The 60,948-nt window shown below is 40.4% G+C and overlaps 1 protein-coding gene across 1 annotated transcript; it reads left to right on the top strand.

Annotated features, from left to right (window-relative positions):
• Positions 1–662: 662 nt before the first annotated feature.
• Positions 663–32,500, top strand: RASSF2 (Ras association domain family member 2). The gene is made up of 11 exons (XM_075207382.1): positions 663–807; positions 6,567–6,657; positions 10,730–10,805; positions 12,025–12,176; positions 14,593–14,666; positions 22,662–22,825; positions 26,027–26,128; positions 26,891–26,942; positions 29,036–29,157; positions 29,471–29,568; positions 30,944–32,500. Exons 2-11 carry the CDS (start codon positions 6,599–6,601, stop codon positions 31,011–31,013), a joined length of 969 nt encoding a protein of 322 aa, XP_075063483.1. The 5' UTR covers positions 663–807; positions 6,567–6,598; the 3' UTR covers positions 31,014–32,500.
• The last annotated feature ends 28,448 nt before the right edge of the window (positions 32,501–60,948 follow it).

Below are 60,948 nucleotides of genomic sequence, written 5' to 3'. Positions count from 1 at the left end.
GAAAGCCCAAGTCAGACTGGCTGGGCGAAACGTTCACTCTTCTCTCTCCAGTGCCAGTATTGTCAGTTGTCTTGTTGTCTCTTTATCTATAAACTGTAAGTGGTGATAGAAAATCAGCCGTTACCTTATATTCATCATCATCATCAACATTTATTTATATAGCGCCAGCAAATTTTGTAGCGCTTTACAATTGGGATAAATAGATCCTATATTTCCAATAAATCTGTTTATCTCATATAAATCTTTCTGTCTTATATCTATCTATCTATCTATCTATCTATCTATCTATCTATCTATCTATCTATCTATCCCTTATCATACGGCCCATATATATCAGTGTATAAAGTATGTAATATAAACTAAAATCTTGTTAAGCCATCCGTAGTTGTTAACTAAACAGTTTTCCTTTTCTGGGGCATGCAGCATTTCGGGGATGGTCTGTGTATCACTTAGCAACTTTCCCACGTCCCTTGAAGTGTGACAAAGGCTGTCCTCCCCCTCCCATCCCCTCCTGCCTGTGCACCAGTATTTTAAAACTGCTTTCTCAGACAGATGCTGTGAACAGCACACCCCCTCCCTTTCATAGCATTGTCTGAAAGGGGTTACGCCCATTGGGGGTCAGGTTAACCAATCACAGACAGGCCCAGGCACCACCACCAGCTGTTATTGGGCAGTGGGAAAGGATATTGAGCCATCTATCACAGTGTGAGTATAGACATTGCTTCTCCTTACACAGACTTCCCTATACTGAGGAGAGCCAGCACCCTAGGAAGATATACACAGGTCACTATTTGGCAGGGGGACAAAGTGAGTATATCCTAATTGCTTTTATCTAAGGACGCACCCAGCACCATGTAACTTCCTTTTTTTTGTGATATTGTATTGTAATTTTCCATCATTGCTTCTTGTTTTTTGTTTTCTTTAACCAAATCCGGTCATATCATCACCTTGTTCAGTGGATCCCTATAGAGGGTCCGCAGTTGTAAATACAGTCAGGCCCTGCGGACAGGGAAAAGTTGGATGCTTTAACCTTTTTTGCAATCTGTAGTCTGGCCTGTGTGGCAGCATGAAGGGTTAAGCTTAATTCCTTGGCACACAGGCTGATGTATCTCTGGCATGTGTGTAGAATCCATTCTAAGGAGTTACGCTGGCAGTACAGCTGTGGATCTAGTTTTCCCCGCCACTCTGTGTTAGATTATGTACAAATATTTTACAGTTAGAATATTAAACATCTCCTGTCTCAGTCCTGCATGCATGCATCATTGTCATATCAGCATACAGTGTGACACGTTGCTTATTTAGTAATATTATTGTGCTGTGACTGTGCAAGGCTGAGGTTCCCAAACTGTGTGCCCCGGCTCCCTGGGGTGCGCAGCGATCTCTCAGCGGTGCCACGGCCAGAGCCGGTGGTAAGCAAGACTGGGGACTACTTGATAATTATTTTGGCTTAGGGGTGACTGGTAAAATTATGGAGACCTCAAGGGTTCCTTGAACTGAGATAGTTTGGGATCCGCTGGTGGTGTGGGGTATATATATGACTTTATTTTTACAGGCATGTGTACATGGTATTCATGTCAAAGATGACAATACTGTTGCTTATGTAGAAAACAGCCCAGTTGACAAGTATTAGTCTGCAAATAGGTTTAATGACTTGCAAGGAAAATAAAGATAAGTATAAATGTAATATACTGGATGATTGTAGGTAGTTCATAGTTGGCAACCTTTAAAGGCTGGCCTCCGGGAGTCTTGGAGTAGAGGTGGACGTGAGGGGGTGAGGCTTCGCAAATCGTGTCATTTTGGCCCCGCCCCCTGTGAAGTAATGATGCAACGGCGTCATTTTAATACGGGGGCGGGCCAAAATGATGCGATTTCCGTAGAAGCGCATCATGGAGGCTTCATATCTGCCCACTTCACTAGGAAGTGGGCAGATGTGGAAGACTTGCCAGCTCTCCCGGGAGTCCAGGAGACCTACCCGGAATTCGGGAGTCTCCCGGGTATTCCAGGAGAGTTGGCAAGTATGAGGTATTTTTGTACGAGGGACTAAAAAGTTGTACTGCAATTCCTCTACTTTAATGTATGGGTTAATACATTTTATAATAAAGAAGGCCAAATTAAAATCTAGAAGGATTTGAATCAGAACACTGAGCTGTTTTCTTAAAACAATTTCATTATTCAAATAAAAAAATAAAATTATATTACAGTTTGTAATATATCATAGCACTATATATTATGTAGTATATAAAACGCTTGTTATGTATTTATGGGATAATATATAATCTATTGTAGTGTATAAGGCTACTAGAAGTCGCCAAGAAGCCATGCGACCATATAAAGGCAAAAGGGCATCGGGTGAGAACTTTTATAAAGTTCTGGGAAATCTAAAATAACTTCTAATGACTTATAATGTTAATTATATCCATATTTTATAATGAACACTGATGACATCAGAACTTAAAATATATACAGATATTATTTACAGACGTTTATAAATATATTGGCACTACTTGTGTGTCATAGCGGGATAATAATTGTGCTTTAATATAGCACAATACCAAAATGACAGAACCTGTTTGAAATACCAGCTCTTTTTAAAGCATGTTTGGTATTAACGAAGATAAAAACAGACACACACTGTACAATATCTCTATATTACAAAATGTATAAAAATAACAAAAACACAAATAGCCATGAAGGCATAACGTTATACAACTTATGAGTACGGAGCTCAGTAACTTATAATTTGATTCCAGTGAACATCATTTTATGCATTTTAAACTATCAATGTGTAGCCATATTTTATTTTGTAAATAATTTTGTGATGTTGACTTAATAAAATGAAAAAATATATTTAGAAAATAGGTTTCAGAGAGATGAGCATAAAAGTTCTGCTTTAACAGAAAGTGGAACACCAGAAATGATCTGCAGTTATGGAGTACATTTGTTTTTTAAATAATAACTTTCGTTATTATTCTAAATTGTCTCATTATAAGTACTTTGTTTGTGCCCTGGTTTTGCTCCTAACTGGAAGTGACGAGGTGCCTATATTACCCTCACCTGTGTCCTTTACTAGTGATGACTGACGTGTATGCATGCCACAACATGTGTTTGCAGTTAGGGGCATCTGTAAAAATTATTTTTATATACATGACACATTGACAACATCCCGATAAATGGATTTGATGGAAACACTAAAAATAGTTTTTTTTCTCTGCGCTGCGATTTTGTCCCAAATACTTCATCTTGTATAAAAATCACTGCAGGGATGGAACAGGTTCAGGCCAAAGACAACCTGATCATTTGTCTACAATTTAGTAATCTAAGCCATGGTTGTGATTAATGGAACACTAAACTCATAATATAAGATGCCATATATAAGTGAGTTACTGTCAACATTCCCAATATATATGTAAAAGTTCCCTCACCTTGAGATATTTACAGCGCCGACGTTACCATTAGACGGTTACCTAAGGCGCCAGAGTCTAGGGGGCGTCTAAAAGACTGAACCACTGACATTATGTCATTATGCCATTGATTGTCACCTGGGCCCATCTCCACACTGAGCACTGACTCCTGACATGGAGCATCTGGCTGCTTGTTACGTGTGAGGCGGCCAGCTGCCGCTCCTCTATGTTTGTTGTGGTGTGGCACTTGACTATGATGTAAAAGTGCAGCGCCTGTTCCCTCGAATAGATGTGAGGTCTTCCCCACTCCACACTAGGAAAGAAGCACAGGTTTGGGGCAACACAGGGGTGTGGGTCAGGTGGTGCTGGAGAAGGGAGAGATGCCTGGGGCTCCTATGCACTGGCTCTGGAGACTTGACATTGTATATATACATGTGCTGTGCAAACTATTGTCATCTGTTATCAGCTATTTTGATACTGACAGAAAGTTGGTTATTTAGGGGAATATTTTCCATCACTCAACATTATCTCAAATATCTTCAGCTCTGCAAAGTTTTCTGAAATGTATATATACTTTTGTTAAGGGTATTAGTAGCAATCTTTTTATACACCAACTTGTGCTTTTTTAAGTTTCGTGGTCCTTTAATTTTAAGAATCAATCTTGTGACCCAAGGTTCAATTTTGGCGATAACAACAGAAGGATGATAAAAAAAAGATAACACTAAAAGAAGAAGTATTGCGGTAGAGACTCCCTGGTGGTGACTCCTTAATGTATGAGGCAAAGCTCTATCTCCTGCAAGGCATACATTTGTTCACTGGAGATGGGCCTTTTCGCTATTTAATAAATAGAGCCTTTGGTCATCATCATCATCAAAATTTATTTATATGACGCCAGCAGATTCCCTAACGCTTTACAATTGGGAGCAAACACAGTAATAAAACAATACTGGGTAATACAGACAGACAGAGAGGTAAGAGCATACTTACCAACTTTTTTAAGTTGGTGTCCGGGAGACTCTCTGTAGCAGGGGGGCGTGCGGGGGGCGGGGCGCCGAAATTGCGTCATTTTGGCCCCGCTCCGACCGGGAATCGCGGCGTTTGGGATCTAATTCTGCCCACTTCACTAGGAAGTGGGGCACTTCCTAGTGAAGTGGGCAGAATTCGGGAGATTGCCACACTCGCCCGGGAGTCCGGGAGACTCTCGCAAAATGCGGGAGTCTCCCGGACATTCCGGGAGAGTTGGCAAGTATGGGTAAGAGTGCCCTGCTCACAAGCTTACAATCTATGGGTCTTGAATCAACTACTGCCAACTAACCCTCCCTAGTTATATTTCAGAATATAACTAAAACAGGGCTGACTGTAATGCAAATTTTGTCTCACCTAATTAGCATAGAATATGTCAACAGATCACAGGCTACAAACAGTCCTGTCCAATGTATAAGTTGTGATATCTAATTGGTAAACAGCACAGTGCTACAATACATTCCGCTCCACCTGTAATCACAATGTTGTGACTTATTAAAAATGAGTTGCCTAGAATAATTTAAACCATTTAGGGGTCTATGCATCAAGATTATTTGACATTTAAAAGATGCGGAAACTACTGTTTTAAGCATGTTTGCCATGCATTACATGCCTAACGGAGGAGATTTCACAGAGATCTCCTCCGTTTACACAAATACCGTGAGAATCGCAGTCCCCATAGATTAATATGGGGACTGCGATGTTCTGCAATGTATGAAGCTTTGATAAGCATTGCATTGCACAGACAGATAACGCCATCTCAGGATGGGATTACCTGTCATTTCCTATGGGGTTCTGCTGAAGCCGCTCTGACTTCGCAGAATCCGATACAGTGGAAGTGCAGTGCGCATGAGTACTAAGCTGCCGGTAAATAGGAGAGGGGTCACTTCGCCGGAGCTCCCAGAGTAGCCCCGGCATGATGCATTTGAGCAGTGCTTAAATATGCATCACTGCAATGTGCAGCAATGCTTTACTTGCACCGCATCTTATTGATGCATAGACCCCTTAGTCTTCTTTACTACTATTGCAAAATTTCTCCCTTTCTCTATGTTTTGTTAATTGCACCAGCTTCAGTTTGCAAGAGAGGAAACTGTGTGACTTTAGGAAGGAAGTGACTCTCCTGTCACACGTCTCAGTGACAGACCAGATCTATGGGCGCGTGTCAGAAAACAGGAAGTCAAATACAATTTCAAATATAACAGAACTGATAATGTAGTAAATACACAGTGGAGAAACTGCCCAGCTGCGGTAGTTTAGACAAAGTCTATACAGTATGATGTACTTGGGATAAGTCATTGCTCTGTTTTTCCAGGAAGTAGAGGAAAAAGGCTTTTGTGTCATGTGGATGTTTCTTTCCTTGACGACCGAATAACAGCTAAGGTACTTACAATGGAGTTGTCATCTACACACAGCCTATAAAGTGAATTGAACAAAATTGCTACAGCCCACAAAATTGCTGCCTCCAATAAATAAAAGTAGGTGATAGAGCTGTTGAAGTATATACAGGTTTTCCTACTAGGGCACAGGTGGGTTTATTGTTGCCATCCATCTCCTGACAAGTATCTTTAATCCCTCTTCTCCCCTAATGATTAATGTAAGTGTCAAACTGGTACAGGAAGCAATCACTATACAATACAGGTATAGGTGCCACTGATGAATTCAAATTTTCTTTTTGTTTTGCATCTAACTCTATATGAGGACCTAAATTTGTACATTGTGCCCCCAGACGCTCATTCATTTCCCTTTATAGAACACACGCTCCACATTTTTTGTACACAGGTGGCTGGTAAAGTTTAATTATCAAGGAAAAATAAAGAAAATGAACATAAATATAAAGCAATCTGTTGAAATACTAAACATATAAATAGTTTGTGCATTATAACAATATGTCTTTCTATCTATAAAATAATTTACTTATCAAAGAACTTGGTTGCATTCTGCAGTATTGGCCCCTATTCTGCTTCCCTGGAGATGGATAGACAATGCCCCCCCCCCCCCCCACACATCTACCCTCACTCCATTTTCTATAAGGGAAGCTGACACGTACCCTCTTGTGTAGTAGAACGTTCTATGTTACTAACATTCCACTGGTGGTATTATTGGAATTACATGGATCACTGTCTGGTGCTGTTCTTCTTGCAGGATCTCCTTCCCATAGACCAAGGGATGAACACATGGAGCCGTTGCTGGAGTTCTCACTAGTCCCCTGCGGGAAGGACAAGTATATTTCCAAGTGAGTTTTTCCTATTGATCCCTTCCAGTCTTCTAATCTGACCACCCCCTGACTAATGACAGTCTCTCCTGTCCTCTTCTGACCTCTGACATCCTGCATGTACAGAACACTAGACAATCATCCTACAACGGAATATGGCAGCAAGCCTGACCTCTCCGTTACTGACACTGCCCTCTTTAATACTTCATATCCTATTGTTAGGGGATCCCTATGTTTCCTGTACACTTAAAGTTGTCATGCTGTGAATAATGTGGAGTAGAAGAAGAATGCAGCAATACAGGAATTATGAATTAAGGGAACATTTCAGTGGTGAAGTTTCGCTGTGTTCAGCCCTGATAAAATATAATAAAAACAATTTTGCATCCCATATCAAAAATAGAAAAGGTTCAGAAGCACTTCCATCAATTATATAGTTACCACCGGCTTCTCATTCTCAATAGCTTGTCTGGTTTAATTGTATAAGTTAGTAGCAGATCTGAATTGCTGGACGGCTATTTAATAGTTATATAAAGGAATCCTTTTCTCCTTGTATTATACAGTTAGAAAGTATAATAGCCTGGGTGCACAGACTATTGGCAATATTAAATCATATTGTCACATATAGTAAACTACTGTGAGTTTTCCTATTGTGTCCTTGAATTCAGGTATTTCTGTGTTGTCTTGCTGTACCACCTGTACTTCTGGTCCAAATGGCATCAGACTTAACTTGATGCTGTCAGGTAAGCCTAACAATGGCTTAACATCATGGTGCATTAGGTGAAACTGCAGATCTGCATATATGAAGCTTAGTTCTAGGGGGCCAATGGTCCTATTTACCTGACCACCATAAGTCACGAGGTTGTTTATTAAGCAGGCAAATATTAAAGGTGGTCTCTAGCATAATCCCTTTTCTCTTAGGATCCTGCACACTATACTGTCCCTTATGAGCTCATTTCTTATGGGACCAAATTCACATTTCTTGGACAATAATGTTTATGTGGATGCACAGGATTGTATTGTCTCATCATGTTTTTGGATTGTGGTGTTGAATATGTGTCTGTCCATTATGACAGATAACTTTTGTAGCAGTTTTTCAGGGTCTTCCCTATCCTCCCCATCCGCATATCATACCTCCCAACTGATTTGAGGGCCCTGTCCCGCCATCCCAATTGGGACAGCTTTGTCCTGCGGGTGGGAAATTTAGGAGGAATGTCTCCTTCACTGCTGCTCTGCATGTCAGAGCGGCATTGAACGGGTGTTTGACGTGGAGGAGAGTACGGGGCAGCTTAGTACTTGAAAATCGCTAGACACTGCCCGCATTATAACATGGCCACGGCCTCTGTCCTACCCAATTGTTGGGAGGTATGCACATATACAAATGTGTCTGACTTGTGCAGCTTCTGCACCCGCCAGATTTAATGAAATGCAGGCAGGGGCATGCTGGGCGGGGAGGCAGGGGGGGTATCTGCTACCCGGGCCAGTCCCACAGTGAAAAGTTATAATAGAGAGGAAGCACTGTTATAGTAGATGATATTTATTTAAATATGCAAGTATATAAAAAATAAATAAAACATGCAATTCAAAATAAAGGACTACATATAGTGCAGTGGATATATTTATACGCACAAATTCCAACTAGTTGGCTGGATATATGGAATATACATCTGAGACTGTACTATTGGTATTGTTTTATTGATTTTTTACGTTCCCTAAGGAACAAATTGGAAAGCATAATATACTACATTCAGTGTCTGACACAATTTGCGGAAGGAATGAAAGTAATATTAGATTAATTGCATGAGCTCATGTGACTTAAAACAACACCTGCAGGTTACTCCTCTATGCCGGTATAGTGATCCTAGTATTTATCATTGTGGAATATTCCTTTATTTTCAATTGCATGTTTTATTTGTTTTCTATATACTTATATATCTAAATAAATAAATATCATCTACTATAACAGCGCTTCCTCTTTATTATAACTTTTTTCTTGTAGGGCAATTACAGTAGATTGCCTATCAGGGAGCAGCAGCTATAGCTGTGTGACAATCATTCAACAATTCTCTGTAGGCTGTGGATGCCAATCAGCGCTGTTTTAGTTCTTGTTTCCAATTTACAGTCCCACAGTGGGTTATTTTGGGTTGGGTCATTGGGCCACCTTCATTTTTTTCCTTTAAAATAGGCTGCTGAGTCGAGACGCCTTCCGGGCCCAAATTTGCCCGCCCTCCCCTGAATGTAGACCTGAGTCAGAGACTATCAGAGAGTCCAGCAATGCAGTACACATTGTCGACCATTACAGTAGAAATCTCAGCTCATTTTCCCTCGCACCTCTATGGGGTGTGAGGAAATGTGAACTTAGACACCTCGCGGCTATTTGAATTCCCCCCTTAGAGGCTCTGGGCCTGATTCATTAAGGAACTTAAATTAAGAAGTTTCTTAATGAATGGACAAAACCATGTTACAATGCAAGGGGTGCAAACTAGTTTTCTGTTTTGCACATAAGTTAAATACTGACTGTTTTTTCATGTAGCACACAAATATCAACTTTAAATGTCAGTGTACAAATAAGCTATCTAGTATTTGTGTGCTACATGAAAAAACAGTCAGTATTTAACTTATGTGCAAAACAGAAAACTAATTTTCACCCCTTGCATTGTAATATGGTTTTGTCCAGGAAACTTTTTATTATTATTATTATTATCAATTTTTATTTATAAGGCGCCACAAAGTGTCCGTAGCGCCGTACAGGGACAAACAAGTACAATACAAGGTGGGACAGCACGGTACAGTAAACAATAAGCACAGTAACTCAGTAAGCTCAAAGCACAGCTAGAGAGAGGGGGAGGGAAGACCAGCAAGCGCTGGAGCCCAAGAGGAAGGGCACGGATGACGGGGAGACCCCCAGAGGGGTGGGGGGAAAGGTAGCTAAAGAGCAGAGTTAGAAGTGAAGGAAACAGAAGGAGAGATGGACCTGCTCAAGGGAGCGTACAATCTAAGGGGAGGGGTAGACAGACAGAGAGACACAGGGATGAGAGGGAGAGAAGGGGGAACGGGGGCAGAGTCAGGGGAGGAGGAAGAGGCAGAAAAAGGTAGGAAGTTAAGTGGGAGACTGGAAGGCTTTGAGAAAGAGGTGGGTTTTTAAAGCCCGTTTGAAACTAGACAGATTAGGGGATGTTCTGATGGAGGGAGGGAGCTTGTTCCAGTGGAGGGGGGCAGCGCGGGAGAAGTCTTGGACACGCGCATGGGAGGAGGTGATCAGAGGGGAGGAGAGGCGACGGTCATTGGCAGATCGGAGAGGGCGGGATGGAGCGTGAATAGAGATGAGGTTGGAGATGTAGGGAGCAGTGGAGTTGGCGAGGGCCTTGTATGTGAGAGTGAGGAGCTTGAACAGGATTCTGTAGGGGAAGGGGAGCCAGTGAAGGGCTAGGTAGAGGGGGGAGACAGAAGAGGAGCGACGAGAAAGGAAGATAAGCCTAGCAGCTGCGTTAAGAACAGAACTTAAATAAGAAACTTCTTAATTTAAGTCCCTTAATGAATCACACCCTCTGTTCCTACTGATTTCAGATGAGATACAACAATATAGTGTGCTACTCATCAGACTCATTGTACGGTGTCCACTGTAGGTCATTTCTCTTACAGAAGAACTCCTTTTGCCAACCATAACATGGGTGCAGGGTCTCTTATGCTTGGTCTACTTATTTCTGCACAGCCAACATGACCTAGATAAACCAATCCCTGATTGCACTCTATGTGCTGATCACACCACAGAAATACATCCACTTATTTTCTGCATTGAAATAAATGAAAATAGTTTATTGAACAGTTCATTCAGCTGGTCTTAAATAGAATTACGTTATACATTGAAGTCAGACAATATGATTCATGTGCCCCTGTGGTGTCTTCTACGGGCAGAACACGCAGTGAAGGAATACAGTGCTGGTCTATAGCTGTAACGTACTGTCCTCTCCAGTGAGATTCTGCACCAGACAGGCAGCTCTATATATATCGGCACTGACTGTGTCTGTATAAATCTGGGCCTTTGCAGTGTGCACACATTTCATGATGCAAGTTGTCCAATGTTTGTCTCCTGTAGGAATGAGCTGCTGGCACATCTGAAGAATTATAATCTTTATTATGAAGGGCAGAATCTACAGCTGAGACATCGAGAGGTAAATCAACCCAAACGGCAAATGTGACATAACATGGAAGTGAAAAAATATATTTTGAAAATATACTGTATATATTTGATGCCTTTTTGGCATTCACCTCGATACACAAACTAGCTATTCAGGAAATTGAAGTACATATTCTGATCCGTCATAGAGTCCCCAGGGACTAACACCCATTCATGTGGGCATGCATGCATTATTATCCTTGTGTATGAGGAGAATATGATGAAGAAATACACAGGGGCTGCCAGGACTATTAGAAAGCCTCTCGTACTCTTCCATTGGTTAATCAAGGGGGGATTATACCACTCTCTTGTCTCTACATTGTTAGTGGTGGCTAGGAAGGGCCCACTTGGAAGGTGAATTTATATGTCTTATATAGTACAAATTCTGTATGCTTTATCAATATATTGTAAAATGGGCTGGAAGAAAACAGATATAAATAAATATACATATTTCATAATTATTTTGTTAGTATTGAGGAAATTTATGCATTATAAGCTCACATATCTGTCATCAGCGAATAAGTCTCATGTAAATTGCATATTATTATAAATCTATTATTAGAGATTAAATATATGTTCCCTTTATAGGGGAAGTATTAGGGCCTGATTCATTAAGGATCTTAACTTGAGAAACTTCTTATTTCCGTCTCCTGGACAAAACCATGTTACAATGCAAGGGGTGCAAACTAGTTTTCTGTTTTCCACATAAGTTAAATACTGGCTGTTTTTTTCATGTAGCACACAAATACTTGATAGCTAACTTATGTGCAAAACAGAAAACTAGTTTGCACCCCTTGTATTGTAACATGGTTTTGTCCAGGAGACTGAAATAAGAAGTTTCTCAAGTTAAGATCCTTAATGAATCAGGCCCTTAGTTTTGATAATATTAATTTTCTAGCTGTATAGTATAATTATATACTTTTAACAATGCTTAATTAAAGGTTTTAATTCATCCCCACTGCATTCGCCCACTGCATGGGGGTAGAGATTGAAGCTGGAGTCCGGGCTGTACCATTCAGTAGAGAAGAAGGGTTGTAGGTAGGGTTACATATCTCCCCTGTAGCAAAGCCAAATACAACATTTCTAAATGCTAAATACTGTCATGAGGCAGAAAAATATTAAATGCCAAAGAAATATAGACAAGCGTTGGAGCAGTATATATTACTCACACCTCTATATGTCTCTTGTCATACTTGTGTGTTTGTCTTTCACAGGAAGAGGGGGAGTTGATTGTGGAAGGACTGCTCAATATTTTTTGGGGTTTAAGACGCCCTATTCGGCTTCAGATGCAGGATGACAATGAACGAATACGGCCGCCTCCATCTTCCACATCGTGGCATTCTGGCTGCAATCTGGTCACGCAGGGGTCAGTACATTTTAATAGTTTGGTGGGGATATCAGATCAATGTGTAAATGTATCAAGCTGAGAGTTTTCCAGCTGGTTTGAAAAACCAATCACATTCTAGCTATCATTTATTTAGTACATTTTACAACATGACAGCTACAATCTAATTGGTTGCTATAGGCAACATCTCCGCTTTTCAAACCCGCCGGAAAACTCTCAGCTTGATACATTTACCCCCAGGTGTGAGTTTAATAGCTCAGTATATTATATGTACTATTATACAATGCAAATGCAGAATGGAATTTTAATTAATATAGTCAGTGGATTAATATTAAAGATAATTTTCCTATTTAGGATACTATATATACATTATTGAAAACTCTTCTTTTCTATATCTTCCATCTTTCTACATCATCCTCCTCTCACCCAACATCTGCTTTTCCTATGAAATTCTCTGTTGTCTATTGTCTGTATTGTTGAACATTTATAGCCAAATATAGTCATTAGTCTCAGCTGGTGAACACCCAGATCTCTGTGTCAGATTTTGAAACAAAGATTGTGACCAACTCTGAAGGTTTATTGAGTCTGACTACCAGACCTAACAAGGGGGCACAAGGAAATAACTTGTTCTGGCAAATTGTCAACGTTATAAATGTGCCGATGTACGTAACTGACTGACCAAATTTTCTACTCTGTCTAATTGTGCTGATCCAAATACTGGATAGTCACTCGATTGGCCACATCATGTTGTCCTAGTTTTTCCTCAAAATGTGGGTATATATGTCCACTTTTGGTATTTAACTGAACATCTATAAATTAGCAGTTAATTAAAAGTAACCAGAACCTTTTGGTAAATCAGGCCATAGACCATGCATTGATCCAAAGTATCCGGGCAAAAGAGGAAGTGTTGGTTAGTGTGAGTAAAATACCTGTCCTTCTGCATACAGTATGTGCCTTCACAGTGACCTTTTGTATGCTAAGAGTTTGCTGTGTTAAAGCCTGAAAGTGGCCTGGAGGCTGCATTCACAGGACCATTATTTGTTTTTGGCAAAGTCTTGTGACTTCTGGATTCCAGGCGCTTCTTCCAAATACAACAAAGAGGAACACTGAGCTGTAAGACATATGAAAAACATCTGGGCAATAGTCCTTATTTAACTATTCTATGGCTGGAAAAATATTTCCATGATTAGTTTAAGCTGTACAAAACCGAGAGCTCAGCAGCAGATAACAGGACCTCTTAATACACAAAATACAAGATGTCTCGTATAAAATAACATTCACACATAGAAACATGTGAAAGTCTCAAGAGCTTATCAGAACTGAAATAGTGGTGTAGGTGGTGATGGATATGGGGGGGGGGGAGATATTAAATGATAGGACACTGCAGCCAGGGGTGCTCGGGGGGGGGGGGGGGCTGTATGTGTATATATATATATATATATATATATATATATATATATGTATAGCCATTTTATTCTCGTGATTTTCCAAATCAGTTAACTGTCTGGATAAATTCATTATTAAATTCATTTATTACAGTCCACATTTGAAGCACAGCATCTGAAGAATGCTGTGCACTTTCCCACATAGCAGGTAACACCCTAATACATTTCTCAACCTCTTAACTTCCTTTAAATAATCTCATCCCACAAAAATGAAATCTAATTTTTGCTTTTCGGTGCAATATTAACTAGCTCTTAGGCAGGAATCTCCCAGATCCTCCCATGGACCAGTGAGAACTTTTGCCGGCCCACAAATCAATGCACTTAACCATATAATAGGCATGTTCGTTCAAAAATAAGTAGAGGTAACATTACAAAATAGTATTTGCATTGTAGGTTTGCATTTTTGTAAATTACTTTTATTGGGCTGAATATCCATCTTCTGAATCTATTGTATTCATCTCTGTCAGAATGGTCCATATCTAAATTTTTCCCATTAACATCAGGCTCACATGTCCATTATATAAGTACAAGCTGCTTGGCTTTATAGTAGCTAACGTAGTCCGTAAACATGCAATAATGACCCACGCAGTGCGTTGGCGAATTTGTGACATCTTGCACCTATTTGCACAAATTTGCTCATTTCAATGGAACAGCTGGTTGGATAGGGATGTTTGTAGCTCAATGCAAACTGTACCCAAATTCAAGAAAAGTATTAATTTCCAGGATGAGATATTTTAAATGGGATACAAGAAAAGAAGCCCTGTTTATGGGTGTAATCCCTGGTTAGTAGGTGACCGGAAAGCCTAGTACTAAAAATACTAAATAATTTTCAAATACACAAAAGTGTATTTGTACAGTTTTGCAGAACTGTCTTACATAAGTTGTCAAACTGATTACACACTGGCTAACACTGGCAGAGAAGATTGAGAAGACACTGCTTATGGTATATGATATGATAGACAACTAAACCATTAAAATCTGCTTTATTCCAGAAAAGTCGCTCAACCAGCCACCATCCCTGACATCCAGATAACAGATGTTGATGACACCGATACCACTTGTGCTGGTAAGTGGACGCCAATGTGCTGCGCATCTTTTTGGGGGGATTGGAGGGTAAAACCAATTGTAGTTTCTTAGTATTCAGAGCAAGTTAACTCATGATTTCTGATTCTGCCCCCTGGTATTTCATTCAGAGCAGACATGTAGTGTGAGAGGGGGAAAACGACAACAACTTAAAAATAATAATCATTATAGCGCCCGCTCACTTTGTTACTAAACGTACATGAAGACTCCCAAAAAATATATACCCTTCTAAAACTGCCCTTTACCTGTGTGCAGTTAGCTGGCCACTTTAGTTTCTCTATAGTTCTAGAATGTATTAAAAAGCTTTTGAGATGTACAGGATAAATTGCATTAGCATCGGGTGTATGGCTTCCTGCAAGCAATCTACAGCAGACAGAAATGTTGAAGACTTAGAATAGACATCATGTGATTTCCATCTGCTGCCCAGTGATCAATACAAAACAGCAGCAATAAGAACAATAAGTCTCTTGTAGGCAGGAATGTTTACTTCTCTACATTATAAAACATACCAAACAAACAAGGTTTAGAAAAAATTAGAAAAAGCAGCAATTATTAAAGCACTGGAAAGTAGCGATGCACAGAATATCTGCCGTATACCGGATCCCTTTACAAAAGACCTAATATGAACCTTCATTTGCATATTACAATTAAAAGCCAGGGGCCTGAATGATTAACTCATATCTGGAATTTTAGCTCTGGAAAGTGGATTAAGTTGACTGAACCCCAAAAATTACTTTGGATACAAATCTTACCGTTCTGCTGAGTGTTGAACAAAGTTCTGCCTTCTGTGCATTCCCGCTGGGAAAGTAGAAAAGAAAAACAAGTGATCTTGATAAATCAACACACCGACATCTGTAAAGTAAGAGCAGCAATGGTACCTGATAAAACATCCCTATCAATGTTGCTATTCTATTTTCTAGGTATTGTTATTGAGTTTTGTCACGGCAACTTCATTAATTATTGCTTTTTTATACTGTAACTTTTTAAAACTTTCCCATCATTTAGTTAGTTTTTTTCTCCCTCTGGAAGATCCCCGAGGAAAGGGGAAGTGCAAGTACTGAGGGTGGCAGGGCGCCGCAAATCATATCATATTTACCCAAACACTGCAAAGCAATGCCAAGATCATGTCATTCTGTCATAGGGGTGGGGGAGGGCAAAATAACGCATTCACATACGGGAGAATGGCCTGCTTTCCCGGGAGTCCAGGAGACCTACCCAGAACTTAGGCATCTCCCAGACATTCCAGGAAAACGGGCAAGTAGGACTAATATATTTATGTAAAAAGACTTTCTGTACATCCTGTAACTGTGCCTTCTACTAGCAGCAGTTAAACAGTCCACCTGAAGCACCACCATTGTTCTCATAGACTTTTCAGATCTGCACCACTCTTCCGCACTGCATATAGAAGTATATTCTCATCAGACATTTGTTTAGAAGGAAAGAAAGAAGAAAAGGGAGCACATCATGGCTGCTTGCTGAGTGTAAATAAACTCACACATAAAAGTCTTTACCCGAAGACAGAACATAAAAACAGACATTTTAACATTTTTCCTGCACACAACACAAATAAAGAAAAAATGAGGTTAGTGTCCATTTAAAATAGTTATGGTAATTTGCTTGAACCTCTGACTCAAGCCTACAATGAGACATAGATTTAAAACTATACTGAGCACCAAGAGATCTCTAATTTTACTCCTCAAGTTACCCTGTAAGTAACCCCACAGACTACTTAGTACCAGTGGAAACAGTTTAGCTCTCAAGCAGACTTGATAGAACAAAATATACATAGAGATTTACACTGTAAAGGGTACAAAATGATTACAAGAAATCCCTCCATCCGACTAGAAGAATTGGATGAGTTTTGGGACACCCACCCTCAGATGCAGTTTTAGGGAGGTATTGCAGGTGTTTGCAATGACCCTAGGTAATGAATATTGCTTTGGAATTATCACATTTATTGATCTAGAGAAAACCTGGTTTAATGGCAGATCGAGGAGCACATAAGCATCAATAAAGTACAGCTCTCCTCCTTTTACTTTTTTGCACTTGGCCTTCTATTCTATTCAAATCAGATGATGGAACAGGAATAGGCCAAAATAGAACTTGCTGTACTTTACAACGTCATTTACGTTCCTTAGATGGTCGTTTGCACCACACAAACATCTTAATTCAGCAGCTGTAATACAGAAATATCTGGAGAGACAAGACAGGGGATGCAAGGAGGAAGTTGGTGATCACAGATACCACAAGATTGTACTATTTCAGGGGAGGGACATTGACACCCATTGCAACCCCAGAATTTTACCACTGGAGGAAGTTACAAGAGGCTGCCACTAACAGGTCAAGCGACCTGCGAGTTCTCAGCATATAAGCCATCCCCCCTCGCGGCGTTCTTGGTGAAAACCGGGGAACCCATTAGACTCCGCACCCCTGGTCGGCCAACGCCAATCTATGTTAACACGAGGAATCCTAAACATCTCTGGTCCGTTACACCTTTGAAGTGTGAATGCTTAAAGTTTGTGAATGTTACCAATTTCTCTTAATAGGTAAATAATTATTATTTGATATTAGTAAACTGAGCCCCAAAATTCCATGATATATTTTTGTACATTTTATTTATCTTCTGTTGTTTTTAAGTGTGTTTGTCCAGGGCAGAGCACCTATTATATCCAATTGTGAAAACAGATTACACTCAGACCTGTAGTACATGAAGTGAAGGGGCTATAGCAATCTGTAGCCAATCAGAGCTTTAGAATACTAATTGAATCACAACATTATGAAATGAACTCTTTATATATAACTTGATTTGTTGATTTGCATATAATGTGTTATTTGTCATGCGCAACTAGTATTCGGTCAAGGAACCATGCTTGATTTTTCAGCATGTGTGAGAGTGTGACCAGTCACATGACTGGAACATTTATAGGAAACATTGTTCATAGGAAGGTCACAGTGACAGCTGGTCTTTCCTTATCATTTATTCATGGTATCAGCTGGTGGCAGTCTGGGTAACTGAATAATTCAGGTATTTCTTCCACCATGGGCTCTGCTGCATGTCTGCTGAACCCAATGCTCCTAGCAACCTGTGCCCACTCACTTAGCAATGTAACACTAATACACAGCAGTGGAAGCAGCTGTCAGTCTCTGTAACTTGCTGTAAAGCACATGATCTAACCACATGCAGGAAGAGGGTTACTGCATTGAGTACACTTTAACACAATGGAATACACATCTCGGAAAAGACAATGTTGTTCTCTACTGAATAATAAAAAAATGTAGTGTACTAGTTAAAATATGGCTCCACTTCAAAGCTATTACTATCCATACTGTCTGTAGTCCACTATGTTAACAACGAAAACAGATGAAAGTCATTGAAAAATGCTTTGTTACTGAATAATAATTTGAATCTACTTTTTTTTTTGTAATTTTTTTTTTTAGTGGAACTGAAAGTTCAAAGTGGAGCAATCAGTTCCACTACATATGCGCAAGTATCACTTAGCTGCCCGGTAATATTTTTTTAATAAATTACGGCAATTAGTGATTTTTGTTATCAGCGCAGTAAGCGGCATTAAAAACCTTTCTTTCTTCTCCATGCGTATGCAGGCCTAGGACATTTTCGCTGGCAATAGGGTTTTTTGTTCTTTGATGAATATGCCTTTCTAGGAGGCCCCATGTGACCATTCCCGACTTCCGATAACTCTAGTTTATTGATTTGTACATGCTTCCTGTAACCTTTACTTCAAGTGTTTGGGTCAGTAAAAAAGCCAGTGCCACCACCTCCGCTCCTACCAGCATGGACCATACAGTGGTACAGACTTCCCTTCCCATTATATTTTGCAAAACTTACCCCTACACAGGGCTGATATCAACCTTCTCTTCACTTAACTCGTTGGAACACTTCTCCACCTTTATCTACATTTATGTCACTGCACAGACCTGCGAGCTGGCTCTGGAGCCCTTTTCTTACAGTGCGTCAAAGACATGCACCTCATGTGCTTAGTTATAGACATGTGCCTCATGTGTTTAGTTATAGACATGGGTCTCGTGTGTTTAGTTATAGACATGTGCCTCATGTGTTTAGTTATAGACATGGGTCTCGTGTGTTTAGTTATAGACATGGGTCTCGTGTGTTTAGTTATAGACATGTGCCTCATGTGTTTAGTTATAGACATGCGCCTCATGTGTTTAGTTATAGACATGTGCCTCATGTGTTTAGTTATAGACATGTGCCTCATGTGTTTAGTTATAGACATGTGCCTCATGTGTTTAGTTATAGACATGGGTCTCGTGTGTTTAGTTATAGACATGTGCCTCATGTGTTTAGTTATAGACATGTGCCTCATGTGTTTAGTTATAGACATGTGCCTCATGTGTTTAGTTATAGACATGTGCCTCATGTGTTTAGTTATAGACATGGGTCTCGTGTGTTTAGTTATAGACATGTGCCTCATGTGTTTAGTTATAGACATGTGCCTCGTGTGTTTAGTTATAGACATGTGCCTCGTGTGTTTAGTTATAGACATGTGCCTCCTGTGTTTAGTTATAGACATGTGCCTCGTGTGTTTAATTATAGACATGTGCCTCATGTGTTTAGTTATAGACATGCGCTTCATGTGTTTAGTTATAGACATGTGCCTCGTGTGTTTAGTTATAGACATGGGTCTCGTGTGTTTAGTTATAGACATGTGCCTCATGTGTTTAGTTATAGACATGTGCTTCATGTGTTTAGTTATAGACATGGGTTTTGTGTGTTTAGTTATAGACATGTGCCTCGTGTTTAGTTATAGACATGTGCCTCGTGTGTTTAGTTATAGACATGGGTCTCGTGTGTTTAGTTATAGACATGTGCCTCATGTGTTTAGTTATAGACATGCGCTTCATGTGTTTATTTATAGACATGTGCCTCGTGTGTTTAGTTATAGACATGGGTCTCGTGTGTTTAGTTATAGACATGTGCCTCATGTGTTTAGTTATAGACATGCGCTTCATGTGTTTAGTTATAGACATGGGTTTTGTGTGTTTAGTTATAGACATGTGCCTCATGTGTTTAGTTATAGACATGTGCCTCATGTGTTTAGTTATAGACATGGGTCTCGTGTGTTTAGTTATAGACATGGGTCTCGTGTGTTTAGTTATAGACATGTGCCTCATGTGTTTAGTTATAGACATGTGCCTCATGTGTTTAGTTATAGACATGTGCCTCATGTGTTTAGTTATAGACATGCGCTTCATGTGTTTAGTTATAGACATGTGCCTCGTGTGTTTAGTTATAGACATGGGTCTCGTGTGTTTAGTTATAGACATGTGCCTCATGTGTTTAGTTATAGACATGCGCTTCATGTGTTTAGTTATAGACATGGGTTTTGTGTGTTTAGTTATAGACATATGCCTCATGTGTTTAGTTATAGACATGTGCCTCATGTGTTTAGTTATAGACATGGGTCTCGTGTGTTTAGTTATAGACATGGGTCTCGTGTGTTTAGTTATAGACATGGGTCTCGTGTGTTTAGTTATAGACATGTGCCTCATGTGTTTAGTTATAGACATGTGCCTCATGTGTTTAGTTATAGACATGTGCCTCATGTGTTTAGTTATAGACATGCGCTTCATGTGTTTAGTTATAGACATGTGCCTCATGTGTTTCGTTATAGACATGTGCCTCATGTGTTTAGTTATAGACATGCGCTTCATGTGTTTAGTTATAGACATGTGCCTCATGTGTTTAGTTATAGACATGTGCCTCGTGTGTTTAGTTATAGACATGTGCCTCGTGTGTTTAGTTATAGACATGTGCCTCGTGTGTTTAGTTATAGACATGTGCCTCGTGTGTTTAGTTATAGACATGTGCCTCGTGTGTTTAGTTATAGACATGTGCCTCGTGTGTTTAGTTATAGACATGTGCCTCGTGTGTTTAGTTATAGACATGTGCCTCGTGTGTTTAGTTATAGACATGTGCCTCGTGTGTTTAGTTATAGACATGTGCCTCGTGTGTTTAGTTATAGACATGTGCCTCGTGTGTTTAGTTATAGACATGTGCCTCATGTGTTTAATTATAGACATGTGCCTCATGTGTTTAGTTATAGACATGCGCTTCATGTGTTTAGTTATAGACATGTGCCTCGTGTGTTTAATTATAGACATGTGCCTCATGTGTTTAGTTATAGACATGCGCTTCATGTGTTTAGTTATAGACATGTGCCTCGTGTGTTTAGTTATAGACATGGGTCTCGTGTGTTTAGTTATAGACATGTGCCTCATGTGTTTAGTTATAGACATGCGCTTCATGTGTTTAGTTATAGACATGGGTTTTGTGTGTTTAGTTATAGACATGTGCCTCATGTGTTTAGTTATAGACATGTGCCTCATGTGTTTAGTTATAGACATGGGTCTCGTGTGTTTAGTTATAGACATGTGCCTCATGTGTTTAGTTATAGACATGTGCCTCATGTGTTTAGTTATAGACATGTGCCTCATGTGTTTAGTTATAGACATGCGCTTCATGTGTTTAGTTATAGACATTTGCCTCATGTGTTTCGTTATAGACATGTGCCTCATGTGTTTAGTTATAGACATGTGCCTCGTGTGTTTAGTTATAGACATGTGCCTCATGTGTTTAGTTATAGACATGTGCCTCGTGTGTTTAGTTATAGACATGTGCCTCGTGTGTTTAGTTATAGACATGTGCCTCATGTGTTTAATTATAGACATGTGCCTCATGTGTTTAGTTATAGACATGCGCTTCATGTGTTTAGTTATAGACATGTGCCTCGTGTGTTTAATTATAGACATGTGCCTCATGTGTTTAGTTATAGACATGCGCTTCATGTGTTTAGTTATAGACATGTGCCTCGTGTGTTTAGTTATAGACATGGGTCTCGTGTGTTTAGTTATAGACATGTGCCTCATGTGTTTAGTTATAGACATGCGCTTCATGTGTTTAGTTATAGACATGGGTTTTGTGTGTTTAGTTATAGACATGTGCCTCATGTGTTTAGTTATAGACATGTGCCTCATGTGTTTAGTTATAGACATGGGTCTCGTGTGTTTAGTTATAGACATGTGCCTCATGTGTTTAGTTATAGACATGTGCCTCATGTGTTTAGTTATAGACATGTGCCTCATGTGTTTAGTTATAGACATGCGCTTCATGTGTTTAGTTATAGACATTTGCCTCATGTGTTTCGTTATAGACATGTGCCTCATGTGTTTAGTTATAGACATGCGCTTCATGTGTTTAGTTATAGACATGTGCCTCATGTGTTTAGTTATAGACATGTGCCTCGTGTGTTTAGTTATAGACATGTGCCTCATGTGTTTAGTTATAGACATGTGCCTCGTGTGTTTAGTTATAGACATGTGCCTCGTGTGTTTAGTTATAGACATGTGCCTCATGTGTTTAGTTATAGACATGCGCTTCATGTGTTTAGTTATAGACATGTGCCTCATGTGTTTCGTTATAGACATGTGCCTCGTGTGTTTAGTTATAGACATGTGCCTCGTGTGTTTAGTTATAGACATGTGCCTCGTGTGTTTAATTATAGACATGTGCCTCGTGTGTTTAGTTATAGACATGGGTCTTGTGCATACTTACCTATTCCCGGAAACTTGTTTCCGGGAAAGGGACGTGACTGGATGGCGGGAGGGGGCGGGTCGTGGCCAATCGTGTCATCCTGTATTTAACTTATGTGCAAAATAATAAACTAGTTTGCACCCCTTACATTGCAACATGGTTTGTCCAGGAGAAAATGTACTAATTTGTTTGCCTTACCTTCTTTAATGAATCAGGCCTCATGTGTCCTAGAGGACCGATTTATATTTGGAAAGAAACTAGTGTAGCTGATGTGTCTGTCATCATCTAACAGTAATATTAATGATACTGAATAGGTATGCTAAGTACCTAGAGGCCGTTGTCTGTTTCCAGTAGGTATGATTACTTATGCAGTACACTGACCCTCTGGACATGCTGTTTTTCTTCCAGATGAAGAAGACGGGGAGAAAGCGTCTCAGGAGGAGACCCCTCAGCTCATGCGCACACGCAGTGATGTAGGGGTACGGCGGAGGGGTAACTTACGCACCCCAGGAGAGCAGAGACGGATCAAACGTCATCGGTTCTCCATAAATGGGCACTTTTACAACCACAAGGTATGATGTTGTTACATTGCTCGGGGCAATGATAGGGTTAGATTCCATGTATACTGTGTAATACAGGGTAGAGGACTTTTCAATTGGGTTAAAGATCTGTTGGGTGCACCGGGCACTAGATTATCGGGCTTACTATTCCTCTCACTCTTAGCCAGTCACTATGGCCACTTTTATGGTCCTCTGACCTCCAGAGAGATAGGTCAACAACTCTGCTCACATAGACCCAGGTTTATGTGGCCTTTATACAAATCAAGGTCGCCTAGCCCCAGTTTATCAGTCTAGGTACACACAGGGGATTTTCCTACCGACGTTTCATCTCAAGCGATTGTAACTACGACTAAAGGTCTGATCAGTCTGGCAATTCATGCATACACACTGCCACGATTTACCTTCAGATCTGTGCTCTTCATCTGGTCCTTCATCTGGTCCTCTAGTCTTCAGAGAATGACAGCATAATATTCATTCATTCATTCTTGTCACATTGTCACACTGATTTATACCTCCTTGTTATAGTTATCTAAATGTCCTAACGAATCTCGTTAGCTTCTGTGACTCTGAAATTAAACATTAAACATTCTGTCTCAGAAAGAACAAATTAATTATTCCTTCTACAGCTCTTTCTACATTTATTCACTGGGACATTCATTGCTAGCATTGGCTGAAAAGAGCACGACTCTGTAAACTGTATAGAGATCATGAACATAAGTCCATACACACTACATGATCGGTCGGTGATTGGTCGGAAAATATTATACAGTACGACCAACCAAATGAGCCACCAATCGACACTTTGGAACGACTTTCAACCATCATGTCACTATACACACTAACCCAGCTTCCGACCATACGGTCCTATGTCAGCTATTTGCCCGATTGCATGAAACATCCAAACATAAAGGGTATTAGTCAAAGAACGTGCCCATGATGTTACCTCATTTCTGGTTTAAAAATGGGAGAACAAACTACAAATGCAGTTACATATATAAATATAATATTTACTTTTAAATACCTGATTAATCACAACAGTATATTTTATGGGCTTCTGTACCAGGTTTCCAGCATAAATCCTGACATATGATATACAAGTATTATTTTGTGTCAGGCGGTGCCATTCACTAAGGAGAGTGTGAGGTAACATTGCTGTCCGTACATCACCTGTGTTCCATGTATATTTATAGATAGGATAGGCCAGTCTGGGGTCTTTTCCTTTGCACATTAAAACGTTTGTGGCTTATACCAGGTCTACTTCATGTTTTACACTTATATAATAATATAATATAAATATAATAATAATATAATATAATAATAATATAATATAAAACCATACTTGCCAACTCTCCCAGAATGTCCTGGAGACTCCCGCATTTTGCGAGAGTCTCCCGGACTCCCGGGCGAGTGTGGCAATCTCCCGAATTCTGCCCACTTCACTAGGAAGTGCCCACTTCCTAGTGAAGTGGGCAGAATTAGATCCCAAACGCCATGATTCCCGATGAATCGCGGCGTTTAGCCCCGCCCCGCTGTCACATGACGCAATTTGCGTCGTGATGTCACAGGGGGCGGGGTCTAAATGACGCGATTTTGGCCGCCCCGCCCCCTCACGCCCCCCTCCACTGGCTGGCTCCCGGAAGGGAGCTGAAGAAAGTAGGTAAGTATGTATAAAACATGTTGTGGAAGTCTGGGGAGAAAGTTAATGTGCTTAACTCCAGTGTCAGATATCAATGTATTATATACATTGCTTTGTCTTTCTGTCTAGATTCTGTGTTCTTTATCAATACTTTTACATCATACAGACAGAGCTGTTTATTTCTGCTGCTCTTGTATATGACACACAACTGCTCTGTTCCATGCAATAGCCTCTCATGTGCAGAGCACAGCAGATCTGTATCGTATCAAGTAGCAATGAAAAGAAACAGCTCTGTCTCCATCATAAATGCCTGGGTGAGAAAAGAGATACAATTATATATTTGATAAAGGTTACATGAAGCATGTACAAATCAATAAACTGGAGTGATCTGAAGTTGGAAGACAAACATGCTCACATGCATATTTATCAAAGTGTGCAAAGCCCTATTGTCAGCGAAATCTGCTGTTTACCCAAGCACAAGCACAGAGAAGACTATTTAGCAAACATTGTTCTGTTATTGCCATTTTCGGGATGGCGATAACAGAAGCAAATCATTGAAAGAAAATGAATAAAACATTTTTCAATGTTTAAACTTTTTTAAATATTTGTTTTAAATTTTAAACAGTTTCTATTCTATTTTTTGGCTTCTGCATGATCATATTGGCAAAGCTGCCTCGCCAAAATTCTTTTGAGAAAAATAAATTTTCTGTCGCCATTATAATCAGTGATAAAAAAAATCACCCTTATTGCTGCTTTTTCATAAATAGGCCCCACAGAGTTAGGAACAAATCCAACTAATAAAGAGTGCAAGTTTGCATCCGGACAATCCATGTTGCAGTGCAAGAGAGGCAAATTTTCTTTTCTTTTGTAAGCAGGGAAAACACTGGCTGCGTTTACTTGTAGCTAACAAATTGTGGGCAGCTTTTGTTTTTACACTGCCAGTCAAAGTTGAGGTAAGACCAGTCCCCCCCCAAATCTGCCTGCATATTCTAAATTTACCCTCCAGCAATGCAACATGGTTTTGCCAAAGTGCAAAATTGCACGTTCTGGTTGGATTTACTCCTGACTATAAATTGGACCCATAAAGAGCAAATAGCGTTTCATGGAAAACAAAGCTTGCACTCTGTACGCATTTGATAAAAGCTCTAGGAGCCCTCACACAGCCCACTCAATCAATTTCCTTGTCATTTAAATTTCAGAATTCACATCCACCCTATTGTTTGTTTGTTTGTTTTTTACTAATTTGTGCAACACATGTCCCAAAACAAGTACAAAGCTAGTTATTCTTGCTGATCTCCAGAGAAGGCCCATCCTAGAGCCTGTTTGACATCTACTTTGACAAAGAAGTCATTGTTTGCATTAACTACAAAAATAAACAAAATGATGTAAGTTGGCCGATCTCCACATTCACATTTCATATTAAATGTTTATGCATGTTGTGTTATAAATGACCCAAATTATATACTGATTGAGCTACTCTTCCCTCTTAAATACGACAAACCTTTCTTCTGTCACATTAACTGAAGAGCTGACGTCTGCCATGGCACTGACTGACCTCTCAATCTTTTGCTCTTTAGACATCTGTGTTCACTCCAGCGTACGGCTCTGTCACCAACGTGAGGATAAACAGCACTATGTCCACCCCACAGGTCCTGAAACTGCTGCTCAACAAGTTCAAGGTGAGAGTTGTAACCTCAGACAGACTAAGGTGCAAAATGATGTGAGATCTAGGAGGACGTTTCTCATATTTAAATGTGGATTTTTATTAATGACAGGGTTTTTTAATAAGTTTCATGCTCGGTTTACTGACATTGCATTTAAAGTACCTAGAGCCCAAGAGACAAAGTTGTTTATGCAGTCATGTTTGTTAGTATTCATGGTAATAACTTATGCGAACGAGAGTAATTCCACAAACGTCGGTCCATCCCCTACTCACTAGAAGAATGTATTTAACCAACTATAGCTACTAATAATATTGGCCTTTTTGGGTGTATTTAATTTAAATAAACAGAATCTACAAAAGGTGGACAGAGGTGCAAAGTTGCACAGAAAACGACGGCCTCGATTAATTCTGCTCTGTGATAGGCTGGGGTAGAATTGTGGCTGATTGTAAAATAATCGGGGAAATTCCTTGACGAACACTTAGGGGCATATTCAATTAAACCACAACATTGTGGCTACGCATTTTTTTTTGTTATTACATCGCGCTGCAACATAGCTGAAATCCGCGGTGTTGCTGTAACACGGAGTGCCTTCCGATCCGTTCCAGATTAATTGAATATACCCCACAAAGCTATATTCCACCAGAGAAACATGAACATTACCGCACTGATATATGCGGCAAGAGGCGAATATTAAGTGGAAAAAGTTTGTTCCCATTTGTATAAGTAACACACAAGCATATAACACAGTTATTTTAATGTTGTTTAATTTTATTTCAGATAGAGAATTCTGCAGCAGAGTTTTCCCTTTACATGGAGCACACGAGCGGAGGTGAGATATGGAAGATTTTTGGGTTATAGCATCAGTACAGTGTAGTGTTATACTTTATTTAGGCTTTATCAATTATAATTATGTTTTGGGACAACATACTTGCTGGATGCACAGTAATATAATATACATTTCCTATTCCAAGTTTCACTATACGTCTGTGATCACTGCAAGTCATTATATTCCCAGTGTATCCCTTTCATCTGACCTCCTTTTCATTCAGCTTGTCCCACTTTTTAGATTTCTGATATTATTCTTAAACAATAGTATTTATTAAAACAATGGGAACTAGTTATGAAAATTTGGTGTACATGAAAACATGCCACATTGTCTTAACTGACAATTTTCTAGTAATGTTTATAAAATTAAATGAATTGAATTATAGCACATTTATCCTGTGTACCAGTTTTCATGTTACTGAATATATGTTAAATGAAACAAGACCACTCCCAAGGCCAAGTGAAGCGTTGCTGCGTTTGTTAGAAAGCAGCGATAATCTGCCATGATGATTCCATAAGAGTGTGGATGATATTTATTTAGCATTATAACCAATTTTACCGGGGCCTAGGATGCAGTGTGGCAGCGCTCACATATGTAAATTTAACTCTCCTATCTAAGTACAGAAGAATCCTAAGGGTGACAGTGTTACTCCGGTCAGTTTGTAATACCAGAGCTCTATTGTGACGAACGTGCTGTGATGGGTGTGGAGCTAAAGAATGACTGGGCACCAGCTGTGTTGGATGTTTCAAAATCTTCACACAACTTGTTGTAAGTTGGGTATAGAACGGTGACTCTTCAGGTTGGTGCCAGTAATATTGTCTCAAGTACAGACACTCAGGCTAGGCTGTAGAATGTCTCTCGGGTGCAGAACTGGAACTGAAGGCCGCGGGGTACTGCCACCAAGAGTAGCTTCTCTCAAGCACTTCCCAGTCAGAGCGTGATTGGCCAGTCGGGAAACACCTCCCCTCGTTATTGGCTGTGACTTACATCTAAGAAGTGCTGAGTACTATGTTGTATTCTTTTTACATATCAGAGCCTATCAAAACCCTTGGACGGCAATTGGTTGATGGCAACTACAATACATTTGGCTAGTACTCTAACAGGGCCACACAAATATAGATCAAAGCAGTAGCCTACCTGTGGAAAATAGGAATAATTAGGTCACAGCTCCAATACACACAAACTACACAGATCCCCCCCAAACCAAGACCTGATCCACCCAAATCATTCCCACTTCTGCTAAGGCCATGCACATTTAGGGTGCCAGGTATGGGCACTCTTAGCCGGTATAGAGGCATGTTTGTGGTCCTTCATACCATAGACTAGATGACATTGATAATGCTAGATAAGGCAATATTCTCATTAAAATGAAGTAAGAATAGTTTGCTGCAGGAAATAAGATGAAAATGTTACATCCGGTAGAAAGTCACATACAGTGTGCAGGTGTCCTGGGTTGTTTGCTAAACTTGTCTAGATACAAGTTACAGTCACAATAACTGACACAACTGTGCAAGGAAGTGAAACCAGTGTCTGCTTATATTTCTGTAACATCTGCTATTTGGTGGGTAAATGTAAAATGAAGACAAATAACATACTGTCTGTTGTGGTTTCTTATATTTGGTGCCTAGTGATGTTATCATTTGTATTTGGAGAGTAGTGATGTCACACCCATAAAATATAACCTGTATTTGGAGAGTAGTGATGTCACTTGCGTCACATGTTCCGTGATGGAATGCAGTGAAGGTAAATCTCATTTGTCACCAACACAGAGTTGAGTAAGCCGTTTTGTGGGCTAAACCAATATTCAATGCTGCCTCACTAGGAACCAGCGGTGCACCTGATGTCCAGTATACAAGGGGCCTTAATAATATGAGCTCACTGGTTTCTAGTGAATTGATAGACTGAATTCTTATGAATACTGAGTACTCTTCTGTTGTTCAACTCACAAGATTGCTGCTTCCACCATGTGTAGGTAACAGGCACTTCTTATATGTGTTCCTTGCATATGGTAAAGTGAAGCAGAGCTGATGTGGAGTAATTTCAAATCTTTGCTCTATATAAACTTGTGGATATATTTCCTCACCCTTCCCCTGTAGAGAAGAGCAAGCTGAAGGACACAGATTATCCACTCATTGCCCGGATTCTGCAAGGTCCATGTGAACAAGTGTCTAAGGTTTTTCTAATGGAAAAGGATCAAGTGGAAGAAGTCACCTATGATGTGAGATTGCTGACTATACAGTAAATGTGGATTGTGTAATAACAAGATGTAAAGTGCAATGACATACTGTAAACCAAAGCAACCAATCACAGGTCAGGTGTTAGCAGTCTAATGTAATCAGACTAATGAAAGCTAATATCTGATTGGTTGTTAAAGTGACTTCCCTGGTCTGTCTGTACATATACCCCATGAAATAATACCTCATTCGCCTTCGAAGTTCTAAAACACTTCTTTTTTCTTTTGGCTATGTATCGCCTGTTCTATAGCAGAAGAAGAATAAGAATTCATATATCTGTAACTATTCATTTCTCAGGTGGCACAGTACATTAAGTTTGAGATGCCCGTTCTGAGCAGCTTCATTCTAAAGCTCAAGGAGGAAGAAGACAGAGAAGTCTCCAAACTGATGAGGAGGTAATACAACCAAATGCACCTTCTGTTTCCAGCACTCAATCAAGCTCACTTTCTGTGGTGATAACATTCACTTGTTCTCATTGGCTGTTCAAAAGGTCACATGGTACACTTCACCCTGAAATCCTGTAGCAGAGTAACAAAGTCTCAGACTTTAGCAGTGAGAGTATCTTTCTGAGACCAGCAGTAACATAGAAGAATCAAGGTCAAAAAATCTAACATTCCATTGACTTCTCTGCATAATTGAAAAATACTTCTGATGGCGATACATTAAATTTGTACATACCATATTGCTTATTGGCCATATTGGACAGTGCCACGGAAATGAAGACATAAGGCTATGGATGGTTGGCATTCCCAGCCCCTAAAGCCAAGAAATATTGTTCAGAGGATGCAGAAAAAGTTAATTAACCCCATGTGGGTTTCCTCTGTGTGCTCCGAGTTCCTCCCACACAGTCCAAAAACATACTGGTGGATTAACCGGCTTTTGACAGAGTTAACCCTAGTCTGTGCTTTTGTGGTAGGGAATATAGTTTCCCTGGGCCAGGAACTTATGTGAATTATTAAATATTCTCTGTAAACCTTTATGTAGCATGGTGGCGCTGTATAATTAAAGGGTAATAATAAATAAATATACAAATAAAAAGTGCAGTATCATTTATGACCACCAAGTGGCAGTACAGATTTCTTCCCATGCTCCTTCAAATATATATTTTTGTACATTTTTTAATTGTAATGAAGATTATAATTTGGAATGATTTATATACTTCATACTTGTGTTTATATTAATATCTGTATCCTATATGTACATAAAAAAAAGTTATTTGACAAAAAGTAAGGATGGAGCAATACTGACTTAAAATACTGCTTTTATAGTTTCCATTCTACTATACATTTTATATTTGTCGCCTTGAAACTCTGTGCTTGCCGTTGAACAGTGGTCTTTACATATGTGAAACTTTTACTGTTCATGACTATCTATAGAGATTCAGAACCTGGGTTAAAGTGGAGATGAGGGAAATCTCTTCAGAATTTTGACTAAATTGAGTTTCATGGTGAAACAGGTTGTTATGTAGAGGTTCAAAGTTCCGGTAAATCAATCCCTGTGAACTGTTGCTTTGCCATTCAACTTAAATGTAATTTGGCACTGTATTTGGAAATATGGATTTTGCCAAATTTGAGCCAAAGTATGCCAGCAAAACACCTAAAATTCGGTGGCCAAACGTTCAATGAGGCAAATATTTTGAGGAACATATTTGAAGATTTCACGCATCCATAATTAGAAGTAATGGGTGTACTTGTAATGCAGGAGTGCCACACTTTTGCTTTTGTACATATATTTCTAATTGTGTTAAAGATGATATTTTCTGTATTCCAGATACACATCACTCCGTATACTGATTGAGCAGCGTTTGCATGATATGGTAAACTGCCCTGCAACCATATAGTCCCCAGACCCTTGCATTCCGTCAATGAGCTGCGATCGTGTGCACCCATTCCTTCCTCAGCCAGACCCTACAAGGAAGGAATCAGCTAAGGAGCATAATTCTCAATGAACATTCATTCGGCTTAAACTCTCTTTTACTTGTAGGTATCTGCACTGTATTGTAATGCTTCCAATGGCTCATTCATTCAAGTAATCCCGCATTGATTCCAGGATACAGAAAAAGATTTCCAGTCTTCATTTTGTTGTGATGTGTCCTCTCTGATACATTACACAATGTACGCAAAACTGAACTTGTATCACTTTGCTGTACCACAGGAGTTTAAAAAAGGACATTGTTTACTTAATTGGAGGAGGTCAGATTTTCATTCGGTCAATAGCAATACAGAAATGGACCAAGTTTTTTTTAATGCTGAATGAGAAAGAGACCAAATCACTGCAAAGATTGTAAAAAGCCTATGAATGTATATGGAACCAGTGGCTTCCTCTACCTACCGTCATAGTCAGGTTATGGTATTAGTGATGCAGGAAGAAGTCTCACAGAGGCAGAGGTGTAAAAAGTCCAGTTTAAAAAGCACAAGGTGTAAATAAAATAAGTGTATGTCTCCTTTGTCATGATGACAAAACCCACCTGAAATAGTATTGTGAATGATGCAAGAAAGCACATTGAACAAGTGCAGGGTTTCCCAAACCCAGTCCTCAAGGCTCCCTAACAGTGAATGTTTTCCATATCTCCTTGCTGGAGCACAGGTGTATTCATTACTGACTGACACATTGTAACAGATCCACAGGTGGTCCTAATTATGTCACATGTGATCCGGAAAACCTGCACTGTTGGGGAGCTCGGAGGACTGGGTTTGGGAAACCCTGAATATGTAACATTGGGGTTTCCATTACCAGTCCAGAAGTTCCTGAGGCTCTCCTCACATGGGACAGAACCAGCAGCACAAGCCAACATAAAAGAAACCAGATAGGCAAATGCAGACACCAATTATAATGACTACAGGCCCATCTATCATATCCTCACATCTACTAATCCTACTTTGCACAAAGGGACCCCAGTAATATTCTTATTCAGTGGCCTTGCCATGCTTTGAACACCACTAAACATGTTTATAAAAAAGGAAATCCTGAAATCCTGCACTGTAAGGGTTATTTGTGAGTTACTGCTGGCACCTCCTAGGAGGTTAATGTCCCCAATGACAGCCAAAGCACCATAAAGTACTAGCAGTAGTTTCTAGAGACACACTGCTGGATTGATGTTGCTGTATTTAGCCTAGGGTTTTGACAGGTTTAATGGCCCTGTGTATTAATGCATTGACTAATGTGAGCGTTTTGTAATATTGCTAAGCTGTATGTGCTGAGCTTCTGAATTATATGTCTTGTCCGTGTGTTTTTCTATCTAACAAATGTGAATTTTTGCAAAAGGAAATGTTGATTTAAATGCCCAACTCCCCTTCCCTCATGAATAAAGCACTTTGCAGTAACGTTTATCAATGTTTCATTAATGTGCCTTTAGTGTTTCATCAATGGATTTTCTAATACAATTTGTACAGTACATAGTGTTATTAGTGTAATGCTCCCTTCACTGTAAGTGACACACAGAGTGGCGAAGAAATGAGTGTGCCACTTCCAGGGCATGATTAAGGTTTGTGTCTAGTATCTGGGCTCCAGAGCCCAGGATAAACTTTTCCGGGGGAAGGATTTTAAACTTTACGTCCTGAGATCTTAATATCAAGGTACATGCTGCTTATACCCCTCAATTTTAGCCATGTAGAGATATGTAGGTGAAGTTCTCATGCGACTCTGTGCCAAGAGGGATGCCCCGGAACACAGTAGGATAACCTGAGCTTCGGGATGTGAGCTCAAGGTGTAGAACACAGCAGGATGCTACTAACCTGACTGGTTGGGAAGTTGAGTAATTTAGTAGTTACAAAACCCACACATGGAGGGGCACCTATGAACACCACAACCTGACATAGGGACTGAGCAAGTACCCGGGTGCCGGACGCAGAGGAGCTGCAGAGTTAGGTGCTAAGGTAAATGCACCTATACCACCTATCCAGTATACTATATAGTGCCAATTTATTACTCAGTTCTGTGCAAGCAGAGAATGTTTAGTCACTCACGTCAGGCTCTGCTCCAGTGGATGTTTCCTATCACAGAACAGCACACAATCGCACACAAACACCAGGGACAATTTAGTGTAAAGCCACTTAGGGGTATATTTACTAAACTGCGGGTTTGGAAAAGTGGAGATGTTGCCTATAGCAACCAATCAGATTCTAGCTGTCATTTTGTAGAATGTACTAAATAAATGATAGCTAGAATCTGATTGGTTGCTATAGGCAACATCTCCACTTTTTCAAACCCGCAGTTTAGTAAATCTAGCCCTTAGTCCGACATGTTGCTCAGTGGGAGGAAATCGGAGCACCTGGAGAAAGTTCACACAAGCTCAGGGAGTACAATTATATAAAAGAGCATTTACATGAAACATCCCAAGAGGCGTCCAGTTGTACATCATTAGCCTTTGCACCATTTATATATCAGAAGTAACAAGCAGAGGCGTGCTGGGTTAGGGGGGCATCTGCCCCCAGGCCTGTCCCATAGTGGGCTACCTTGGGCTGGATCAGTTGGCCGCCTGCCTTTTTGTTGCCTTTAAAATGTTCCTAATAGGGAACAGAGTCGAGTCTTGCCCCAGTCCGGCTAAATTTTGCCACCCCTCCCCTGGTAACAAGTGTATACTTACATTCTACAATAGGGTAGAGAGCGGCATCAGAGTCTTATTATTAAATGCTGAATTCACATTACCCTATTTGTACATGTGACGCCCCCTCCAACGTTTACTGAAGCACACCTCCCAGTGACTGCAGTCCGCGTCACTGCAAGTGGACGGCGTTGGTGCGAAAGAGACATTGCTTTAAAACCTGCATGTGCGAGGCCCTCTGGTCATTTAAGCCCTCACCCAAGAGGAAGCCAGGGCAGAGAAGGAGGTGCACTACCTACCTGTGCACCCCAATACCACACACAGTGACAGGGGGCTACATACACAATAAAACAATGTAATGAAGTGTCATATACATAACATATGCCCAATACAGTTATTAACTGCGAAAGTTGCATTTACCTTATCTATGTAATGTACAAATACAAAATATGACTACAAATTAAATTCAATTACGCACAAATATCTGTTGTTTTCCTATTTAAAATTGCAATAAGAATCTACTCTCCAGCCGCAGTCCAAATGGAAAGTAATGCGAGTAGACGGACGTAGCTTCATATAATATAGCAGTCACTAATGAATTAAGACCTTTCGGCCGGGGGGAGGGGGGGGGGTCAATCCGCAATCAGCCAATCAGACGCAGCTACCTAGTGCATCATCATTGTTACATCTTGCTGCACCAACCCTCCTGCACCCACAAAATATATTCCTCATGGCAGCTGTATCTGCGTCTGCGTCCAAGTCTACTAGAGTCACGTGACCATGCCCTTACTGCACCCGCCTCTTCCCTCCCCTATGCACCTCACCAGTCCTAAGGAGTGGTAGGTGTGAGGTGGGCCAAAAACTAGTGGACATAAGTGTATTTATTTGTACAGTACAGTAAGAAAAATCATATAGTCATACGTCCAATTCTATACGTGGGCAAGATTCAAATAAAATTTGGAAATATATTATCTGGCATTTAACAGAAAGTTAGGGTGGAACGAATAAAAATCCAATGTTTATTGCTGTGGTAGTTCCAGTTGTACGAGGCATTTTATTTGTGTCATCCTCCTTCCAAAACACTGCACTTGCCTTTAATATATTATATCCTTTATAGCTTTAATCATCATTTGTGGTACCTGGCAGCAGAACTGTGGGATTAGGGGTTTATTCTGCTCACATGTATCTGCGCTAAAGTAATATACGCAACACCAAAATGATTTTTCCAAATAGTCTTCTTATAATGAGCAAATCTTAAAATAATAAATTTTTCATGAGTTCTTGCTAGCTGCCAAAATTCATGTTTTCCTTTTTTTAATTTCTTGACCTGGATAATTATGATTAACCTTGTGTCTATTAGTCATGATGATGTTTTTATGATGCCTTGGAATAATTCATAATGTTCAGAATGGAGAGGAACAAACAGGATAGACTGAAAGAAACAAACTATACCTATTTATATCCTGTAGATCACATTATAGTTTCAGAGGTGGTGGAGGTTGAGTATCGCTCTATACTGTCACTAGGATGCATTTTGCACTGAGAAAATCTACCATTGTAATACAAATATTAAAATGTGACACATGAAATTATAGCACAAATATCAGAGTTAGTAAATAAGCCTTAGTATATGCTGCAGGCTTAAATTCACTGCCAAATGTGAATGACTATTCCTGCTTTATACAATAAAGGTTTATGGGCCTTTTTCACGTTGGGCATCATTTCCGTATTTAAAAAGAGTATGCAACTTTTGCATAGTTTGGCCCGTATTCAAATCCAAATGTTTCTTATGCTCTGTATAATTGATTTTTTTTGAGCAATTACACATTATGTTTGCTTTGTGCGTATTTACAATGATTTCACATCAGAACACACATAAATTTTATATGATCATAGATCATAGATTAAAATAACAATATAATATATATATAAAAATAAAATAAAAAAGGTAACAAAAACCAGGAACAGTTTGTTGTGGGACACAGAGAGACACAGCAGAAGCCACATCAGCCGCAGCACACAGGGGAGACTCGAGAGCTGAAGTGTTTTCCTGCAAAGAAAAGGAAAAACAGCATCAATGGAGTGCCCCAATACCAGCAGCCACAAGGGGAAGAAGAAGTCTGTACAGCTGGTCCACGGGGGAGAGCAGCAGAAGCAGAGCTCTCAGCGACCAGAATGGAACAGGTAAGTGCTCTTTGTGTGCGTGTTTGCCCCAGCATAGTTCCAGGCTTCCTCCCCTAGCTCCCATCCCTAGCCTCCTAACCCTTAGGCTGGCCATCCCTAGTTTACTCTCCCTCAATCTTAGCCCAAGGCTGGATCCACAGTCATTGCCCCTCGGTCGGATCCACAGCCACTGCCCCTCGGCCGGATCCACAGCCACTGCCTCAAGGCTGCAACCACAGCCATAGCCCTAGGCCTCACTAGGTCCCCCTCCTGTACCACCCACCCCAGAAACACCTTAGTAGGCCACCCCCTAGTCTAAAGCCCATAGTGTGTCTTTTCATATCACTTAGTGTTTATACGCTGTATTGCAATTGTATACTGTACCCTCTCCTCTATTCCTGATTGTCCTCTTTGTTGCATCATTGCTGTGTTGCGTATCTCTTATTGCGGATTGTGCGCGCATGATAGTTGTCAGGGTTGGTGCGCAAGCGAGTTTAGAAGCGTAGCAGCAGTCAGGAGAGAGACAGGCTAGGTAGTGTGACTGTGTTAGTGCTCGCGGCGGCCGCGGGTACCGCCGCGACTCTCCGGGGTCTGCTGGTGACGTCCCGGCCGTTGCTACGGCAACCGGGGCGTCACTTCCGGTTTCTGTGTCCCGGTTGCCTGGGCAACAACCGGGACGCTTTGGTCTCTCTAAACACCGCGCCCGGCCAGCTGTTAAACAGCCAGGTGCGTGCGCACAGGTTTAGGCCAGCCCTGCACACCTGTTGGAATCAGCCAATCTAGGCTGATTAAAGCTTTAGTCTCTGCTGGTACTTTGCAGATACGATTGGCTGCAGGCTCTGCTATTATTCTACAGCTGAGGACATATTCTGGACTGTGTGCTAATTGGCCATCTGTACTATTTACGGCAATGAGGACTGAGCCTCATTGCCGGTTATAGCATTCTGTCCTCAGTTCTGCTGCCTGCTTGTTCTCTCTGTTGGTTACTATTACCTTTGATTGACTACCCGTGTTTTGACCTTTGCTTGTTCCTGGACCGTTGAACCTTCGCTTCTGACCCTGACCCTTTTGCCTGGATTCCGGATTTTGCTCCTTTTGCCTGTGTGTTTGACCTTTCGTTTGTTCCTGGATTTTGTACCTGTGCTAGTGACCTTTGACCTTGGATCCCCTCTTCGCTACAGCCTGCCAATCACTCCACTCCTGGGTTCTCCTTTAAGTCAGTATACGTTACTCGACCCTCGGTCGGCCCACAGCCAAGTCTGTCCCCACCACTAGGGGCTCCAGCGAACACCGGGCCTTCAGAGTAGTCCCCGAGTTTCACTGTACTGGCTTGGGAGTTCCTAACAGACTGTGCTCTGTTTACTGGCATTGGTTGACAGACAAGGACATTGGAAGACCCCCGCGAGTAAGAAACCCCTGGAGCAACAGGGACCGAGAAAGTTGTCGTAGTGGACCAGCTTGTGTGAGTGTAGTCCGGGGACGGCTGTTCCCCATCATGCACTCACCTTGCGGAACTGCCCTTCCCGTTTATACTCCACCCCTTAACAACAAAACGAGTGCCCGGCATATGAGACAAGGGGCCCTCTCCCCTTTTGCGTTCAGGTAATCGGACCCCACCCCTTCCGCGCAGTCGCTCTAGAGGAGAGGGAAGGTGCTCCCGAAGACGACCAGAGATCAGCGCGTTACGTAGTGTAAGTGTGAGTTCCTTCCCCGTCCCAGGCCCCCATCCATAACCCCACCCCTTACAATACTGCAGGGAATCCCTGGAAATTTCTGTGTGTCATTACAGAACACTGCTCCTAAGGCCAGGGACAGTGCAGAAGGAGATTGAAGGCACATAGGTGGTCAGAATGGAGTCTAGTCATGGCCATATGGTTTAGTACAAGAACCTCACACTATACAGTGGGGACAAGGAGACAAGAGAAGGAGATGAGAGGCAAATAGGGGTGGCGCGGAGTTCAGACTAGAATCTAGTCACAGGGATAAGGCTTAATACAAGACCCTCGTTCTTATAGATTATTAGCATTATTATGTTACAGTGGAAGAGTGTTGACCATCTGTACTAATGTACAATATCTCATGGTGATGCTTAGTTGCTTAGGTGTTCTGGAGCATGTAGGGGTTCCAGACCTATTTGAGAGTTAGTGGAGAGTAACAAGACACATTCAGGTGTGGCTCCTGGAGGTCGCTGCTGTGTGTTTTATAGCTCTTGCTATTTTCTTTATGTAGAGTATGTGCTGGTCTTTATTTGCTTTTCTTTTTACTCTGTTTGTGTCTGTCTCTAGAAGATGGATGAATATTCCTTAGATAACTGTCCTTATAAGAACATGTATTTCTGCTGATGGAAAAGAGAAAACCTTACCTTTCTTGTGTGGTTCTGTAATCCAGTCTCTTTATGCAGTGTCTATGGAAGGACAAGCGAGGTGAGTATATGGCAGTCATAGGGTTCTAAGTATGCAGGCCTTTCTGATGTTTATGTTTTCTCTGCAAATTATGAAAATTTGTGTGTTATATTGTATATCAATTGTCCTATGAGGGGATAGCTAAACAGCTGAATGGTCATTTGTTGATGGGGATGAAGCGAGCTGTCCTTGTGTGAAGTGTTTCCTCTGCTCTATGTCTGCGTCTCATTCAGCGAAGGGAGTGCTCTTGCTTCTTTGTTCTGAATACTTGTGGCTTTTAAATTCAGGAAGGGTGTCCGTGATTCTTCTGCTGTATTTGCTGGCTGGTATTGAGGACAATCCCGACTTATTTTGCTATTTTCTTTGATAAAGGCTTTGTATATGACTTGATTAGTAGGTGCTATGCTTCCTGTTATAGAGTGTGAGTGAAAGAAAAGGAAAATAACCAACGCATTTCGCTCGCGGTCTCTGGTGGACTTCATCATGGATAATAAGTTATTGTATTACAGACCCTATGGTTGTAAGTTCAGAGAATAGTAAGTAAACCAAAGGATCTTAACCTATGAACTAGAACCTAAAATATGGGCCTCCAAGCCCCTTACCCTGTCTCCTGTATGGCAGCAAGTTCTTTTTAAATGTGATCTGAAATCAATTATTTGGTACCCTTTACTCTGGAAATCCTGCATCTCCTGATTCTCCTGATTTATTACTTTAAAATATAATTTTGTACATACACAATGCTACTTCTCTTTTCCTGTATGCTGGATGTAGTTTTCACCCTAATATGCCAATGCTGAACAATATCACAACATAAACTCTTGCGCCTTTAAAAATTGGTAAACTTAACTCTTCTGCACATCTAGCCCCAACTGCTAGCTTGACTGTGGCCATGGGAGAACAATGTACCATGTCTGGTGGACTTGCCCGGATATCACCCCCTTTTGGGATAATGTTCATTCCATCATAAACTAAATGATACAGCAACATAACCTAAAGATCCCTGTACCTTCTCAGGCTAGGTACACACTAAAGACATTTTCTCCTGATATGTTGCCTATGATTTTACCAACTGATAAAAAAAAGTATTCAGATTAATGTGTACACGTTATAAATGTTTTACAAGACTTACCCTCAGATCTGTGCTCTTCATCTGTCATAACCATCGGCTGAAGAGATCATAATTTTGTACACTCTGTGGATATCCTGATCGTGAGTGCGTACAAAGTGCAGGATAGGAGAAACATCATTCCAATGCTGAATGAGATTTTCAGTTCAGTTTGAAAATCCCGATCAACGATTTCATGTACTTTGGAATGATAATTGTTCATCGTTCCAGGGTACACACTACTGTGATATCTGGCCAATCAGTCGTTTATCATCTGATTAGTTTGTTAATCTGCTGAAAACACTGCAGATTGTACCTAGTCTAACTCTTCCACCCCCCCATTCAGAATGTTAGCATACAGAGCCAATGGTTGATGGCTTCACGTTTATTAGCTGCAGCCAAGACGCTGACTGCAAATAAGCAACTAAAATATGTTTTCAAATATTTGAGAAAAACTGCTACACTTTTCAGTGATCTCCTTGATCTATTTTGGCGCTGCTAGGGTGTTAGGCTGTCCCAATGTATAGCACCTACTTCAGTATTTATTTTAATTTTTCTTTACTTTAGCAGTTTTGGATCTGTTAAGTCTAACAACTTATTTGAGTTGCATGACTCCAATGTCAGTCTGGCTATAATAAATATTACCTGCTTACTTGTGTTGTATAACTTTGCACCATACTTGCCAACTTTAAGTGCAAGCATGAGTGTAAATGACAAGAAGAGAGTGAAGGAGCATAAGTGAGAAATTATGGGCGTCAATTATAAAATACGGTTGGTTTGGGTTTTAAAATGTTCTAAAAAAAGATTAGAAATATTTTTCAAAATTAGAACCCAGAACTTCAGAGGGTTCTGACAACACAATCTAGTATGTTGTCCCCACGGCACCAATTTCTCGTGGTTTATACATAAATGAAGGAAGGAGGAGGAAGGAAGCTTTGTCTGCTTGTGGTATATTACACATAAATCAAAACACATAGCATCACCTAGCGGCTGACAGAAGATACTGTGTCATACAGAGATAATTTACTGAGAGCACCACAAAGACACCTTGGTTTGTATCATGTGCCTCAGTGATCTACCCAAGGGCTTGTAAGGTACTTGGAGTAAAACCGGATATGTGATCCTTTGCCAAGTGCAACATGAAGGTGGAAAATGGGGAACACTGATACAATTGAAAGCATAGACCCAATCTGCAAGACCTTAGCAGAGTGGCAATGGCCATGTGCCCCTTCGCATGCACAGAATGCTCCTGAAAACCCATCTCTTGACCCCTATCTAATTTCAATAACCTTGGTCAGAAAAATAACATCATTGTGCCTGCTCTGTATTTCACTCACTAGCTTCACTCCACCCAAATGCACCCTTCAGCCTGTGCAAACTGCTGCTCCCCTGCAAATGCGGCCATCTTGCTACGTAAACCATCTAGACACGAGCAATATTTTCAAAACCTGTGCTGAAATAAGAACTCTCCAGAGTATAAGTGATAAACACAGTTTATTTAATGTCATACTTAATACAGTTTACATAATACAGAAACAATACATATAGGGGACACTACCTCTTATCAAGTGTCTCTCTCTGTGTGTGTGTATGTGTGTGTATATATATATATATATATATATATATATATATATATATATATATATATATATAAATATATATTGTTTATATGTATGCAAAGGACCTCATTTACAGGGCCTTATTAATAACTCCAGCTAGCAGTCCGAAGGTGCAATTTTGTACTTTGACAGAACCATGTATGGTTAGGTTTAGAGTTTGGAAATAAAGCTGCCCAGTATTTGTGAGCTACATTGAGTAGCAGCCAGTATTTTCCCTTCATAGGAAAAAATAGCATTTGTATCCCTTGTGTCTGGTTTGTCCATCTGTAAATTAAGCCCGATATCAAAAGAAGATTAATAATGTGAGATTACAATACATTAAATAAAATCAAGAACTGGGCCCGATCTCAAGGAGCTTACAATCTATTGAGGTAATAGGAGACACAGCAGAGTTGAGGAGGAGAGAATCCAGGTCATACAGTAAGTGTGCACAAGTTGAACATTAGTAACATGTTCAACTTGTAGGACAATAAAAACAGACAAGCTTAATTTTGTTTGTACATAATGTCTGTTCAACATTTACAAGTTTAGCTATAATAAATTATAATATATATTTATTACATGCAAGTATCTATTTAGTAACATTTGTACAGACTTTAAATTTTAACCCACTGAGGATGCGGTGTCTGTTAAAGTAATATAATACCCCATTCATACTGCACCAAAATCCCGGGTTTTTGCCGGGGCGAGCTCAAACGACCCGGGTCTTGGTGCAGTATGAATGGTACAAGTCAAAAATCCCGGGTCTAAAAACCCGGGTCTTCAACCCGGGATTTATCGAGGGGTAATTCCCGGGTTGGACCCGGGTTGCCTGCACTATGAATGGTGCAACCCGGGTTTATCAACCCGGATTGCACAGAAAACAAGCTGATTGGCTGTCTGCCTGTCTAATGTGGTAAACAATCACCACCCACTTTTGCATCATCTTTATGCGTCAAAAAACCAGTCACCTTTCAATGACATCACCATTTTTTAGCCAATGAAAACTGCTCTGGTGATGACTCCCACAAATTGCCAGGGCACAGACTTGTGCAGTATGAATGGGGTCAAGCCGGGAAATTCCCGGGTCCAAGGTGCAGTATGAATGGTGTTTCTGCGAGCCCCGGCAAAAACCCGGCTTGAAATACCCGGGATATTGCCGGGGCGGCAGTATGAAAGCGGTATTAGTCATACTTTCAGTGGTGACTGATGTGGCAATGTGCAAGGTTATCACTTCCTTTTCTCTCAAGCTATAATGTGATACAATGTGATTGCAGTTAGTTATTGTTATTAGATGGACTGTCTAGAAGATTATCAATATTACATACAGTGCAAGGCTGGCCACTGCCCCCAAATATATTGCTGGCTAGATGATGTCAGTGCATTTAGGGCTCCAAAACCAATGACATACTAAATATGGTAGATAATATGCCAGAAAAATGTATTTAAGAAGGTGATTGCTATATGCCTTGTGTGTGGTCACTTACCTACCAGTAGCAGGTTTTCATGTACTCTGGTCTGAGAACCACATGGCTGGGATTGTTGTCACCCACATGCACTGCCAGATTTAGTATAGGATCCTAGTGAGACTAGTGCCAAGGACACGGAAGTGCTATGTGGCTAGCCAATAGCAATATTGTATGAAGTTGCCCATGGACAGACAGATCTATTTGGGCCGTGTTTTGTTTGAACAATTGAATCTATGGACAGATTGACCTTGCTGATTTGATCAGATTGCTGAATGTAATTGTCTGGATTATATCATGCAGTATAAATTTAGCTGGCTATACAGGTTACAATATTGAGAATTTATGGTTGAGATCTATCTATCTATCTATCTATCTATCTATCTATCTATCTATCTATCTTGATAGAAGTGGGATGTGGTCTTGCTGTTCAGGATGTGGTTTTGAGATTTGCTGTTATGGTTTCAGCTGACCAGATCTCTTATTGGGGGCTTTGATTATATGTCTGGATTTTCAAATAGAGAATGTTGAGAATTATGTACTACCAAGAAGGAATACTGAAACCTAACCACAATACAATACACAGTACAATTGTTTAAGTTTAGTAATTTAAATTCATTACTAGGGAGATTACAGTGGCTATTGTCATCACCCATAATCCTCCAAAACATAGGTCACCTTTATTAGACTCAAAATTCTTGAAGCAGAGGAATTCAATAATGTGCATTGTCACCCTCATATATACATCTTCTCCTGAGCATAGTTTTGATATCTTCTCCTTGTTTGCCTCCAGCTCCAGTGTGCTGTTTACACAGCAACCTAGGAATTCTTCAACATCTGTGATTGCACTAGACCGGGGATAGTGCAGTTCATCAGGGAACATTGAGTAATTTGCTTTGTAAATCTTGGCTTCCTCTGTCAGGTTAAAATGAAGGGGAAGAAATGTCCCCTTGTAGGACAGCTGGCCCTGTCTGATCACAACATTTGTTTTAGGGACATTCAAGGTGGTTCTTCTTGGAATTTGTGGTTTTCTGCTTTTGGTTTTTATCTGCAAGAGGCTACTCTGTATATTCAGCAGAATAAGCATCAGGAACAGGTAAGAGCATCTCATTCTAACAGCACCTGTAAAATAACACAACATATTATAATGTCTTTCTCTCATCCAATGACACCAGGAACACAGTAAGGGTCATTTACAAAAGAGCAACAAAGTACCTAATCTAGTGAACGTACTATTTGCATCACTATGAGGGAATTTTCAAAAAAAAAAAAACAACGAATAATAGTGTACTGCTTGTGGGCACTTTTTGCACAAATTGAAACAAATAAAAATGTATTGCATATTTGTGGTACCTAAGTAAGCTTTAGTGTCTCAATTTATTCAGCCACACAGGTTAGCCCATTAATTCACATATCAAACACCTTATAGTACTGACCTGCACATATATGTGGTGACTAGTGATTATACTTTACATATTATTATAGAAGATAGCAACAGTACTCTCAATGTAGGAAGCAGAATTATATAGTTCAATTGCTAATTGATTGATAATACAGATTTGATCATGATAATTAAGAAGAAAGTGAGTTTTAACACCAGTGAGAAATATATAAGTACAAAACATAGAATAATATGTCTATAAGTGCAGAATTTTGAAGTCTGGCACAAATTAGAATCTGTCACCCTCCTCCAAGAAATAAAACCAATGTTTAACACACTTGGAAAGGTTAACCAATTATTCCACTACACCTTTACCCTGATTACATTACTGGATAAATTACTTAATGTAAATCCATTCAGCTTTATTTCAGGACCAACAGCTCCAGACCTTGGGACTACTGGAAAGACCAGGTGACAATTATCTCCTGTTTGGCCCAGTCACCAGTCTCCAGCCCGATAGGGACTTCTGCTCCCAGGGACAATAGGAGTCGAAATCAGGACTGGGAAATGTTATTCCCATCATGCTGGACTACTTGGGGTATGTCTGTGGACAGTTTAACTATTAGCCGTTTGGATTGTGATCATGCCGGTTGAAGCACATCCAGGCATGTGTGCCCGCCATAAGCGGCGCTTCTGTGGCCTGTTGCTCGTCTCTCTTTGCATATTTATAGTTTCCCTAATAGTAGTGTAATATATAGTGTATTAGCTGTGAATGTTATTATTGTGTCGGTGATAATAAATCTGGTTTGTTGCTAATTTCCACATTGAATGAATATCAAGTACTTTGGCTCTTAATTCATAATAGAGGTCCAAAGAAGGTAATAGTGCCTCCCGAGGAATATGAGAAGGTTACCAGTGGCATCTGGGTCCAGGGATAGTCTTCTCTTCTGGGTATCGTGACTGTGTACATAAATAATAGTTTGGACTGGGGCATAGCATTATTATTATTATTATTATTATTATTATCATTTATTTGTTAGGCGCCACAAGGTATCCGCAGCGCCGTACAGTACTAACAGTAGACTATACAGGGTGAAACAGTACAGAACAATAAACAAAAATACCAATACTTCAGAAAATCCACGCAGGCTAATACAATAAGCACGGAGTAGAAGAACAGGTGAGGAGACAGGAGGGAAGAGGGCCCTGCTCATGTGAGCTTACATCCTAAGGGAGGGTAGACAGACCAGGCACAAGGGGAGACAGAAGAGGCAAGGGGGAGAGAAGGGAGAGCGAGTGGAGGAGGTGAGGTGGTTAAGTGGATGGTTGGTAAGCTTTACGGAAGAGGTGAGTTTTCAGTGCACGTTTGAAAGAGCACCAAGTAGGAGAGAGACGGATGGAACGAGGGAGGTCATTCCAGTGAAGGGGGCTGCACGGGAAAAGTCCTGGATTCTGGAGTGGGAAGAGGTGATAAGAGAGGAGGAGAGGCGGAGTGGAGATAGCATGTGTGGATGGAACGTAGACTAAAATGTTCCATATCTGCAATGTGAGAAATATGAGCAGTACGTATGTGTTGCTTTTAATGGGTGTAGCTGGCTTATAGGAACAGTTACATAAAATATTGCCTCAGAAGGTTTCAGGAGAGAAGTCATAGTTGCAATTATCCTGCAGGAGGACACAGTTGCTAGTTAATATCTTCCCATAGGCGCCTGTTATTATAAACATGTAGCTGGTACTGTACGATGGGCCATTTACCTTTGCTGGTGCCAGGGCCACAGGTAGACTGTTTACCCCTGTCAGCGCCTTGTGTAGCACATTCATTCAAAATGAAAGATTTTTTACATTTGACATAGAAGGATTCTATAGAGTTATATGATCCAGTCCCAGCGATAAAACTTTGGGCTATTACACTAAAGTTGGTTGTTTTGCAGCTTAAATGATGTTTAATGTGATTGTTATAAAGTCTGTTTCTGTTAAGTGATCTTCGGCGGCACATCTGAATATGATAATTGTTTCATAAATAGCATCATTCTGCTCCCAGAGGTTTTACACGGAACAGAACATAGAGAACTAATGTTCTATGGACCCAGCGTGTGTTATCAGGTACAGACAATGTGCATCTAATTATAGCACAGACCATGCATCTTTACCAGAATTTGTGCACAGCTCTAGCTTGCTATTTTCATTGGACATAGATCTGCTGTATTTTGATTACTTGTGAGTTGTGCAGGTTTATATATACTTTAAATAATGGAAACAGTGGAAACATCCTAGTCTAAACTATAAGTAGTTGTAACAGCGAAATCCACATCAGATCTCTAAACAGTAATCAAAATATAATAAGAATCAAAGTTAAAGTATATTCTGCAAAAGAGGAAATGAGGGTTTACATGGTAAAAGTTTAGGTTGGGGTTAGGTCTTAACCCTCTAATTAAAAACAAATCATACCATGAATGGTATGGATGTTATCAAAGAAAATCATCATCACAACAATTTATTTATATAGCGCCACTGATTCCGGGTTTCAATTTCTTTAAGGGCAGGACGGTGGCTAAGTGGTTAGCACTTCTGCCTCACAGCGCTGGCGTCATAAGTTCAACTCCTGACCATGGCCTTATCTGTGTGGAGTTTGTATGTTCTCCCTGTGTTTGCGTGGGTTTGATCCGGGTGCTCCGGTTTCCTCCCACACTTCAAAAACGTTCTAGTAGGTTAATTGGCTGCTATCAAAATTGACCCTAGTCTCTCTCTCTCTGTCTGTGTGTATGTTAGGGGATTTAGATTGTAAGCTCCAATGGGGCAGGGACTGATGTGAATGAGTTCTCTGTACAGCACTGCAGAATTAGTGGTGCTATATAAATAAATAGATGATGATTATATATATATTGGCAAAAAGGGCATTTTGCCACAGTTTGTTAAAGGAGAGAGCAGGGTGTAAAAAAATACTTTAGGCTAATTTGATTAAAATTTAAGGCTAGGAGGGAGGCATTTTTTCTTCTTACCCGGGCACTAAAGTTTTAAGTTACAGCTCTGAAGGAGAGACTAATAATTTCTGCAGTCTGCAGGTTCATGCTGCAGTCAGGGCTAATTCTCCACACTTGACTACACACAGAACACAGGTTCACAGGTTGAGCACATGGGTGTGATTGATTTCTAGTTTAGGTAGTTAGTGCTGGGAAGGAAGCATAAATAGTCGGATTTGTATTGGGGTCGGGGCAACAGATGCTGAATTAGTTGGCTGGTCATTAGTGAGCTGAGTCTTTAGCCAAAAGCAGGGCTGCGGGAAATTGTAAATTCTTTTGTTTGTTCGACTGATGGACAGGGCCAATTTAACTACATTATGGGCCCCCGGGCAATGTAGTGCACCGGGGCCCCTAAATATATATATATATATATATATATATATATATATAGTGTGTGTGTGAAAAAAAAATATATGTATGTAAAAAAAGGTGATTGTATATCTATCTATGTATATATATATATATATATATATATATATATATATATATATATGGGGCCCCTTAACTTACCTTAAGTCCGATCCCCTTCACTTCTTTTTTCCGTGCTGAGTCTCTCTGTTCTGCGCTCCTCTGTGCTGTGCTTGCAGTGAATGTTGGGTGTGACATCACGCCCAACATTCACTGCGAGCACTGCATGGAAGAGGGAGCCGGATCGCCAGCTGATGTGACCACATGACCGCAAGGTAAGTATTTTCTTTCTTTTTTTTTTTGCAGGATTTTTTTTTCAGCACTGCCTCGGACGGGCCCCCTTGCCCGCAGGGCCCCCGGCGACCTGCCCATTGTGCCCAATGGAAGAGATGGCCCTGCTGCTGGAACTACAAGACTGCCCCATCCTGACATCCTTGAATAAAGTGCAGCAAAGTGGTTCAGCAAACCGGTGTAACATGACCTGCTTGGGGGTGTGTCAGAAAATAAATTATATATATATATATATATATATATATATATATATATACTGTTTATATGTATGCAAAAGAACTTATTTAAGGGATTTATTATATATATATATTGTGATATATATATATATATATATCTATATGTATAATATACAATATTGGTACATTTGTATCTTTCCAGTTGCTGTGCCTAAGGCATTCCAGACTCACGGTCATACCGGGTACCCACAGTTAGCACATGAGGCTGCCTTCAAGCTGACCAGCTAGCGCTGAGGGGGCCAAAGAGCTAAACATTAACCCGTTATCTTCCTATTGTGTAAATAGAAAATAAATAGATGTTTCCATGAGTCTTCCCTTAACAACATTTACACATTTAATTTAACTTACAAATATACCCTTTATTTTGTTCTTAACAATTAGATGCAATTTATTACAGGATATGTGAGTTGGTCATAATAATGGAAGTATTTTGTAAGTTTTTATTTTTTAAAAAACTTTTTTCTTGTTTTTTAATTTGTAGGCCTTATCATGTAACATTGTTTATTTCACAATAGCATGTGATAACTTGCTGAAACATGTCATAAAAGAGAGTGTTTATCAATGTGGCTTGTTGTATCAGTCAACAATTGAGATCTGCAAGAGTTAACTTGCATACTCAAGACTCTGAGCCTTGGAGCACCAATATATTGCAAGCAGTGGCATGACTGAGTTTCTCCTGAATCCTCCTGGATCGTGGGGTCCCAAGTATGGACCTGTGTATGAATATGGTTGTCAAAAAAGCACATTTTGGAAAAAAAAATATATGTCTTATCATCGACATTGATATAGCCTATTTTGACTGATGTCACCCATCACAATGTCATCAATGATATCACAATGTTTAACATCAGTTAAACATTGTGATATCATGGATGTCACTTATCATGATGTCATCTGTTACATCACCCAGCATGATGTGATTTCACCCAACTAGATTTCATCAGTGATGTCATCAAAGATCTGACCCATGATGTAGGTCAAGGTGTGTTTATTATGATGTCATCTTTATCATGATGATTTATCTAGGTCACCGTAGTTTAGCCTTAGTGATGTAACCTCTTCTGGTATGTCAGTGATTGTGACGCCATCACCCGTTTTGATGTTAACAGTATTGTAATCCAATTGTGATGTAATTTATTTTGATGTTTTCATGCCATCAATAAGGGTGACATCAAAATATCTTTTGTGATGTCATCTATGATATCACCTATTGTGATGCTACCGTTTTTTCCTGCCAGGAATAGGGTTTTCCAACCTTTGATAAATTGGCCCAATAGTTCTGTAATTCTTATTACAATATCTGTACTCATGTAATGTATGGACAACTGTATAATACCCCTCTATACTGGATATAATTCTATGCAATTCCTAGTATCTGTATTCTTATTGTATGTAGCACAACAACTGTCAGTGCTACTTCTGTTGTTCTATGTGCTGGATGTTACTTTTGGTACAATCTACATTCTTTTTACTGGCAGCTTAAAAGATAAAACAAGACATACAACATATCCAACTGCTGCTAGTGAGGTTGAAGTAAACGTTAGGGTAACTGAATGGAATGATTTCTGTGGCCAGGGCCCCCCAAGTGTTGCCAGTGGCTGGCACCTTGGCACCAAAAGGCTTAATATCTGGCACTGTGGTTTCAAATGGGATATATGCATAATGTAAAAAATATGTCTTTCAATAAATTTATAAATTGAACGTGTGGTGTTGCAGCTCCAGGATGGTTGCTATCTATATCTATAAATATAAAAGTGTTATACAGTGTTTATATAATAAGTAAGAACGTATTTTACCTGGCCCTGGTGTTCTAAAGGAGGGACTGCAGGCGCTGCCCCTGCATCAAGCAGTGTCATATAGCCAGGGATTAAGGGAATGGAGGCCCCAGGGCTAAGGGGGCCTCCATTCCCCCGTGAGGGGCCCCCCCTCGTGATCCGAGCCGCCCCCCCCCCCCCAAGTGAGCCAAGCCGCCCCCAAGGCACTTACCTTCTTCTCCCAGCATTGCAGTCCTTCCCCGGCGCGCTGTACGTTCTTTACTGAGGAGATCTCGTGAGAGTGAGACTCACGAGATCTCCTCAGTAAGGAGACTACAGCGCGCTGGGGAAGGACTGCAATGAAAGTGCTCAGCAGCATTGACCGCACCGGGGGCGCCCCCGCCCCCGACCGATCAATACTGCTGCTGAGCACTTTCAAGGGCCCCCTGGATGCCTGAGGCCCCTGGGCTGTAGCCCAGTTAGCCCTATGGTTAATCCGGCCCTGCATATAGCCAGGGCAACCAAGAGGGGGGCGGCTACTATCTACATGCTAGGGGGCCCAGCCTGGGCCCTCACTGCTGACCGGCTTTTTCTTCCCTAAATTGTTTTTTCATTTGTCTTTTTTTTTGTGTTGTGTGTGTGTGTGTGTGTGTGTGTGTCTCTGCCCCTTTCATTGGTGGAGCCACCAACCTGTAGCCCCCACCGGCAACCACATTGAGTACCATTGGCAAAGCAAGAAACTGGAGCTGCAGCAGCAGCAGCAGCAGCAGAAGCAGCAGCAGCAGACTGCTACCCTGGGATCTGAGCCCTTCATCCTGCCAGTTCAAGGACAGAGGGGAAGAACCCACCCTCCTACCATTGAGAACAATCTTACCAGGTTTGAAAACTTCCAGCCTGATTAATGTGCAAACTGTGAATAAGCCTGTGTTGGTTAAACATGTGTGTGAAAACTGTATATAGAGGGCAGTCACGCCTCATTTAAACTGTGTACCATCTTGTACTTCTGAGTGATCATCATTACCACACAGTGATGTGTAATAGTCCTTGTAAGGATGACTTATGAGCAACTAACACTATTGTGCTTACAAGATCCTTTCTATTACCTGCTGTATTCCTGTGACCTTCATATAAGAGCTAAAACTCCAATTCGTACTCTGTCTGTCCTGTGTTGAATCCAGCAATCTGAGTGAGTGCTCTGCTTGCTAACCTTCAGTCCTGATCCTAAGTAAGCTGCCAGAAGTGAGCAGTTTCAGGTGGCGGTGAAGGAGCCTGGTGGTGGCAGCGCCTACCCTCCTACAATTAGTGCGTTTTTGGCACTCTCAGTCGATGAGTGTCTGGTGGTCGAGTAACACCAGTAGTAGTGGTCAGTAAGGGCAGGATACTGGTAATAAAAGGGGACCCTTAGTTAAATCCATAAAACCACAAGCAAACTGGCGAGAAAAGACAGGAGGTCTGATTCATTAAGGAAAGTTAAGCAAAAAATGAAGTAAGTTTTTTTACTCAAGTTTTCTGGACAAAACCATGTTGCAATGCAAGGGATGCAAATTAGTTTATTATTTTGCACATAAGAAAAATACTGTCTGTTTTTTCATGTAACACACAAATACTTGATAGTTTATTTGTACACTGAAATTTTAAGTTGATATAGGACATGCCCTACCCCAAATATAAATCTGCCATCACATTTTAAATTTACCTCCCCCTCCAATGCAACATGGTTTTGCCTTACTTACTAAGTCTTGCTGAACTTTCCTTAATGAATTAGGCCCAGGGTGGTTGAGTATGGTAATCCTGTCACAAATACATTTGATGCACATTTGTGCACAGAACATATCTGGAGAAAAACAAGAGTAGCATTCTATTGCAGCACTCGAAGTGCAGTATATGTATTGACAGATAGGCATTACAACTTATTTTGTTCTGCACACTTTTGTCTACCTGTCATAAACTATAGGGAAAGAGATATGGTAATTAATTTATGGCTTGCAACCCACAAAATGGTTCTTCTGACATTTTAGGGTGGGGTCTCTGTGATCCTTTTTTTTTTTTTTATAAAACTCTTGTATTCTAGTGACTACAATAAAGCAATAATTATTTATATTTTAGTAGAAGCATGTGTTTATTTTCTATTATTTGCTCTCAATACGCTATTAATTGTATTTTACTATTGAAAAAATATGCAATTTATGAAAAAAAATTCTGATGTATGAATTCACAACTGATCCAGAACCCGATTTACAGACTTAATCTGAGTTTTGGATTAAAAAAAAGGTTAAGACACCTGGTATAAAATCCAATCATATTTGAAACATTAAATGCACTCTGCTAAATGCTAGATGCAGCCTTGCAGAACACCAGATTACTTAGCACCAATATTGAGAGGGCTTCCTTATCTAAACAGAGGAAAGGTGAAAATGTAAAAAATAACAGTGCAAAAAACTGCAAAAGATATAGTAATACAGTAATAAATAAGATTAAAATAAAACAATGTAAATATCGGTTGAAGAGAAAATCTGTATTAACTTAGTTTAAATTAGCCTTTAAATATATCTTTATGTACATGTAATGTAGAGTAATGGACTTACCCTTGACCAGCTGGATCTGCACAGAACAATCAGAGACTCAAATAATTCTGGACAACTTCGCCTCCTGTCGTGTTGTACACAAACAGGAAGGCTGGACTTTCACTGTGGCTTCTGATCTCATCTATATACAGACAATTATTTAACCATTTGTTACAACTAGAGAACAATAACAGTTACAGTGATGTACACTGACCACAGAGCTGTAACTATACATTTTAGTGCCCTGGGCGATAGAGAACACTGGTGCCCCCCTAATTTTTTTAGAAGTAGGCAAAAGTAGAATTTGAGCTTGCAAATATGTATACTAGGTGGAAAATGTTGTTTTCCTGGTATCCATGGCAACACAAATTAATCTAATTTCTCTCTCATGCTCCCTTCCAATGAAAATAAAAATTTCAACTTACTTTGGCAACTTACTGACCTCGTTGTATGTTTCTTAAAACATGTGACTGTGGTTGCCATGGTAGACACATGACACTGTGCAGAACCATAAATCAGTAATAGCAGCCTGAAGAAACACACTCAGGTAAAAAGATAATTACCAAGCTGTTTGTTATACCCTGTCACAGTGATTTATGTTCAAAAGCAGACCTTGTTTTTTCATGGGATTGCTGCTTTAAACCATTTTAAACCATTGTTAAAAAGGCTGTATGAGGTCTAACATTTATTTACATTTGGCCCAGAGAAAGGATATCTTCCATAACTTGTGGACTGTTATCTTAACTATAGCACATTTATTAAGCAGCTATTTACCCTGTTCTTCTTCTTCCTCTCTACTACCTGACCACTTGATCCTATCCCTTTGTGCCACTTTTCCTTACTTATCCTTTTGAACTTCTCTGCCAGTTTTAATGCCATTGATTACCTTCTTTCTTACACATCCTTCACTCTATTGGTGTTAAGTAAATCAGAGGAGTAACATGGTTTGTTGCAGTTACAAACACTATGGAGTTTATACAAGAGTTAACAAGCAGGCAGAAAATAAGCACAATCACTGAAGTTTTGCTGGTATGATGAATAGGCCCAATTTAACCATGGAATCATGCAGTTATATGACAGTCTTAGGCAATGCAGAACATGATCTAGAACACTGGAGATAGTTCTGGTGCAAGGTTACACAGACTAAGGCAGTGTTGAACATGAAATAGACAACTAAAGATATTTCTGGTGCAAGGTAAGACAGTTTTAGGCAATGCAGGGTAGAAACAAACTGAATGTAGCAACAAGGCCACAGGTGTCCAGAATGAGCAGAACCACCAAAACTGTATGGGGCAGTCCAAAAATCAGGATATAATTAAATGTTGAAACAAGAACCAATGCATGGCCAAGAACAAACAGGTCAGGATACAGGAGTCAAGACTATGCATAAAAGAGCTATCACCGACCTCAGTACATGGCAAGTGGGGGATTTTTACAGTGAGGTGTTCCAATAAGCTCACAAGAGAAGGTACACCTGCACTGCAGCTCAGAACTTATTGAAAGCAGCAAATGCAGGGAACAGTTCTTATAGAGGGAGACACACCTATGTAGTTGAAGTGCGTAACAGCACTGGGTACTTAACAGGATGTGAGGCAGATTTAAATCTTAACAACTGGTCTTTGTGACACAGTTCTTTCCTGGTTTATATACTACATATCCAACTGCTCCTTCAATGTCTCTACCTTAAACACATCTTCTAATCCACTCTCATTATCTATTTTGGTCCCTAAAGGCTCTGTTTCCAGCTCTCTGGTTTTCTCACTTTAAACCTCTCCTTTAAGTGAAGTAATTCAATCATTCGGCCTCCAGTAGCACCTGTATGATACCTACCAAATCTACCTTCGATAACCCCGTCTCTGCTACCTTGTGTGACAAACTGTTTCTCTGATATTTCCACATAGCTGTCCCAATGCTACTACTTAAAGCTCAACATGACCAAAACTGTAATCATCATCTTCACTTCACAGAGAGTTAACACCTTCCCTCAAATATTCCTCACAGTCAACATCAACACAATTTCTTCAGTCTCCTCATCCTTCACTCCACCCACTGCTTAAGTCCTCACATCCAATCTCTCTCGAAGTCACGTTGCCTTCACCTTCAAAATAATGCTAAAATATACCCTTTCTTACTTAAGATGCTGCCAAATCTTTATTCATACTCTTATCTTCTCTGCCTCGACTGCAACCTCCTTCTATATGGCAATCCCCTCACCCATCTACCTCCTGTTCAATCCATCCTGAATTAAACTAAAGACCACATTAAAAATCTTTACACAGCCTCTCTAAATCTTCCAGAATCTGATTCAAATTATTCACCCTCTCCTAAATCAACAGAAGCACCTCTTCATAAATCTAAAATCACATGTCAAAATACTCTGCCTCATGCCCTCTTAAATTTGCCTCTGATCTGAGCCTTGCCTCCTCTTCGATAACCATTTTTCATTCTTACCTACAAGACTTCTCCCATGTCACTACCCATCTATGGAATTCTCTACCATGCCTGATCAGATTTTATCACAACCTTCAAAACTGTCTACTCTACTCGCACCTATACTACCTACACTAAAACGCCAATGCTATTGTCCCACTCATCACTCTGAGCCGTACTCGCTCCTCTGGTATCAGCTCTGTCCTTTTCCCAGTAGATTTTATGCTCTCTCAAGAGCAGGGCCCTTTATTTTCATGTCTGCATTAATTTTGTTGACCTTGCTTGTCCCTGTGGTGCCTTATTAATCAGCAACCATAAGAATGATAATAACCCCCCTTCTCCAAAACAGTTATTCACTGTCTCTTGCTCTCATCTCAGCTTTACCTAATATATTTAATTTCTTTCTCTCCTCTGATATTCTTCCACCATTATATAAGCATGAGATTATTTCCTCTCTTTTTTAAAAATACTAATTCTGACCCAATCTCTCATCTCCCGTGCCTCTCCAAGCTTTCTTAGAGTATCACCTTCATACACCTTACATAATTCCTTTCCTCTCGCAACCAATTGGATCCTCTTCATCCAGGATTTTGTTCCTAACACACCACAGAGACTGCACTAAAGTGGTCAATGATTTCATCACTATTAAATCTAAAGAACTCTATTGCATATCATTTGACAGTACTTCACTATGAAGTATATTTTCACCTTTTATCTATATGAAAGGAGTGTATTGGTGTTGTGTATGTGACTCTATAGTGAGGAAGATTATTCCATTATTCTACACATGTATTTCTCCTCTTGATTACAAAAGGGCACACATCTCTCATCCTAATTTAACCACCATAACAGAAGTGAATTGAGCACTGAATGTTCCCCTGTTTTATGTATATTAGGAGTTTGAATAGCTCCGAATCTCAGCCTTCACATGACTCTTTAGGCTCATCTTTGCCACTAGCACTGTCCCTATTTCTATTCATAGTGGAAGGTTAATAGGAGTTTTGAGTACAGTCATTGATTACTGATGTCTATGAAACCCTTTCAAATTAGTTTTGTGCAGGCTACATGTCTAGTGTTTAGTGTGTGTTTATTACAAGTGTACAAAAAAGAAGAAGAAAAGAAAGTATATATCAAGGCACTCCGGGATGTTTATTAAACAAGCCGCTGGCATATTCTGCTTGCATACCAAGCCCCCTGGCACCAGCCCATTGGCGTATACAGCCCTTTCACTTGCACGTGGCATGACACCCATGGTGGCCCAACTGTTAAAGCTGGAGCCACATGTGCGGTCGTACTTTTCAAGGCCTCTGTTGGGTCCCCCCAAATTGCTAGACCTTGCATGCGGCACTCACCATCACACAAATTCCTCATGACCGACACTATGAGAACAGAAGTTCCGACCCACTGCGACACTTTAGTCCAAACCCCTTCCACCCATCTAGAGCCTCCTGAACTTATTGCTAAATAGATCCAGGACAATGTCCAGTAGATATAACCCATTGCTCCTGTAAAGTCCCGTACACTTAACGCTAATGTCCTTGTGCTGTATGTTGCTGCTGCTGCAGGAAACTTTCTCAGTTTAACTTTTTCCTCTCCCTGTTAATGACTGCACCAATTATCACAATGACAACCTTGGTATAATATTAAACCATATCAGGATTGCAGAGCTCCAGTGCTCCTTCATCAAATATATGTATGTGCCTGACAAACTCCAGAGACTTCATCTTTTCCAGATCATTTCCCCCTACAGTGTAATACTAAAGTGTTACACTCCATATCCCTCTTGCCCAGCCACGTCAAATTTACTGCCTCCTGCGGGAAACCCAAGTAGTGTCAGTATGTTCTGGTTGCTGCCCAATAGATATAGGAGTGGTGATGATCTACACTTGCCTTCTCTCGCCACTAACTGTGGAAATAATAACATGTAGGACATTGGGGAAAACTAAATAAAAGGGGTTTGGAATTAGTAAGCCTAGCACTTGCTGACCGCTTGATATACGCAGCAGATCGTTCCTCTCTGGAAGTCAATGTGCCCCAAATTTTGTCATTTCCTAATCCAGCACCTGCACACAATTTTTAAATGGCTATGAAGTGAAACCTGGTTAGTGCAGTCATGTCGCTGTGCATAAGAAAAAACGAAAGAGCATTGCTCCACCTCATCCCTACATACCACAGGAGCTACCCGCACTCCTTAAATCACTCAAATATCACTGGCTGTGGGGGACAAACATCCTGATCTCTGCTCTGGTCCACACTCATTATGGTTTGAACTATATTGGCATTTGTATTGTCCACTTGTGGATGTATATAAAAAGGTGATGTTTCTTTTTGCAGTGTGGAGAATATAAGTTCAGGTTGTGCTTACTGGTTACTGGCCATTCCTTCCGGACTCTCCTTGGTATCCCATTTATTGAAAGCCTTCTTGGGGCTTCTGTGTCCTAGTTCTTGATCTTTATGCCCCTTCTAAATTTACATCCTTTCATATATTTGATGTTGTCTTCAATTTTCTATATTTTATTATGTGTGAGAGTATCTAAGTTTTTATAATCTCCTAAATGCTCAATAGGTTTGAGTCTATACTGGATACAAATAATTTTCTCTTCCAATTTGTGCAAAGAGACTTCCCTATCCTCTAAAATTAATTTTATGAGGTTAGAGGAACATACATCAAGGGTCTTATTCCATTTAGTCATGAAATCAGGGTCAGTAGGAGAGAAGGTGGGTCTTTTATGTAATCCCAGACCTCTGGGAACTAGATCATGCTCTTTAGTTTCTTAATGTGTTAATCTGCCATCACTGTTTTACTTCTGACGTGAATAATTTCTCGTATCTGATTTGTTGTCTCTGGGAGTGTAGTAAGTAGTAGGTAGTAGGGGCAGCTGAAACAGGGGGATCTAAAAACCAATATGTAAAATAGATGTTTGTTTCTGCACCTCCCAAAGGGCCGGTGAGGAGTGAAGATGCCAATTGGAAAAAATAGAGAGATCCCTAACCTCTTACTGAATAGCACTGAGAATTTAGTTCCACGGTGCTAAGGGATGGACTATCTTATAGTTTATACAGTATGTGTATATGGAGTGATAATGGCAGTATTAATTGTAATCTTTAATGGCAAAATATGTACATACAAACAATATTTTTATATTTTCAGGCCAGAAATAATGACACATCCTAAACACTGCAATGATATCACACCAATACTGTCTAGTGACTATCCAGGCAAATGCTTGTTTTGAACAGATGGGGACTGTGGGTAGATTTGCTAGCACTTTATGTAGCAATATTCTAGGTTACTCTGTGTCCTATATTCTTCCAGAGGATGTGTATTTTATCTGCGAGTGTAAAGCCTATAGATGGTTATTTCTAAACTCCATGGGAATATGTTTCATAAGAAGGATAGTCCCCAAAATCATGACATTATTGACCGGATGCTCAGTATTCACAGCTCTGCCCCATCTCCATATGTACACACAGTACAAGCACAGATTTAAGGGAAGCATGGTAACCTGGGAGGAACACCTAATATCAGAGTCTACAGGGTTTCAGTTTCTGGTAGCATTGGACAAAACTGGACTGTCTGGGGATCCCTGAATTCTAATTATTTACAGGCTCTGGTAAGATTAATTGATAAGATAAGTGAAATGTATGATTACACATAAACGCTTATCGGTGACATCTTTTACCTTTACCATGGTTACCTCCACAAGAGTTAACTAACCAACATAAAATAAAGACACAGAGACTTTTTTTGACGAAATGAAAGGTCAGAAATTTATTGAAAGATAAATATGCTGAAAAGAGGTGGAAAATATAAGCAGACCAATCAGCCTCCAGGCCACACCTGTAAAGTGTAATATCTGTCCAAACTTATTTAGACAAGTCTAGGCGTTAAATGCCAATCTTCCTCATTTGGCACATTAGCTGAGGCCCGCCCGCCTAAGCGGAGCCCCATATCCCCGGAGGGTTATTCTTACTAATTGCCCAATCCCTTTAGGGGAAAGTGCCTACCACACCTTGAATGTAACCAAATTGGCCGCTGATTGGGCTGCTTACCGCCACTACTAAACCTTTATTTTATGAAAATCACTCAACTGACAAGACAAACAAATACACACTTTAAGACTAAAAATAGGGCCTGGGTGGTTGGGTAAACTCTCCAGACGGCAAGAGAAAGTTAACTGCTCTTCATCATCATCATCATCATTTATTTATATAGCGCCAACATATTCCGTAGCGCTTTACAATTGGGGACAAACGTAATAAACTAATAAACAAACTGGGTAAAACAGACAAAGAGGTGAGAAGGCCCTGCTCGCAAGCTTACAATCTATGGGACAATGGGAGATTGACACATGAGGTTAAGTATACATTTTGCATCTTGGCCCAGCCAGACTGCAAAGGTAGGGTGACTCATAAGCTAAATGATCCTGTCACACAACAATGTTGGTCCGGGGGTAGTTGTCTTGTGTGAAATTGTGTAACAGGCTAAAGGTAGTGAGGTTAAGATGGTGGTTGAGGAATATTATAAGCTTGTCTGAATAGGTAGGTTTTCAGAGAACGCTTGAAAGTTTGTAGAACAGAGGAGAGTCTTATTGTGCGAGGGAGAGAGTTCCATAGAGTGGGTGCAGCCCGAAAAAAGTCCTGTAACCGGGAATGGGAGGATGTAATGAGGGTGGATGAGAGACGCAGATCTTTTGCAGAACGGAGTTGCCGAGTTGGGAGATATTTTGAGACAAGAGAGGAGATGTATGTTGGTGCAGCTTTGTTGATGGCCTTGTAGGTTAGTAAAAGTATTTTATATTGGATTCGGTAGAAGACAGGCAGCCAGTGTAGAGACATACAGAGTGATTCAATAGAGGAATAGCTATTTGCAAGGAAAATCAGTCTTGCCGAAGCATGCAAAATAGATTTTAGGGGTTTGAGTCTGTTTTTGGGAAGACCAGTAAGGAGGGAATTGCAATAGTCAATGCGGGAGATGATTAGTGCATGAATTAAGGTTTTAGCAGTGTCTTGTGTGAGATATGTGCGGATTCTGGAAATGTTCTTTAGATGTATGTAACATGATTTAGATATAGAGTCAATGTGGGGAACAAAGGATAGGCGTGAATCAAGGATTACACCTAGGCAGCGAGCTTGTGGGGTGGGATTTATGGTCATGTTATCAACAGAGATAGAAATGTCAGGTATGCTCTTGTTGGCGGGTGGGAATATTATTAACTCTGTTTTAGAAAGATTAAGTTTGAGTTGACGAGAGGACATCCAAGATGAAATGGCAGAAAGACAGTCAGTTACACGGGACAACACAGATGTCGAGATATCAGGAGAGGATAGATAGATTTGGGTATCATCCGCATAGAGATGATACTGAAAGCCAAAGGAACTTATTAGATTTCCAAGAGAAGCGGTATAGATAGAGAACAGCAGAGGACCTAGCACCGAGCCTTGTGGTACTCCAACTGATAGGGGAAGCGGAGCAGATGTGGCTCCAGAGAAATTAACAGTGAAAGAGCGATTAGAGAGGTAAGATGAGAACCAGGATAGAACTGTGTCTTGAAGACCTAGGGATTGCAGCGTTTGTATGAGAAGAGAGTGGTCAACGGTGTCAAATGCAGCCGAGAGATCCAGGAGAATTAGGAGAGAGTAATGGCGTTCAGTCTTAGCAGTGATCAGATCATTAACAACCTTGGTCAGCGCAGTCTCTGTGGAGTGTTGAGAACGAAAGCCAGACTGAAGAGGATCCAACAGGTTGTTTGCGGAAAGAAAGCGTGTGAGGCGAGTGTAGGCAAGTCTCTCTAGAAGCTTGGAGGGGCAAGGGAGCTGAGAGATGGGACGGTAATTTGAGAGAGAGTTTGGGTCGGAGTTTTGTTTTTTTAGAATAGGAGTAATCACTGCATGCTTGTATAGTGATGGAAAGATGCCAGTAGAGAGTGAGAGATTACAGATTTGAGTTAGAGGTGAAATGAGCACAGAAGACAGGGATCTACCAATTTGCGAGGGAATAGGATCAAGAGGACAGGAGGTAGAGTAGGAAGATAAGAAGAGCGTAGAAATTTCCTCTTCATTTGTGGGGTCAAATGAAGAAAGGGTGTCAGAGGGTAGTGGGAAGGAAATGAGCTGATGGCTTGTTGAGGAGGAGGATACCATTTCTAGTCTGATCTTATCAATCTTGTCCTTGAAGTAGGTAGCAAGATCCTGAGCACTGATAGTAGATGGAGGGTTCGGGGTGGGAGGATTGAGAAGATGATTAAATGTATTGAAAAGGCGTTTGGGGTTAGAAGCCTGAGCATAGATAAGAGATTGAAAGTATGTTTGTTTTGCAGTGTCCAGAGCATTTCGATAGGAGTGGTAGACAGAAGTATATGTGAAGAAGTCATTAGAGCTTCGAGATTTACGCCAGTGACGTTTTGCTTTACG

The sequence above is a fragment of the Mixophyes fleayi genome, chromosome 4 (assembly GCF_038048845.1).
Source record: "Mixophyes fleayi isolate aMixFle1 chromosome 4, aMixFle1.hap1, whole genome shotgun sequence".
Lineage (NCBI taxonomy): Eukaryota > Metazoa > Chordata > Amphibia > Anura > Limnodynastidae > Mixophyes > Mixophyes fleayi.
Note: the sequence above shows the minus strand (reverse complement) of the source record. Positions and strands in the feature narration are given on the sequence as shown.

Coding starts and splice junctions, on each gene's coding strand:
- RASSF2 (XM_075207382.1), top strand. CDS start 6,599: ATGGAGCCGTTGCTGGAGTTCTCACTAGTCCCCTGCGGGAAGGACAAG. Junction 6,658..10,729: donor AAGGACAAGTATATTTCCAA/GTGAGTTTTTCC, acceptor TGTCTCCTGTAG/GAATGAGCTGCTGGCACATC. Junction 14,667..22,661: donor CACCGATACCACTTGTGCTG/GTAAGTGGACGC, acceptor TTTTTCTTCCAG/ATGAAGAAGACGGGGAGAAA.